Source organism: Miniopterus natalensis, chromosome 4 (assembly GCF_054644295.1).
Source record: "Miniopterus natalensis isolate mMinNat1 chromosome 4, mMinNat1.hap1, whole genome shotgun sequence".
NCBI lineage: Eukaryota > Metazoa > Chordata > Mammalia > Chiroptera > Miniopteridae > Miniopterus > Miniopterus natalensis.
Genome location: NC_142084.1, coordinates 70,045,868 through 70,108,446, shown reverse-complemented (window position 1 = coordinate 70,108,446; position 62,579 = coordinate 70,045,868). Strand labels below are relative to the sequence as shown.

The 62,579-nt window shown below is 45.7% G+C and overlaps 3 protein-coding genes and 1 pseudogene across 3 annotated transcripts; 2 read left to right on the top strand and 2 right to left on the bottom strand.

Annotated features, from left to right (window-relative positions):
- Positions 1–6,050: 6,050 nt before the first annotated feature.
- On the bottom strand, positions 6,051–8,917 carry CASP14 (caspase 14). The gene is made up of 6 exons (XM_016209342.2): positions 8,891–8,917; positions 7,538–7,687; positions 7,217–7,442; positions 6,944–7,060; positions 6,664–6,767; positions 6,051–6,155 (listed from the first exon to the last, which is right to left on the bottom strand). The coding sequence occupies exons 1-6, from the start codon at positions 8,915–8,917 to the stop codon at positions 6,051–6,053; spliced, it is 729 nt and encodes a 242-aa protein (XP_016064828.1).
- A 14,434-nt stretch (positions 8,918–23,351) lies between these two features.
- Positions 23,352–28,164, bottom strand: TEKTL1 (tektin like 1). The gene is made up of 7 exons (XM_087816035.1): positions 27,595–28,164; positions 26,663–26,767; positions 25,080–25,278; positions 24,557–24,723; positions 24,331–24,426; positions 24,129–24,242; positions 23,352–23,612 (listed from the first exon to the last, which is right to left on the bottom strand). Exons 1-7 carry the CDS (start codon positions 28,162–28,164, stop codon positions 23,352–23,354), a joined length of 1,512 nt encoding a protein of 503 aa, XP_087672161.1.
- Positions 28,165–35,078: 6,914 nt separating this feature from the next.
- LOC107534274 (transmembrane protein 70, mitochondrial pseudogene) lies at positions 35,079–36,830 on the top strand (annotated as a pseudogene).
- An 8,530-nt stretch (positions 36,831–45,360) lies between these two features.
- On the top strand, positions 45,361–62,337 carry SLC1A6 (solute carrier family 1 member 6). Its single transcript, XM_016209344.2, has 10 exons — positions 45,361–45,597; positions 50,139–50,375; positions 51,081–51,218; positions 52,745–52,949; positions 53,738–53,780; positions 54,271–54,614; positions 57,364–57,597; positions 58,992–59,186; positions 61,194–61,328; positions 62,002–62,337. Exons 2-10 carry the CDS (start codon positions 50,171–50,173, stop codon positions 62,195–62,197), a joined length of 1,695 nt encoding a protein of 564 aa, XP_016064830.1. The 5' UTR covers positions 45,361–45,597; positions 50,139–50,170; the 3' UTR covers positions 62,198–62,337.
- Positions 62,338–62,579: the final 242 nt, after the last annotated feature.

Genomic DNA, 62,579 nt, shown 5'->3' with positions numbered 1-62,579 from the left:
AATTTTCCTGTCTCAGTTTCCCTATTCTACTTGTCCTGGAGTTTTCCTAGCTTTTCATTGTTCTACAACAATTTCATATAAATTGGTTCATATAATATGTGGCTTTTTCCACTTAGCATAATGTTTTCAAAGTTCATCCATGCTACAGTTCATATTAGCTTTTAATTCTTCTTAATACCAAGTAATATTGCACTGTATGGATACTAGTTTCCTTTTAAATAAAGAATAGAATTGCTTTAAAGAAAAATATCAATGAAATAATAATATAGTGATATGTAGCTATGGATGAAGGAAGCATGCAAAAGACCAAAGTTTGAGAAACTGTAATATAGAAACCCCATTTGGATTCATGCACAGTCAACATGAACAACTAGGGGTGTGTCTTCTGGGTGTGCAAACATTCTTTAATCCTGTGGTTTAAATGGGTGGATCATTCATTCAGTGTTCCCACCAATGCTGATGCCACCCACTTCTACAGAATAGGAAAATGTTGGGTGTGGTCAGGAAATGCTCAATATCTGTTCCCTAGTCTCTTCCAACCCTCCCTTCTTCTCAACCTGTCCAAAGGAATAGGTATGTTGCCTTAAAGAGTTAAACCCACCCAGGATGGTGTAGAGTGGTTGAGTGATACTTTGTCTTGACACAGTAGTGTTCTAACTGCAAGCGCCAGGGGAAAAATCTAACTTCTCAAGTTAAGTATAATATCAAAATTTAACATGATCTCACTTATATGTGGGATCTAAAAAGAGCACAAAACAAAACAAAAGCAAAAACAAAAACAATCGCTCCCCCCCCCCCCCCCCCGCCCAAACTCAAAGAGATCAGATTTATGGTTACCAGAGGTGGAGTGTTCGGGATGAGGGAATTGGAGGTAGGTGGCTAAAGGTACATACTTTCAGTTATAAGATAAATAAGTACGAGGGATGTAAAGTACAGCATAGTGACTATAGTCAATGGTGCTGTATGGGATATTTGAAAGTTGGTCAGAGAGTAGATCCTAAGAATTCTCATCACAAGAAAACAGCCATTTATTCTTTTTTTTTTTTTGGTGTGTATATGAAATTACGGATGTTAACTAAACTTATTGTGGTAATCATTTCACAGTATATGTAAGTCAAATTATTATCCTGTATATCTTAAACTTATACAATGCTGTACGGAAAAGTGTTGAAATGCTAAAATGAATTAGCATTGACTTGCCAATCTTTTATCATGTCTGAGAAATTACATTGTATTCTAATGGCAACAGATTAAACCTGGCACTCATTTACATAGATTAGGTACTATAGGTCTACTTCCTCTATTTTAAAACCAATGATGATTACACTTGTAGCAATCAGGGTTAAGTCAGGGAGTCAAAGACTACCCAGTTATTATATTTGTTTGTTTTAAATAAACTTTATTTTGTAATACTTTTAGATTTACAGAAGAGTTGCAACAATAATACAGAGAGTTCCTGTTCCATTCCTTTAATGTGAACATCTTACTTAACCAGGGTACATTTGTTAAAACTCACGTTGACACAGTACTACTTAGCTAAACTCTTCAGAGTTCACCAGTTTACCCACAAATGTCCTTTTTTTCTTCCAGGATCCAATGCAGGATACCACGTTGCATTTAGTAATATTGTTTGTCTCCTCTTATCCATGACAGTTTCTCTGTCTTCTCTTTGTTTTTCATGACCTTGACAGTTTTAAAGAGTACTGTTCTCTATTAGAGTGTCCCTTAATTTGAGTTTGTTTGATGTTTCCTCATTGTTAGAACGGGGTTATGGAACCTTGGGAAGAAAACATCCCATGTATTTATTTTTTAAAAAAAAAATCTTAGCCTGGCTGGCGTGGCTCAGTGGTCAAGCATTGACTTATGATCCGGGAGACCACAGTTCGATTCCCAACCAGGGCACATGCCCAGGTGAGTAGGGAACATGCAGGAGGCAGCCGATCAATTACTCTCTCATCATTGATGTTTCTATCTTTCTCTTTCCCTCTCCCACAAATCAATAAAGACTTATTAAAAACAAACAAACAAAACCTAAGTTTTAGTCTTTAGATTTTACCAATTTTTCTGTCATTGCCCTCTTTCTGTTCCAAGCTCCAATCTTGGGTACTGCATTGCATTGAATTGTCACATTTCCCCTGTCTCCTTCATTTTCGGATAATTTCTCACAAGCTTTCCTTATTTTTCATGACCTTGACAGTTTTGTGGAGGGCTGGGCAGGTACTGTTAGATTATCTGATATTTTTCTCATGATTAGACTGGGATCATGGATTTTAAAAAAATTAATAATGTCACATACCAAAAAAAAAAAAAAAAAAGAATTGTATATACAATAAATGGGTAACTGGTATGGTATTTAAATTGTATCTCAACAAACTTTAAAAATACCTGTTTGGAATGAACACCCCAAAGGTAAATCACATTACATCATGTTATTTAATTACATCATATCAGGGGATACATGAAATCCACATGATATCTCTGGTGATATTAACCTCCTTCACCTGGTTAATGTATAATTCATTGTTTTTTCGGTATGATACATTATTAATTTTTAAAAATTGTGATAAAACATATAACGTAAAATTTGCCATGTTAACAATTTTTAAGTATACAATTTAGTGGAATGAATGACATTTGTGATGTGCAACTGACACCACTATCTGTTTTAAGATGTGTTCATTTATAAGGGTGAAGGGGTAGAGATGACAACGTAGGACCTAGAGGTCAAGTTAAGACTTTTTTCTCCCTTATTTAAAAAGCAATGCAAGATTTTAAGAAGATGTGTGGCAGGCCAGATTTTCATTTTAAAATGACTCCTGTGGTAGTTGGAGAATGACTTGGAGAACAGATGCAGTGAAGTGAACACAGCATAAGCTACAGGGACCCACACTGCTGGCCCTTCCAAGACCCAGTAGAGACCTGACAATGTGCTCATGGTGCTGTACTGACGCTGTGTTGGTATTTTGTCTTTTTCTTAAGGAGGTTCTCCTGCACCAATTGTACAGGTTCTGGATATGCCCCTCATACTTAAAAACAAACTTTCAAGATAAACTTATAAATCCTTACTAAATAATTGAGGGAAACCCTGACTCGGAAAAATTAAGGCATGGATTTTAGGTCTGGGTTGTCTGTTGAATCAGGTATGGTTCTCGGTGGTGAGCCACTCTGGCTGAGTTAAGCAAAATGAGAATTTGTTGGAAAGATATTAGGGCAGGGGTTGGCACATTTTTCTGTAAAGGGCCAGATTGTAACTATTTTCAGCTTTGCAGACCATATGTTGTCCGTTGTAGGGTGTAAGGAGCCATTGACAATATGTAAATGAACGAGCATGACTGTGGCAATAAAGCTTTATTTATAAAAACAGGCTTCAGGCTGGGTTGGGCGAGCTGGTCATAATTTGCTGACCCCTGTATTTGGAGACTCCAAAATCGTTGAGTGTTTTGAGCACAGGTTTGCACATGGGTGGGTCTATAGGACTCAGTACATGCATCACGCCAGATCTACTTGGTCCTGTGTAATCGCCCCTGCCTCAGCCCCTTGCTCAGGTATTCTTATGTTGCTGCCATGGCTATTACTGCACCATAGATGAGGACCTCTGGCTTTATTACTTAAAAACTTGGTGACCCTAGACAAGTTGCTCCTTCATGAGGGGGTTCAACTGGATCAGGAATGATGTGCCTTGCTTATGCTTCCTGGGGTATTGAGAGGAGAAAGACTTTGAGGCTACACCCCAGTTAAGTAGGAAAGATGGTGTGATTGATTAGTTATGTCTGCAGCGGGAACCGGATAGAAAACGGTGGCACACTTGCTAAATTTTGTGATCCTATAACTAGATGATCTCCAAGGTCCCTTCTGAAAAGCTACAGTTGTGTCTGGATACTTCCTTGGGCATATTCTCGAGATGGAACAATTGTGTAAAATATAGCCACTTGGCATGGAAGTGTGGCCTGTAACTTTACATATTCCTAATATATCTGCTTTTAGGAAAGTGACAGGATGAGCTCCTGATTCTCCGTTCATGATGGACACACCAGGGAGACAGCTGGCCACTGGGAAGAAGAAACCAAATCCATAATGCCTTTCACATCAGCCTCATGGTTTAAGTTCAGAGCAAAGATTCCAATACATACTTTTAGTTTGACAACTGTTTATTGAACATCCATTATAATAATCAAAGACTTTTTCCCTGCCCTCAAGAAATTGTAATTGTCAGGGTCTCATCCTAGGTAAGAGAGCAAAATAAACTAGGAAGACTATAAGGAATGGCTTTCTGGAATAAGTAGGGGTGGGAGATAGTGGAAAGTGGGTGAAGGGAGAGAGAGGGCATTTCAGGTTTGGGAAATGGTGATGTGATAGCGAAGGCTTAGAGGCAGGGGTGAGTAAGAGGATGTTAGTCTTGTTGGAAGGGTGAATTCGTGATGGGGGAAGTGGGGGATGAATTTAGCTGATTGCTGGTTGGAAGTAGATTATAAGGGTGTGAGATATGAGGATGTGGAGTTTGGCCTTGGTCTCTAAATGATGGGGTACCATTGTGTCTTCTTGAGTGTTCTAGGAAGATCAAGAATTGTGGATGGTATGGAGCACAGAGGAGGAGTGAGATGGTCAGGTGGAGTGGCAAGAAAGGAAGCTGGTGCAAAGATGCAAACATGTGAGAGTGGGACTTGAGTTTGGAGAATGACATGTTAGGATAGAGAAGACAGATATGATAAGTGTTTCAAAGTCAGGCTGGGCTAGGCGTTTGGCTGGTGGCATAGGAAAGTTGCAAGAAGAAGTGTTATAGATAATGGCAAATTTCCAAACTGGGAGTCTGAGGTTGAGGGTGACAGGGAACACGTGGAGGGTGGACCAGGAAGAAAAGACTCATCTTTAATCACGAGTTTTCAATGATGGTGGATATGACCACAGGTCCAGGCTGCAGATGTAGAGACATGCATTTCGGACTTAGAAGACAATGCATCTGATCCAGCTTCCAGCCCAGTGCTGGAATTCCATGGAGGTAACCTTAAATACTGCTTATCAAGAATTTCTAAAAGTCTTCCAGGGAGCTCCAATCTCCAAGGCAGGGAGAGCTTTTACTAGGTGGTTCCTCTAATTGGAAAAGTTTTTTGATGGATCAAGGCTTAGCAGGCAGTGGGAAGGGGGCTGGGATGGAAGCCAGTCCTTGACCCTGCCCCTGACTTACTGTGTGGCATTTGACAAGCCATGTAACCTCTCTGAGCCTCTATCATGTTGTCTACAAAATAACAGGGTGATGCCAGGGGATTTGCCATGGTTTCAACTTGCTCTGATTCAGTGGTGAAAGTTGAAACCATGAGGGTGAATGGATGGAGTTTCTGGAGAGAGGGTAGAGTCCAGGGCCTAATGGTGGTGGTAGGGGGAAGCAGTGTTAATTAAGAGGGAGAGAGAGATTCAGAAAAGGAGGAGACATCTCTATTAGACAGAGAGAGACCATGAACTAGGAGGACAGTGTTAAGATACCAGCATGCTCGCCAAGGAATTGGGGTCTTAGACAGAGAGAACGATTCTTGCCTTACTGAATTTTTAGGAATTGGGAGGGAATCTCTGGGATATAGGAATGGATGTGGGCTCAGGAAGAGGTTACAACTCTAGGTGAGACTTAGAAGCCAGTAAAGGTTTGATTGAGATGGGAGGTAGTGAGTGGGCATTGGTTTATTAGTGAAAAATCTTAAGCTTTATCCAGTTATATTTATATGGCTATGCTTCATAAAAGATAGAAAGGGGTTTCAGATAAGCATAGGAGCAGAAAGTGGAATAAGTGAGTACCCTCTTAGGTTGCATTAATAGAGGTAAAGAGTCCAGCCTGAGGGAGGTGATCTTATTGTTGTCACCATGCCTGTGCTCAGTTTTAGCTGGATTGCTTTAAGAAGGACAGGGACAGATCGAAGGAAGACGTGCATAGAGGTGTGAAGAAAGGACTGAGTGACATTTAGCTTTGGGGAAAGAAGATTTTGGGGGAGTAGTGAGAGCTGCCATTAAACATCTGAGGGGCAGGAGAGCACCTGAAAGGAGGCCTCTCCCTTCCCTTACTACTACTGCAGATAGAGCTGTTTCCGAAGGGTGCTTTGGATTTCAGGGTTCACTTTCCTTTCTTCCCCTTCCTGAACCAGCTCTGCTTCTGCCATCCTCCGGGTTACCTGCAGCAGGAGGTGTGGTCAGCTTGGGGCTGGGCCCCTGGGGGAGTTGGTATAAAGGGCTTATGGGGAGAAGGTTAGAGAAGAAAGCAGGTGGGTACCTCTGTCCTCAGATGGGTGATCTTTATTGTCTCATCCTATATCATCATCTCTATGGAATCATTGGTTGGACATCTTGTTATGTATTTTTTTCAAATCCACCATAACAGCATATAACCATTAGAAAAAAAAGTTGGCCCAAACTTTTAATAGGAATTTTTGTTTTGTTTACAGAAATTTATCTGTATTTTATCTAAATTATCTCACATATTGTGGGCTTTGGAATCTTCTGCATTAGGGAAAGTCACTGCTAGGAGATGGGCATCCTAGTTTATGTGTTGGGACCTGGGTTGGATTTGGGGCTGGGAACAGGGGAGGGAAAAATGCAGAAAGGTTTGGAAGAGGCTCAGCCCACTCTGCTTGCTCCCTGCTCAGGCTGGGTAGGGGTTCCAGGTACCTTGTCCCAACTTACCTCTGTCAGAAGCTCCAGGATTGGTCCTTTCCTGTTTATGAACACATCAACCAGAGTCTGGATGAAGTAGGAGCCGTCTTTGTCGTGTCTGTAGGAAATATACCCTGGGAATTGCAGAGAAGTGGGCTCAGGGAAGCTCCAGTGGGGGTGGGAGGGTGGGGGTAGGGGTGGTGCAAGAGGGCCTGGGAAAGGGTGGGTCCTGGAGGAGTGTCTCAGGGGTCAGGAGTGGTGGGTGAGGTGGGGGAGCAGAGACCACCTTGGGTCAGCTGGGAGCTCATACCCTCCACGGTGGAGTAGATGTGGAGGGTGTCCGTATATGTTGGGATGGTTTGAAGACTGTCTTTTGTGATCATCTCAATATTGTCTCCACCTACTGTTTGACCAGGGTCCTTTTTTTCTGAAACATCAAGAAGAGGAAAAGTCAAAGTCAGAGAGAAAGATGGGGAAAGGAGTAGTCATAAGATAGATTAACAATGCAAGACAGCTGGGGCTCTAGATCTGGGATAGGACTGGATCAGGAACACAAGCTCTGTGCTCTTGGCTCTGTCCCCACCTCCTCTACAGGCTTGCACAATGTACACCTTAGGCTTGGCTCTCAGGGCCTGGCAGTTCTTGTTATTTAGAACCTTGAAGAGGTTCTCCAGCTCGACCATCTGCTCATCTTCCCCTTCAAGGTAACCTTCTAGCCCATGTGCCATGAGCACCACGAAAGCACAGCTGATGAAGTCTTTCCGGGCATCAATGGCCTGCTGGAATTTTTCCACTTCTTCCTGGAATTGCTAGAGCAAGAGGAACGGCCAGACTCAAGTGCATCCCTGGAGCCCACCTTCCCATCCAGCCCTTCCTCCATTGGCCTGGGATGGCTGCACAGTACCTGGGCAGTAGGGTCTCTCTTTATGGTACTCTCAAATCCCAGCTGCTGGAACATGCGTTCCAGGGCGACTAGGTCTGCCTCTGAACCTTCGCGGGCTTTGGTGACACACAGTGTCAGGGCTACACGGGCACCTGACATATCATATGTCTCCTGGCCAAGAGATGACAAAAATCATTAAAGGGGACCAAGGAGAAGCAGGAGATGTTGTCTAAAGAGGACTGGGGTTAGGGTTTCTGGGTAAAATACTGGATGCCCAGTTACACTCAAATTTCAGATTATTAAAAAAATGAGATTTTTTAGTACAAGTAAGTGGAACCCCAGTTCTCAAACTTAATTCATTCTGGAAGGCTGTTTGAGAAGCGATTTGTTCAAAAGCTGAATCATTTTTTCCCATTAGAAAATATTCACAGCACAATTTCCTGAGATGTTAACAATGCGAGTTTTAGCTGTAAACTGACTCATACTTGTGCATTCTCTCCTTTGTTACCTGAGAGATACATGACTGATCATACAGGTATCAGCATGAAAGGGTTGTCAGTTGAGAACTGAAGTTTTGTTCAACAACCAAGACATTTTGTCCTGTGAACAACTTGGTTGAGAACTGAATTGTTTGAGATGGGAGATGTTCGAGAACTGAGTTTTGACTCTATGTCCCAAATATTGCATGGGATATATTTATATAATAAGATTATCTGTTGTTGATGTGAAATTCTAATTTTACTGGGCATCCTTTACTTTTTTATTAAATTTTTTGAAGTAACATTTGTTAATAACATTATATAAATTTCAGGTATACAGCATTAAAATTTCATATCTGTGTACTATATTGTGTGCTCACCACCAAAAATCTAATTTGCTTCCAGGGGTCCAGCTCTGTTTTAGTCCTGTATGAACTTGGGAAAGTCACTCCTATCTGAGCCTCAGTTTCCAAAAATAGACAGTGAATGTGTGTGAAGGATTTTGAAGGTCCTTCCAGTTGTCACATTTGGCGGCTTTGTCTCTCCATCCTTTTCATGAGTGTTCTAAGTATTACTTTCTCATTCACAGGGGTCTCAAAATTCCTGAAGCTAATGTTGAGATCCTATCTTATCCCATCTGAAGAAGAAAGATGTTTGGATCAAAATTTCTTTTCAGAAGAGAAGCATGATACTTTGAGAGAGATGTAGTAGGGAACCCCCAACTTGGGTTCCATCTCTGGGTCTTTTTCTCCATTTGAGTGATCACAAAGCACCTTTTACCTCTGAATTCACATTATGATTTCTCATCCTCTCTACTGGCTCTGAAACATTAAGCTCTTCACCTCCCATCTCCTCAAAGGCTCCCACCCCTCTCCCCCAACCTGCACCAACCCACCTCTTCCAAAGGCTGAGGACTGCTCATGTCTCCTCTGATTCGGAGTCCAGTTATTAGCACCCTTGGCTGATCCTAGGGGTTCAAGAGAAGAGAGATGGAAGGTCCCCAAAGGAATGCAGAGGGGCTCAGGGTATAGGCTGGTTTGTACATCTGGAATTTTGAGACCGAATAGGACCCCAGTGGTTGGGACTTGTTTCATGGTCAAACCTGAGCAAAAGATGACAGTCCATGAAGTATGTCTTCTTGAGTGGGACACTCCTGTGGTGTTTTCCACCCCTGGCTGTCTCCAGAACTCTTGCTAGGCCCACCCCACAATGCCACTCATCTGGAAATTTTCATTACTGGACTGATAAACAGGGCAAGCAGCCCTATGTATGCCCCTTTGCCACCCAGGAGCTGACTGGTTGAAGAGGCATCAACAAGGAGATGCTTTGGGGTTGGGTCTAAAATGAGAAGATTATCAAAGTGGAGAAAGCTACTTTAAAACACTCCTTCCCTCTCTGCCTTGAGCCTGAACCTCTAAGTTCTTCATTCTCATCTGAGTCTTGTTCTACTCTCTGGCTGACGAGAATGAGGTTTGCCATATTCTTGCTGTTTTCCCGACTCCTTGCCTTTTCTTATACTTCCTCAGCCTGAAATGCTTCTTTACTAGTCAAGGCTCTTCTCTGCCAACTTGGGTGGCATCATGTCTGTTATGTCTTTCCCCCACACCCACTTATGTCTCCGCTCATCTATCCACTCATTGATCTATCCATTGATCCATTGTTTGATTGATAAATTGATCGAACTATCCATCCATCTATCCATCCACTTATCCATTCAATCAAATATCTATCCATCAAATATTTTCTGGGTGTCTATTATGAGCTACACACCGAGAATACACTATATAAGACAGACATGCTCCCTGCCCTTGTGTAGCTCTAGTTTATGACAGAAATGAACATTAAGTCTCTCTCACTCTTTTTTCCTTACACACACACACACACACACACACACACACACACACACACACACAATGGAGCCAGTCAGTGCTGTAAGGAAAGAGAAGCCAAATACTGTGAAGGAGAGAAAGTAGAAGGATAGAAGGAGCATGGATTCTGGAGCCAGATAAACCAAAATCAAGTTCTGCCTTGGCTTCTTCCCAGATGTGTGACCTTGAGCATCTTGCTCTCCTCTCTGAGACAGTTTTCCCATCTGAAAGGACCTTGAAAGAGCACTAGATGCTCTACAGTTACAGCAAACAAGGTAGGTTCAATGATCCCTGTTAAGCCACTAAAAGTTGCTTCTCCCCTCCCCAGACTACCACAGCTCTGTCTGTTTAGACTTGCATTACAGCAGTGCTTTTGATTTTTATTCTTGTGGCTGAGCTGGCAGCTCAGTTTTTAGCATTGAAAGCCTGACTTCTCTGTCCCCATCTCCATCAGAGTCACCAGTGTGGGAATGGGCACAGAGAAGGTGTTGGGGAGAATTTGTTGAACAAACAAATAATAAACAAATAAACAAATGAAAGAAAGGATGGATGGATGGGTGAAAATATGCATTCATGTAATGAGAAGGGAAAAGAGAGAGAGGGGCCAATATCTGTCAAATCACTTACTGTCTCTAGAAGTAGCTGCTCCTTAAAGCCAGGCCATCTCACCACTCTCTTAGTTTCCAATAGGACTGGGCACGAAAGAGGGGTCAGGTCCACGTGCTGACTTTGGAGAAGGAGTTGACAGTACAGAATCTTCCCAGGTTTCTCCTGAGGAGCCTGTCTGTGAATTGGGCAGCACAGCTGTCTAGGCCTTTATTGCCCCTAAGTTTTCTAGCCCTCAAGAAACCTCATGACACAAGGGAAACACCCTTGATGAAGAAATGGACCTAAATACCCACATAATGAGTAATGGCAAAGCTCAGTCAACACCCCCTGGCTAAGGAGGCTGAGGCAGAGCATGCACACCAGCCAGGGCTTTTACACCAGCCCACCGCAAGCACTGCCCCACCCCCAGGTCCAGCTCCTCTGGCTGTCATCAATCCATCATTTCCATCATTATGCCCACTTACATCTTTTCCACATTCAACAGTGCAGGTAATACCAACTTCACTTGTTTATTACCTTGCCAAGTATTCTACAACCTGAAGCGATCAGCATTATTTACTCCCACTTTTCAGAGAGAAGAACACTGAGACTCATAGAGGTAAAATGACTGCTCAGAGTTACTCAATCAGTGATTGGCATAGTTGGCATTCAAACCCAGGAAGGTCCAGCCTCTGAGAGCCCAGTCCAGCTGCCCCAACTGATGCTCCACAGCCGTCTCAGCTTCTTTCTTCGCTTCCTCATGACCTCCCTCCTCTATTCATTTTCAGCCTTTATTTCACTTCACCTCATTTTATTTTAACAGCTTTAAAATAATATAATTCACATATCATACAACTCACCCATTTAAAGTGTACAATTCAATGGTTTTTTACTATATTCACAGTTGTGCAACCATTACCACAGTCCATTTTAGAACCTTTTCACCACTTCAAAAAGAAACTCAGTGCCCTTTAGTTATTGCTCCCAATCTCCATCCAAATCTCTCAGCCCCTGGCAGCCACTAATCTATATTCTCTCTCTCTAGATTTCCCTGTTATAGACATTTCACATGAATGCAATCATGTAATTGTGATCTTAAGTGTTTGGCTTCTTTCAGGATAATACTTTTAAGGTTCATCCATGTTGTAGCCCATATCAGTACATCATTCCTTTAGAGCTGAATAATATTCCATATAGAGATACCTCATTTTGTTTATTTATCCATCCATAAATGCAAGTTTGGATTGTTTCTAGCTTTTGGCTATTGTGAATGATGTTGCTATAAACATTAGCAAATAAGTCTTTGTGTGGATGTATGTTTTCATTTCTTTTGGGCTTATATGTAGGAGTGAAATATTCAAGCAATACTGGAATGTATTCAGCAAAACCGGAACATTCCCATAAAATGCTGCAGCCACTGTGGAAAATGGTAATGATGGTTCCTTTAAAAATTAAACACTGAACTATTTGATAAAGCAATTCCACTTCTGGGTTTATATCCCCCCAAATTGAAAGCAGATGTTGAAAATAGTTTTGCACATTCCTGCTCACAGCAGTTCATTATTCTCAATGGTTAAAAGGTGGAAGCAACCCAAGTGTCCACCAACAGGCGAATGGACAGAAAGAAATGTGGCCCATCCACTCAGCCTTAAAAAGGAAGGACATTCTGATACATCCTACAACATGGATGAACCTTGAGGACTTTATACTAAGAGAAAGAAGTCAGACACAAAAGGACACATATTGTTTGATTCCATGAATATGAGGTCTCTAGAGGAGTCAGATTCATATAGAGAGAAAGTAGGATGGTGGGTGCCAGGGGTTGGGGAATGGGGATGGCAGTTACTGTTTCATAGGGACAGAATTTGTTTGCAAAATAAAAAACTCTGTACGCAGACAGTGGTGATGGTTATACAATAATGCGAATGTGTTTAATGCCACTGAACTGTAAACTTAAAAATGGTTAAAATGGTAAATTTTATATTATGTCTATTTTACCACAATAACAAAATTTTAAAAAGCTGGGACATTATCATCCCCCCAGGTCTTTCTTTTGTTTCAAGGTAACTCAGGCACCAGGTGGGGCAGTTTCTCTCCAAACCCCCATCTCTGCATCGACTTATATACATTTATAGCTGTTTGTTATGTATGTTGGCTCGTTCTACTGAATTGTTCTGTTACTGGCTTTGTTCACTTAATTCTATGTCTGGGTCATCTTTCTATGTTGGTACCTATGGAATAAACTGATTTTTCTTTTCTTAAAAAGACTTTTTATCAAAGATATCTACATGCAGAAAAAAAGCACAGATCATAAGTATGCAGCTTGATGAATTTCCACAGACTAAACACACCCATGCAATCAGGACCTGATGAAGAAAAAGAATGTGACCAGATTCCTGCCCCTGAATTTCCTCTCCTGTTCCCTTTCTCATCACTACCCCACCCCTGTCTGTCCCAAATACTATGCTGATATACAACACTATAGATGAACTTGTCCTGATTTTGGTTCTTTATATAAATGAAATCACACAATAGTTCTCTTTTCTATCTCATTTTGTTTATTCAACATTATGTTTGTGAGATTTAATCTTTTTTGGCATGTGTCTGTAGGACTTCCATCTTATTGCTTAAGAGCAGTATTTCTCAATCATTTTTTCATTACCACTCCCCAAGCAGCCATTTCAATTACCCCTCTGTGAAATTTAATACCATAGATATATTATGTATCTCTACCATTGTCTTATCTGTCTATCTATCATCCATTCATCTGTATCTATTTTTATCTACATATTGTAGGTATATCTGTATATTTTTTACTCTCCAAAACCAATTTTTGCCCCATGTGGAGGTAAAATATTGCTCCCCTTGAGGACACATGCTTTGTAGTATTCCATTGTGTGAATATACTGCAACTTATTTATCCAGTCTATTATTCATGGGCATTTGGGTAGTTTCTAGTTTTTTTTCTAGCCATGAAACCATACACATTCTAGTACATACCTTTTAATGAATATGTACACATTTCTGTTGGGCATATACTTGAGTAGATTACTGGGTAATCAGGAATGTCTATGTATAGCTTCAGTAGCTATTGCCAAACAATTTTCCAAAGGGGTCTGCCACTTAAAAAAAAAAGTTTTTATTGATTTTTAGAGAGAGGGGAAGGGAGAGGGATGGAGAAATAGAAACATCGATGAGAGAGAAACATCATTGATAAGCTGCCTCCTGCACATCCCCTACTGGAAATCAAGCCTGCAACCTGGGCATGTGCCCTGACCGGGAATTGAACTGTACCCTTTTGTTCCTAGGTCACACTGGCTGGGCAACGGGTTTGCCACTTTTACCCTCCCACCAGCAGTGCATGAGGGCTCCATTCTATGCCAACACTTGGTATTTTCCATCATTTTCATTTTAACCATTCCAGTGCATGTGCCACATCATTGGTTTTATGAGCCACGCAATATTCCATCGAATGGACGTACAGTCACTTAATCATCACCCTGCTGATGGACATTTCAAGTGTTTTCAGTTTTTCCACCAAGACAAATATCGCTGCCAGGAGCAACCTTGTACATTTCTTTTCAGGCACAAGCTTGAGCCTTTTCTGGAGGAGAGGTTCTTAGAAGTAGAATTACTGGTTCAAAGGGCATAGGCATAAAAGTTTAATAAATTCCAGCTTGCCAGCTGACTGCCAAAGGCTTTAGCAATTTGCTTTCCATCTCAATATATAAGTGAGTGCCCATATCTCTGCATCATCAAAAATACAGGATATTCCCGTTAAGTGCCAGTTTCCTCACATGAGAAATGAAGATCCACTAGGGCTGCTGGGGAGATTCGGAGAGGTATCCTGTACATAAAGCACCCAGTAATGATACTTCTTGGCATATAGGAGAACACTATGTTTTCTTCTTTTCCATCTCTCCTTCTTCCTCTTCTAGTTCTCCTTCAATCACTTTATTAAATACTTATTGAGCACTGTGTCTGATGCTGGGTCAGCATTGCCGAATAAAACTGATGTAGCCTCCATCTTTGTGAGGATTACAACCTCATGTCATCTCATTCTCTTCCTCCCCCTTCTCCGCTGTCACCAACAGCACCCATAGATCTTGAAAAGTGCTTTATTAACCCTAGCACTGTAACGAGGTTTAATTACAGATCATGTCGCAACCATGAGTATTCTGGGCAGGGTAGGACTTGGGGGCTGTTGGACTGTGCATGTAGGAAATTATCCCCTCTTATGTTCCTTCTCAAAGACCCAGGTAAGGTCTGACCATTCCAGGAGAAGATAGAACAACACACCTGGGAGTGATGGGATGTTCTACAAAGATTGGGAGATGTGACATCACCTGGTTCTGTGATGGTGTAAAAAAGCAACATTGTTCATTGAAAGAGAAAGAAAAACCAGAGAAAGACCCACTCCAACTGGACCCAACATCCCATCCTCATCTGATGCCAAACATTTTAGCCAAACTCTGCTTCTGCCATCTTCTTCCTTCTTGAAATCTTATTGTTTCAGAGTCTGGTCAGTGAAGAAGACTGACTCTTGGAGGAAGGAATTGGAAATGTGGGCGTTTGCAATGGTGTGTTGGAAAATGTTCAACAATTGGCTTTCTCTAAATGAACAAACAAACAAAAAAAGCAAAAAAAGGCCTGATTTGTAATGTTTGCCAATTTCCATGGTGTAAATACTCTCTTGGCTGATTTCAAGTTAGCAACATGGTGTCACTGAACATGGAGTTGGGAAGAGCTGGCTGCAGCAACCATTGAGTGTCTCACAGGGAGTCCTTAAGAGGGCTCAGCCTCATGTGCCAGGATTCAAAAGGTTATTTCTTGAGACAGTTTTTCTTCAGAAAAGCTGGTGGGTCTGGACAGCCCTGTCCCTAGGGACAGAGGCCATGTTTGAATATTTCATTCAGAGTCAGACGCATAGTAGGTGCATAGGAAGGAAGAGCTGAGTGGATGAATGAGCTGGGATGTCTCATCTCCTGAAATGGAGTGTGGCAGAAATGATTACTTATCAATTTCTCCTCAGTCCATCAATGACAAGACTTCAGAAGGTCCTGGCCCTCTAATGAGATCTATATTTACTGTCAGTGTGTGAGAGAAGGAAGTGTCACTCTGGCTGAAATAACTGTTAATCAACTAGTTAAATTGATTAATTATATTAATGAGTTATCTGATAATGAGAGAAAGACAACTTGATGAGAAGGCTCCATGGATGAATGTATGCCTAGAGATCATAAGGTTGCAGATTGGCTTCCAAGAGAAGCTGGCACTTAATGAAGACCTGAGAAATGAGTAGGTGCTTTCCAGGTGGCCATATGCACAAAGCAGCTCAGGAGAGGGATCCCAGCATAGCCGAGGTGAAGAAAAGAGCTTGGTAGCTCAAGGTACCATGCTTGCTTCCTTGTGGCTGGTTAATAAAGTGTAAAGGATGGTGGTAGTGATAAGTCAAGGAATGGGTGGGATCAGGAAGGGGCTTGAAGCTACCCTAGGGAGTTAAATTTGTTTTGCCCAGGACTTAAGGGTTTTCTGTGATGTGGGGATTTCAGTACTAAAAACTCAGAGAAGTCCCAGGCAAAGTGAAATGAGTTGGTCTCCTATCTGAGAGGCAATGGGGAGCCATTGAGGAATTCTGAGCTGGGGAGTGATATGATAACTCTTGGTTGTTAAAAGATGAATTGTATCTCAGGTAAAATGAAGATTCTACAGGAAGCTGTCTCTGAACCCTCCCTAGACCAGGTCAGATCCCAACTTCCCGGGCTCCCTCCACTTCTTCTGGGCAGCAGTATTCTTATATGATGCTGATTTGATGTCTGCCTTCCCCAAGGACAGCTGGCTGGTGAGAACATGAGCCACACTCCTAGTTTACTGGGCACCTGGCATGACTCATGGGACACGTTCAATAAATGCCTGTAAGGAACAAATGCCTGGTGTTGTCAGAATTGGCACTTGTGCTCCCTAGCCCTATAAGTATAAACTGGGAATAATACTACCTCCGTCATCAAAACTGTAGAGTGGAAACATCTAACACAAGACTTGGGGGTAGGAGGGGGCTCAAGAATAGGTGCTCAAGAACTCTTAGTGGAGTATGAACCAGAATGGTAAGGAGAAAAGAATGATTCACTACGGGCTGGAACAACTGTTAGTTAATTAATCAACTAATTAAATTGAGGAATTATATTTATTATTACTAATTTAATAGCTGGCTAATTTTATTATTTGATGAAATGTGATTGTTTTATTTTCTGATAGTGCACTGTCTTCATGGAGCTCTCATGGGGGATCCAGAGAGCCCTTAGAGGTTTAGGTGACCAGTGCTGAGATTAGGGTAACAGGGGGCCCTTGGGGCCTTGAGGATACCCCTGCCCTCGCCCAGCACAGAAAGGAGGCTGGACTGTTCCCAGACTGTGTTCCCATTGTGGCTTGGCTGCAGGCTGATCACTTAACTGCTCTGAGCCAAAATTGCCTTACCTGTTAAAACCTATTTTGAGAACTTTTGTGAGGCTAAAACAAAATGATTACTGTAAAGTGACCTGGCCTCATTGGACCATTGGACAGGCTCTGGGTTAGACCCTGTTTTTGGAGCTGTGGATACGTCATTTTCATGGGCTCATGGATCAGGGCAGTGTTTCCCTTCCATGGCAGCATGAAGCAGCTACTTGGGGAGCTCTTAGAAACACAGATGCTTGGGTCCTTCTCCAGAAGATTCTGATTTAAGTTATCAAGGTGCGGTTCTGACAGTGGTATTTTAAAAAAAGTAACCCAGGTGAATTGGGTTGCAAGGTCAAATCCCACTGGTTTTGTGGGAAGGGACGAAGAAAAACTGAGTGAATGAATAAAATAATTCAGATGGTGACACATGTTTAAGATGGAAATCGACAAGATGAGGTGACGGAGAATGACCAGAATGGTTGAGGTGGGTCTTTGGGGAGATTGCACTCAAACCGAGCCCTGGGAAGTATAGGTGCTTAATTCACAGGGCTTCTTCTTTCCCTTACACCACTGAGTCTCCAACTTGGCTGCCCAATGGAATCACCATTGGAGTTTAAAAAATATATTAATGCCTGGCTCTCATCCTCAGAGATCTGGTTTAGTTGGATCCCAGGCCATACATAACAAATTTACCATTGTAGCCATGACTCTGGATTCATTCTGTCTCTGTAGATTGGTTATTCTTATTCACAATAACCAAAAGATGGAAGCAACACAAATGTCCATCAGTGGGATGAGTGCATAAACAAAATGTGGCCCATCCATACAATGGATATTATCCAAGACATAAAAGAGTATGAAGCTCGGATATATGCTACAATATGAATGGACCTTGAAAGTATTATGCTCAGCTAAAGGAGCCAGATAGGCCACATAGTGTGTGGTGTCATCGGCTTTTTAGAAGCCCCAGATGGCTGTGATGTGCAACAAAGCTTTCAGATCACCGCCTGATACTGTACAGAGTTTCAATCAGTGAAAGACTGATGCCCAAGTATGGGTGACACTGTTCACAATTACAGTCAGCAATGACACCCCAAACTTGAAACAAACTTATTTCTCAGGCAGATGTGGGTGAGGGTGTCCTGTCCCAAAGCCACCCAGTCTCTCTGACTGTTCTGCAGCAAAGTGAGGGGAGATGCTTCACTGAACATGCACATGCTTCCTGGGCACAACTTTTCTGTGAGTTTACAGGCATGGTTGGCAAGTCCTTCTTTCACACATTGCCAGAGAATGGCCAGGTACCCAAAGAGCTCTTGCTCACCCCCTGAACACATGCATGAACTCATCTTTGCAACAATAAGTCCCTTTCCTTGCCCAATGCCTCTATTTGCATCTGTGTCACCAGCCCATTGTCCCATCTGAACCTCAGGTCCTTTGTGGAGCTGCAGCAGTGAGATCTCATTGTGATGAAAGGAGGCGGTATTGCTTAAAGACTTGGCAACTTCTTGCCATTCCAGGCTCCCTTGGCCAGTAAACAACCCAGAGTGCCTGACTAGACAAGACGAGTTGGTATCTTGTCCAACAGGATTTTATCAGTCACAGTCAGGCAAGATGCCCATGTATTCCAGGAGCTCCTTCCCTTTCAGAATTTTGCAAGTCACTGAGCTTGCAATAGAATGCGGGGCAGAGGCAAGCAGCTCTCATTTCTCAGGTACCCACCCTGAGCATTTGAAGGATGGGAACTCTTGTCCTGATGACTGTGAGATTGTACAGAGAAAACAGGTTTAGAAAAGTTAAGGAAGTTGACTTAAAAGTGCCACTGCTGGGTTCAGAGGGCAGTTCCCTCAGACTCCTGAGTTCTCTTATATTCCTTCTGTCATAACCCAAGGGTCAGATCAAAGAAAAATAAATTTAAAAAGGGCTTAGTTACTCTCTCAACTCCAGTCTGAGAAGGTCACATGAGCTTAGGAGAATAAATGAGCCAGCCCAAGCTGCTCAGGGTGGCCTGAAGCAGGCCTAGAAACCAGAGTCCTCTCTCTGACCTTCTCTACATGGCCTGGGCATAAATCTTTTATTGTAGAGTATAAGGCAGTGGTTCGAAAGCTTTGCTTAGATAACATCACAGCTATCTGAGGCTTTAAAAAATCCTGTGACACCACATATTATGTGGCCCTTGTGTCTGACTCCTTTAGCTGAGCATAATGCTTTCAATGTCCATTCATATCAGTTATTATGAATAAGAATAGGCCAATCTATAGAGTCAGAATGAATCCAGAGTCATGGTTGCAAGGGAGGGTAGGAAAGAATGAACTGGTAAATGGGTATGGGGTTTCTATTTGGGCCCACTGTACTCAATGGCATTTTCTGGCCTGGTCCACCCCTTGGGCATCTATTTCTCAGTTGCTCCCATCGCTACCAATTTGCTGTGAATGTGGGTGTACTTGTATATGATTGTGTATATGTGTATGTGTATAGGGGGATACAGGTAGAAGGGATGCAAATAAGGGGGGAACCTAGAGCAAGCAGATAATTGAGCAGAAGGCATGATAGCACAATGTTCAAAGACATAGGCTTCAGAATCAGAATGTTTGGGTTGGATGCCTGACCTCAGTGACTTGAATTATAAAACCTCTTGGTGGCTCAGTGTCCTTGTCTGTAAAGAAGAGATAGTAATTCCCACCTTACTTGAGTGTTGTCACGAGTTAATGTATTCAAAGTACATACAAAAGTGCCTGCTATTTAGAAAGAACTCTATTTTACTTCCTAAATACTTCTTGGATTCATTCTTTTCTCTCCAACATCACTTCCTAGTTGACATGGCCAACATCCATGACCTGGACAGCAGCTGCAGACTCCTAATCAATCTTCATAAGCTGGTTGGTGACCTGCCACAGCCCTGCTATACCCAGGAACCTGCCTCTTTGCTCTACACAGGAAGATTGGCTCTGGTCAGCTGGCTGGTGTTTTGGAAGCTGCGTGGTGAGTGCACTGCATATCTTTTTCGTGATGAGTGTGAAGGAAAGAGAGAATGGAGGTGGCCATGAACCAATACTATCAATGGGCTGAGCCAAGTGTCCTGGGGAGGGACCTGGTTCACAAAGCTGTGGGATGCCAGGATTAAGTAGCAAATAATGATGGCTATTGTGCTATTTAATAAGGCATGAGATAAAGATAAAAGTGAGCTTAGCAGAATAAGTGAGCATGATATGAAGAGTAATTATCATGTATTAGTGATGTGAACTAGCAGAAGTGGCAATTATGGTTACTCTAGAAAGGAAGTCACAAGCATGTTTTTATGTTCAGAAATGGAAGAGGAAAGAATGAGGGTGGCAGGTTCAACCCAGAGGATAAGACATTGTACAGAAGAAGCATTTGCATTCTCATGTGAGGTTTCTGGGCAGAATGGAAGGACAAAGATGGAGGCAAAGGGACAATCCCCAACTCCAGAAAGCACCTGCAAGAGGCTCAAAAGTCAGCAAGGTGGAGGTGGCTCTGTGTCCTGGAAGGATATATGGACTGCACCAATGGGCTTCCTTTCTCTCTGGCTTTGATCAGTAGGGAACACTGACCAATGGGGGGGGGGGGCGGTAGGGGCATCCACTCAGCAGCATTGCAAGGCTGGCTGTCCCTGACCACCTTGTCCCTTCAGATTTACCAAAGGCGAAGGCCACTCCCCACAAATAATTAGCACCTTGAACTGTCCCTACATCCTGCCTACTCCTTTCCAAATATAGGCAATTCTCATCATTCACTGTCGTTATGTTCTATAAAGTTGCCCAAATAGGCAACCATTGCTCCCAGAGAAAATAAAAGGGATAGGTTCTTACCAGCCTCTAGTCACAACACTTTTCTCAACTGCTCAATACCTAACCTTGTTTTATGTGTGTTTCTGTTTAAAGATGCCTTAGTTAATACATATTGTCCAAAAAATATTGTATATTAATGTGTGCAAGTCACTAATATTGAACTCAAGGCCAAAAGCACTATAACTAATGCCCAAACGAAGTTTGTCTAACATGCATTTTCTCTGTGAGGCCCATCACAGCCTTCTTGCCTAAGGAACACTAGACAGTACTTCAGAAATATGCTTAGGGGTTATTTTAAACAGCAAAATCACCAACGAAAAGAACAAAAATAGGAAAAAACATGGCACTAAGTAGACCTCGGAAACATTACTTGGTTTTCAAAAAACTTTAGTTGACATATAATATTATATTTGTCTCAGGTGTACAACATAATGATTCAACATTTATATACCTTACAAAGTGATCACCACAAAAAGTCTAGTAACCATCTGTCACTGTACAATTATGATACTATTGATTCTATTCCTTATGCTGTACATTGCATCTCCATGACTTATTTTACAACTGGGAAGTTGTATTTTTCAATCCCTTCCACTTGTCTGCCTATCCCTCCTCCCCCGCCCCCTCTGGCTACCATCAATTTGTTCTCTGTATCTATGAGTTTGTTTCAGTTTTATTCATTTGTTTTGTTTTTTAGATTCCAAAAATAAATAAATTCATATGGTATTTGTCTTTCTCTGTCTAACTTATTTCACTGAGCATAATACCTTCTAGGTCCGTCCATGTTGTCACAAATGGCAAGATGCCATTCTTTTTTATGACTGAGTAATATTCCATTTGGATGCTTGTTTCAGTAGGAAAGCTGAAACAAGAAAGCGCCTCGTTTGACCCTGGCTTGTTTGACCATGTTGGGCCATTAAAGTCTTTCACTGTTCTGTGCACACCTGCAAATGACTCTGAAAACCTCACAGTATTGGTTTGGGGGGTTATGAATAAATTTTAGTGAGTTAGGCAAATTCATAATACAGAATCTTCGAATCATGAGGATTGAACTATCATGTGTTTGTTCAACTTCCTTCAAGTTGCATGTGCTATTTGTTTCCTGTTGGTATCCTGATTGGTACAGGTAGAACATTCTTAACCCCCTGGAGCCCCCAGTGACTCTCAGACTGTGAAGTCCCTCTTGAGATAAGCTGGTTGTGGTGCCTAATGGTTCTGAGTCAGAGATGGTTAATTTGAACCCCTCAGCCCTACTCCTTCTCATCTCTGTGATCCTGGGTTGGTAGCTCCTTATTTTTTGTGCATTTCCTGTCAAATGGGCATAATTGACACCATCTTCACTTGGTTGTTATGGAGACCAGTGAAGATCATGGTGAGCCCATGGTACATGGCTGCAGTGTGGAACAAGGGAGCAGACTCAGGTTTAGTCCCACTTGGTCCCTCTCTGGCTCTGTGACCCTGGGCAAATGGGTGCACCTTCCTGAACATTTCCTTCTCTGTGAAATGTTGGTGGGGCTACATTGTGTCCATGTGACTGGTTGGCTTTGTCAAAAATATTTGTGAGGGCCATTCTTGGCATATACATAGTGAGCTCCATGAGGGAGGGACTGTGTTTGTGTTGGTCCTCACGTATCCTCAGCACTGAGCCCGGCCTCTGGTAGAGGACAGTTGCTTAGGAGATATTTGTGGCTTGAGTGAACACCTCTGTCCTATGTATGCCACACTCCGGGCCCTCCCCATGGAGAGCAGATGATTGTCACAGCTTGGTGTTTTGGGTTCTGTAACGGGAGGGTGTCCAGGAGACTAGGAGAATAGAGAGGAGAAACTGGATGGGTGGGTGCAGCTGGTGGGTTTCCTATAAGAGGCTGTGCTACAGCTGCATCCAAAAGGATGACGTTGGCTGCACTTGATCTACTTGTGAACTCCCTGAGATCAGGGACCACGTCAGTCCTGCTCACTGTGGCACTCTCAGTACCTGACTCGGCCCCAGAACTTGGTAGGGGCTCAAAAAGGGCGGGGGGGGGGGGGAGAAAGAAGGATGCTATGAATTTTGAGGGTGCTGTCCCCTCACCCCCCAAAAACACACACCAGGTGAATGGAGCAAAGGGCAGTGGAACTCAATCCCAACTTGAGCTGCTTGGGGTCTGGGAGAATAAATCTCCCCTAAATAGGGCTTCAGGAGAAGCCGCTAACCTCATTGTGCCTCAGTTTCCTCACTGGCAAATGAGGATGACAATGACTCAGTGCATTGAGGATGCTGAATATACAGTCACCACTCTGCAGGCCTTACACAAGGGAACTCATCTGTCCTTACAAGCCTTTGAGGTGGGTGCTCTACTTCTTCCTACCTACTGGTAGACACACAGAGGCCAGAGAGCAAGTGACCTGCCCAAGGCCACATAGCTCAGAAAGCCAGGATTTGAACCCCCAGGAACCTGGCACCCAAATCCATCTAGTGGACTTCCAGGATACACCGCCCATAAGGTGCTGTAGGGTAAGTGATTATATACAGCAGATGTCTAACAAATGTAATTATTGTTATTTTGCTAGAGGGCGCTCCGCGGGAGGGTCAGGGGAGAGGGAGGGTCCCCGGGCTGTGCGTTTCTGAGGGCCCAGCCCGAGCTAGGGGGACCTGCCGTCGGGGCAGAGGGTGCGCCTGTTACTTGGCAGTGTTGCTGGACTCCATGCGTGGTGGCCGTGGCGGCGGCGTGCGTGGGTCCCAGTCGTTGACCAACGCCTGCGCCTGCTGGTAGCTCACGTGCGGGTGCCGCTGGCGGAGGCGCAGGCGCACCACTTTGTAGTCCGCGTCGCGCCCGATCTCCTTGCAGTTGAGGCTGTCGGTGAGGTTCTTGCTCGTGGCGAGCAGATCCTCCAGGTTCTTTTCCATGTGTAAGTTGTGGCGCTGCAGCTTGTCAGTGCCCTGGAGAGGGGCGGGGCCGTACTGGGGGACGGGCGAAGGGGAGCCAGAGCGGGGGATGGGGGGTGGGGGGGGTGGGGGGGCAGGCACATCTGGGCCAGATGTGCTTGTGAAAGGAGCACAGCTGAGGAAGTGGTGGGCCTCAGATGGGGGCGGGGCACACGTGGGCCAGAAGCCCTCGGAAAAGAACCAGCGACAGTGGGGAGGGGGGAGTGCTGAGGGGGAGGTCCGACCTGGGGGGAGGGCGAGCTTCTGGGCAAAGGGTGCAAGGAGCTTCCTCAGGGCGGGACTGAGAGGGGAATCGTGTAACGAGTGAATGGGGTGGGGTGAGGCAGGCAGAGGTTGACTAGACTTATTGGAGACAGGGGACTTATTTGCGGGACTCATTTGGGAGGTAGTTGAAGGACCGACCAGCTTGAGTGAGAGCATCTTACCTGGGCTAGGTGTGCTGGAGGAAGAAGTCTTACCAGGGCGGGGCCGCGCCGGAGAGGGGGGGGCTGCGGGGGGCGGGGGGCGTACCTGGGCCAGGCGCGCGGCCTCCGGGAGCTGGGTGCCCACGTGTCTCTGGTACACGCGAACTAAGGGTCTGTCCAGTTTCTCTCGAGTCTCCAGGTGAGTTTTCAACAGAGGACCCTGGCGAGGTGCAGTGTGCGGAGAAGTGAGGCCCTGTCTACGTGGGCATCCCCGCCTCCTCCCCGCAGACCCTTCCCCTGAACCGTACCTTGATGAGGCCGCGGGTGATGTACATCTCCTGGTTGAATTTCCTGCACCGGTGGATAGTGCCCCTCATTAGTCCTAAGGTCATGTTCATTTTTTCCTGGGTGGGTGGGAGGGCAGGGGGATCACGTTGGCTCCCCGTCCGCTCTCTTCCTGTGTCCCCTTTCCCCAGCCTTGTACTCTCCCAGCCTAGCCCCAGGCCACCACCTCGGAGTTGCCCCGGTGCGCACCTTCAGCTCCGAGGTCTCGCGCATCTTTTGGGTCAGCGAGGCGCACACGCGGTCGCTTATCTGCAGCTGTTGCTCCCGGATGTCCTCCTCGTTCTTTGCCAGCTCTTGCAAGATGTCCTTGGACTCCATCAGCAGTCGCTTGGCTTCGTACAGCACCGTGGCGCACTCTGCAGGAAGGTGGGGCGGGCGTGGGGTGCCAAGCCCTCCCTCCCTGACCCTGGCTCTCTGTGTCCCTCTCTCTACTGTCACCTGGTGGTGGGCCTTGGGCGAGGGGGCTCTACTGAGGGCCTAGGAGAAAGTCCAGGGGAGGGGCTGTTAGTGGAGTGACTGAGAGAGTGTGGGAGGCAGGAGTGTGCAGGGTGAAGAGCTATTCCAGAACGTGGGCTCAGCTGGAGTCTGCCGTCTGGCTCTCAGCCCTCTCATTTGGTTTAGGGGGACAATTCTCCAGGAAAAGGGGCAGCTGAGAAGTGGAGTGGAGCAGGTGGGCATCCCCTATAGTGGACTCCTTTCTGTGGGGCCCTACCTGGTGTATACGTGCCCACCGGGTCTGGAGGCGGAGTTTTCTGACCCTGAGTGCTGGGGGATTGGACGTGGGAGAGGTTCACCCAGGAGTGGCGGCCGGCGAGCTCCAGAACCTTGTCCAGTGGCTTGTTCATTAAGTCCACAGCTTGGAGCCTCTCCTTGCAACAGAAGTCCAGAGTGTCGCGGCAGGAGGCCAGGGTCTAGGGGCAAGGAATGAGAGCCGCGAGAAAAGGCAGGAAGTGTGCTGGGAGGGTGGGGGATGGTAGCTGGACTTGATTTTTCTGCTGGGGGCTGCAAAGCGTTTCTGCTTCTGAACTGACCCTCTCCAGTTCTAGTTGCGGCTGAAAAGAAGCAACTTCCAAGTCGAAGTCCAGACACCCCACCTTCTCACCCTCCGTCCAGAAGCCTTCAATGAACCCTGGAAGTGGGGAAGGGAGGAGCAGTAGGGGCTGTCCGCAGCTTCCCTGTCCTGAGTGTCATTTGCTTAGGTTCTGTGTCTGGCTTTGCCCTGGCACCCTGAAAAAGCCCTTCCCCCATCGATGTCCCCAACGTCGAGGCAGCCTTTTCCTCCTCAACTTGCACTCACCCCACCCCTAGCCTCAGTGTCTCCCTTCCTCTTCTCAAATCAGTATCAGGAGCCCTCTGTAGTCCTCAGAGCCCCTCTCCTGGGATCTACTGCATCTGGACCCTCACCCCCATCCAAATCCTACTTCCACCATTATAAAATAAAGGATGCATGTATACATATATAGTCAGTTTTAAAAAAGAAAATCCTGGCATTTGTGACAACATGGATGAAATAAGCCAGATGCAGAAAGACCAATGCTACATGATCTTACTTATACATGGAATCTAACATAGTCAAGCTTATAGAAGCCAGGAGTAGAATGGTGGTTGCCAGGGGCTGGAGGAGAGAGAAATGGGGAGATGTTGGTCAAGCAGCACAAAGTTTCAGTTATGCAAGATGAGTAAGTTCTGAAGATCTAATATATGACAGCGTGACCACAGTTAACAATACTGTATTTTATCACTGAAATTTGCTAAGAGGGTGGATGCTAAGTGTCCTCACCACACAGGATAGTAACTATGTGAGGCGGTGTACCTTGGTTGTGGTGATAATTTCAAAATGTATACATGTATGGAATCTCAGGTTGTACATCTTAAATATATGTACAATTTTAAATTGTTAATTAGACCTCGCTAAAGCTGGGGGGAAAAAAGATACTTGACCTGAAACCACAATCCTGTCACTGGCTAGTCCTGTGCCTGGGGTGAGGCCATCTCTCCCTGAGCCTCAATTTTCCCATCTTCAATAAGGAACCCCAGTTTCAATTTCACAGGAGTGCTTTAAGGAGCTAACTCAATGACTGCACAGGGCTTGTCACAGAGAGGGTGTCTGTTGTTGTTCTGAGGCCCAGCTCCATCCCTCAGAGCAAAGCAGAAATACAGTGACTGTCAAATCAGGGTGAGTAGGTGGGAGGGTTGAGAGGTTTGCTGTTAGTCCCCAAGGTCAGAGTGGTCAGCTCATTAGGCAGCCAGGGGCACCCCTCCAGCCCCCTTCACTGGGTCCCAGGTATTCCTAACCTTGAGCATGGCCTCTGATTTTTCCATGTCTTTCTCCATTTTCCTCTTTAAGTTCTTTAACTCCTCCTTCTCCCAGGTCAGCATACTGTCAGCTTTGTCAGGGACCTGGAAAATGAAGAGGGAGACTCACACTCTCAGGAGAGGGCCAGCAGGAGAGCTCTCCTTCCAGGGTGGTAGAGGGTTTGCCAACCTCATAAACTCTGGGTTTGGAGAATGGAGTTGGGGGCACTCCCACCCTGTGGGGATCTTTCTGAGAAATCTTTATCCTTTAAGGGGGCTAGAGAGTGGGGCTGGGGTGTCTCCCTTTTGCAGGGGCTGGAAGTCTGAGGGTCTCAACCTGTAGGCAGGATCTTTATCACCCCATGATAAAGGGAGGGTTTCTCATGAAGGGGAGGGTTTCTCACTGAGGCTGGGGAGAGGTTTTTTGTTTTGTTTTGTTTGCTTTTTAAACATTTTGAGGAGAGTTTCATGGTTTGGGACCAGGACATCGTCCACTCTTCTAAGCATTGTATTTCACTGGATTTGGGCATTGAGATCTCATGACCACAGGAAGGTCTCACCCTGCAAGCCCGGGGGCTGGGTGGGTGATTGTGTTCCTGGGTTGGGGGTTGGAGGTTTCATTCTTGGGAAGAATGTCATCTAGTTTGATTCTGGGGTCTCATCTTCTCTTCCTGGCTGGGGGACTGGGAAACATCCCACCTGGGGTAAGGAGGGTGAGGGTCTGATCCCCATTGCAGGAGTGTGTGGATCTTCCTCCCTGGGTCTGGGGACCAAGGCACCTCATCTTGGGGATGTCCTCATATTCTCGTACTCTTACTCGCTGGAACTGGCGCCTGGGATGGGTGCTCTCTTTCCCGGGCGGGTTTTTTCCCCAAGCTGAGCTAAGGCTTCAGTCTTGGCGACTGGGCTTGGGTGGAGGGGGGATGTCCCACCTTCTCAGACTTGGGCCGGTAGCCCCGCAGCCTGACGCTCTGCTGGTTGATTAGCAGGCCCTTGCGCACCTCGCTGAGCCTGTGGTCAGTAGCCTCTCGCTGGCGGAGCAGCAGCCGCAGTTGCCCATTGATCTGCTGCTGCGCGCGACCCAGGCGGGCGGCGGTGACGCGCGCTCCCCGCGCGTGCGCCTGCACCAGGTCCGCGGTCTGCAGGGCGTGCGCGTCGCGGTTCAGGGGCAGCGGCAGGCGTGCGCCCCAGGCGGGCGGCTTCATCTTGCTCTTCCACAGCGTGACGCCCTCGCCCGGCGGCGGTCTCTCCAAGGTGCCGCCGCCTTTCACCATCTCCACGCGGAAGCGCCAGGGCAGGATATAGGCGGCCCGGCAGAGGTGGTGCGCCACGTGCGGGTCCCAGACGCTGTCCTTGGGTTGCCACATGGTCACCGCCTCCCGCCCGCAGCGGTCGGTCAGCTGCTGTGCCTTCAGCATCTGGGCCTGGGCCTCCTCGAGCCATGCTGGGGCCCCTACGCGCGTGTCCTGGCTATTCTCAAGCAGGGGTATCAGCGCTGGCATGGTCCCGGCCTGGTGCCCTCGCCTGGACCGAGTCCTCCACGAGGAGAGGGACACCCAACCACACTCACTTCCTTCCTGGCGTGAAGAGTGGGTGAAACAGTGCTCATCACAATGACCACAGTGACGAGAGAGCAGGAGTTCCAGAGGTGGGGAGGGGAAAGGAGGCAGGGAGGTGTTAGACGGAGCCTTTGGAGCTCCGCCGAACTGGCTTGGAATCTTGGCTCCTTAAGAAAGATGACCTCATTTAACCCGCCTCTCTGTTACTTCATTTTTAAATTTAATTTAAAAAACATATATATATTGAGCCCGGCCGGGCGTGGCTCAGCGGTTGAGCGTCGACCTGGGATCCAGGCGATCGAGGTTCGATTCCCGGTCAGGGCACATGCCCGGGTTGCAGGCTCGATCAATGACTCTCATCATTGATGTTTCTGTCTCTCTCCCTCCCTCTCCTTTCCTCTCTCTGAAATCAATAAAGGTCTATTTAAAAAATAATAATAATAAAATAAAATAAAAATTAAAAAAAATATATATATATATTGATTTCAGAGAGAGGAAAGGAGAGGGAGGGAGAGAGACAGAAACATCAATGATGAGAGAGTCATTGATTGGCTGCCTAGCCCACAACCCAGGCATGTGCCCTGACCGGAAATCGAACCTCGATTGCCTGGATCCTAGGTCGATGCCCAACCGCTGAGCTATGCCCTGTCAGGCTAAATTTAATTTTTAAAATTACATTTGTTGTTGAAAGTGTTACAGACCCCCCCCCCCCCATTACCTCCTCCTACCCGCTCCTGCCCTCTCCCCAGGCCTTCACTGCATTATTGTCTGTGTCCATGGGTTATGCATATATGCATATAAGTTCTTTAGTAAATCTCTTCCAGCCTCTCACCCCTCACACCCCCCCCCCCCCGATTCATCAGTCTGTTGTATGCTTCCATGCCTCTGGATCTATTTTTGGGGGGGGTTCAGTTTATTTTGTTAATTAGATTCCACATAAAAGTGAGATCATGTGATATTTGTCTTTCTCTAGCTTATTTCACTTAACATAATACTCTCCAGGTCCCTCCATTCTGTCTCAAAGGGTAAGAATCCTTCCTTTATACAGCTGCATAGTATTCCATGGTGTAAATGTCTCACAGCTTTTTTATCCATTCGTCTGCTGATGGGCGCTTGGGCTGTTTGCACATCTTAGCTATTGTAAATAACGCTGCTATGAACATAGGTGTGCATATATACTTTCTGATTGGTGTTTCAGGCTTTTTAGGGTATACTCCTAGAATTGGGATCACTGGGTCAAATGGCAGTTCCATTTTTAATTTTTTGAGGAACCTCCATACTGTTTTCCATAGTGGCTGCACAGTCTGCATTCCCACCACAGTGTACTAGGGCTCCCCTTTCTCCACACCCCCGCCAGCACTTGTTTGTTGATTTATTGATGCTGTCCCTTCTGGCATGTGTGAAGTGATACCTCATTGTGGTTTTAATTTGCATCTCTCTGATGATTAGTAACATTGAGCATTTTTTCATATGTCTCTTGGCCATTTGTATGTCCTCTTTGGAGAAGCGTCTATTCCTGTCTTCTGCCCATTTTTATTTTTATTTTATTTTTTAAAACATATCTTTATTGATTTCAGAGAGAGGAAGGGAGAGAGAGAGATAGAAACATCAATGATGAGAGAGTCATTGATGGGCTGCCTCCTGCATCCCCCCAAGCCCGCAACCCAGGCATGTGCCCTGACCGGGAATCGAACTGCAATCTCCTGGATCCTAGGTTGATGCTCAACCGCTGAGCCACGCCCAGCTGGGTACCTTCTGCCCATTTTTAAATTGGTTTGTCTTCCTTTTGTTGAGTTGTATATTTTACATATTTTGGAAATTAACCGCTTATCAGATGTATCATTGGCAAATATGTTCTCCCACACAGTGGGTTCCCTTTTCATTTTGATGCTGGTTTCTTTTGCTGTGCAGAAGCCTTTTATTTTTATGTAGTCCCATTTGTTTATTTTTTCCTTTGTTTCTCTTGCCCTAGGTGGTGTATCAGTGAAAATTCTGCTTTGTGAGATGTCTGATATTTTGCTGCCTATGTTTTCTTGTAGGATTTTTATGGTTACTTCTTGCCTTCCCGCAACACGGGCCTTTGTCCAGCTCTTTGGACACTCTAAGCTCTTTCCCACTTCAAAGCTTTGGATTTGCTTTCCCTCTGTGTGGCATACTCCTTTCTATGTTCTTCCCATGCCGACTCATTTTCAATCTTCAGAATCCAACTTAAATATCACCATCTTCAAGGGATCTTTCCTTAGCACTATATCTAAGCCTCACTCTCTCCCATCACTCAGGATTTTTAGTGCAAGAAATAGAAAAGATGACCTCACCATCAGAATCACAGCCAAAAACGACAAAGAAATGTGGTAGCCCTTGAGGACCCCATGGCTACTACTGCAGAACTCTCAGCTGTGTATGCTGTCCCGGGGAATGTCACTGCTATTGCAGCAGCAACTGACCCAGTTCTCCATAGTACCTGCTTCTTTGTCTCCTTACTTTCCAGGCGCCAAGCTGTCTGCATCTAGTTGGCTGAACCCGTGCCACGTGGCTATGCTCTAGCTGCGAGGGAAGCTGGGAAAATGGGTCATGTCTGAACTTCCTGTTTCTGTGGGGGAAGAAAAATTTTGTTTCCCACTGAGACTCACATGGGTAATTCCTCCATCATCAGAAGCAAGTCAGTCTGGGGAAGATAAAACGGACAACTGCTCTCCATTACTCCCCCCTGACTCTCCACCTTGTCTCCTGACAGCAGTGGCATCTTAACTTGAGCATTTGGTAGGCACCTCAAACCACAGTCAAGATTCTAGAACCAGACAACTTGGATTCAAATGATGACTCTGACATTTGCCATCTGTGTGACCTTGGGAAAGTCACTTGACTTCTCTGTGTCCTTTGTTTCCTTACCCATCAACTAGGATAATAGGATTGTGACAGGGATTAAATGAGTTAATAAGAGTAAAGTGCTTAAATAGTGGCTGATGTAGGGTAAGCACTACGGAAGTGCTTAGTTTCCGTTTTTATTAATTGAATGAATAGATGAATGAACTTTCCTCATACAAGGAGATGCAGAGGGTTTTGCAAAAAACCAGGGAGACAGCTTACTCAGGACGACATTCTGCACTCAGCCATCCACCTTTACCTAGTTCCTTTAGCGCTTTCATTTCCCCAGCTGGAGGATTTCACTGTCTTGGTTAGCTGCCCAGTGTATGGAGCATCCCTATTGTGTGTTGTGCCAAACTACCTTGTGTTGTTGTGTTAGACCTACATAAGGATGATTTTGGCTTCAACATAGGTCTGTGATGAAATTCATGATGGCTGTGGGTGGAGGTGGGGTCTGTGCTGTTCTGGCTTTTAATTGGTTCAACGTATTCATGCCAACACGTATACCCCAGTGTACACCACCATTGTCTGAACAGTGAAATGGGTACATACTACAGCCCATTGCTCAGCCCACCAACTTCTCATTTTCATTTTCAAACCCCAGTTTGTATCGACTTCTAAAACTCACCTCCGGCTCCTGGTTTTGATGGCCCATTTTGGACATTTTTCTCTAGCTTGACACCATGCCTGTGTTTGAGGAATAGGTAAACCATCTTCTGCTTTCAAAGCCTGCTGGTCACAGCTTGGGTTGCAGGTTCTATAGACTGAATGTTTATGTGCGTCCCCCCCCCCCCCCAAATTCATATGTTAAATCCTAATGCCCAATGTGAAGGTATTAGAAGGTGGGGCTTTTGGGAGGTGATTAGGTCATGAGAGTGGAGACCTCATGAATGGGATTAGCACTTTTATAAAAGAGATCTCAGAGAGTGCCCCTGCCCCTTCTGCCATGTGAGGACACAGTGAGATGATGGCTATCTATGAGCCATGAAGTGGGCCCTCACCAGACACTAAGCCTGCTGGCACCTTGATCTTGGATTCCCAGCCTCCGGACCTTTGAGAATTAAATTTCTGTTGATTATAAGCCACCAGTCTGTGGTATTCTGTTACACCAAACAGACTAAAACAGCAGGTGCCTGGAAGGAACCATAGTAGGGCTGGGATTAACTCTCCTTCTCCAAGAAATTTAACTACATGTGGCTGAACAGAAATGATGCTCAAAAAAAATGCTACAGAAACATTTATATACATAAGCCAAGGCTGGGAAAATTTTTCACTATTTCTCAAACTCAAATACCTCTCTTAAGCTAACAAATAAGCCTGTTTTTATGCTATGAAAGTAATGTACGCACATGGTGTAAAACACAGAAAAATATAATGAAGAAAATAAAAATCACCTGTAATTTTATCACCTAGAGATATCTATTCTGAACATGTTTTGATTTTTTTTTTAACATATCTTTATTGATTTCAGAGAGAGGAAAGGAGAGCGAGAGAGAGAGATAGAAACATCAATGATGAGAGAGTCATTGGTCGGCTGCAGCCTGCAACCTGGGCATGTGCCCTGACCGGGTATCGAACCCCGATCTCCTGGATCCTAGGTCGATGCTCAACCGCTGAGCCATGCCCAGCCAGGCTGTTTTGATTTTATTTTAGCCATTTCCCTTAACTCCCCTGCCCCTATATACGTGAGTGGACAAAAGTAGGTTTACAGCTGTTTTGTATAGAAAATAATAATTAATAAATAATAATGCAAGAATAAACTCTGTTTCACACACTCACAATAATAAACCTCCTTTTGCCAACCCCTGTGTGTGTGTGTGTGTGTGTGTGTGTGTGTGTGTGTATTTATACACATCTCCCTCCTCCCAGTATACTAAAGCTCAAATATTTCTAACTCAGGCCAATGGGGAATAATATTTGTGAAATTAGCTCTGATTTTTATAATGAAGGTTGCTTTACAGAAATTCCTTTGTGCAGCCATCTTTGCTGGGACCACCTAATCTATGTAATGAGTATTATGAAATAAGGAGCAGGATTCTGTCCTTGGATTAAATAGGATGAAATTGCAGGGTGTATGAGGAGGAAAAACCTAAAACTTCTAGCTTTTCTTTCCTCTTTTCCTTTGTTATTGCAGCACGATGCCCTTCACTCTGAAATCTTGGCTGGTAATTATCAGAGACCCCTTTTCCGGTTCCCTGATGTCTTCCCTTCTGGGGCACCAGGTCCTACTTTTAGTAGGTGCCCCCCTTTCTCTTGGAGATAATCACATCAATTGGTCTCTCATTCCAGGGGGATATGACCTAGAATCAGTTTTGTCTTTGAGAAATGAGGTCGCTTTCACGGGGGAGGTGTCAGGAGAAAGTGGGAAGCCCCAGGCTGGGAGAGGAGGTTCTTCCTGGCTTTTCCCGGGCACCTCTTGCAAAGGTGACGACCCTGCTGTTTGGTGAGGAATGAGGACTGGTCTGTAAGGCTTTAGTCTTCATCGGTCCCCTAAAATGGTTCAGGCAAAAGTTATTCATGTCCTCCTGCAGTTGACAAATTCTATAGTTTCTTTTCCATCCATTCCATTCAACTGGACCTGTAGGTAGAATTTTAAATTGTTCACTACCTAAAACTTGAATCTCCTCCCCTGTGCTCTTTTCCACTTTTCTATTTTGCCCCTGTTCTTGATCCTTCACTGGCTGGTTGTCTGCCATCCATCCAGTCAAATATAGTGTTCTTCAGTCTTAAGGATGGCCCCCAGTGGCCCCCATCTTCCGGTCTTCATGCCTTGTGTAATCCCCTTCTTTTGCGTGTAGGCTGGATCTAGTTCTGACCAACAGAATATGGCAAAAATTACAGGGTGCTACTTCTAAGATTAGGTTATAAGAAATCATGGCTTCTATCTGTCTTGCTCTTTCAGAAGTGGAGAGACCCATGTGGAAAAGAATTGAGAGAGGCTCTGGCCACCAGCCAGCAAGGACCTGAGGTCCTCAGTCCAATATCCTATAAGAAACTGAATCCTGCCAATAACCACATGAGTGAGCTTTGAAGTACATCCTTCCCCAGTCCAGCCTTCAGATGAGATAGCAGCCCCAGCTGATGTCTTATGCGAGAACCTGAGCCAGAGGACCCAGGTAGGCATGACCAGATTCCTGACCCACAGGAACCCATAAAATAAATATTTGTTGCTTCACACTGTTAAGTTTTGTGATAATTTGTTATAAAGCAATAGCTAATTAATGCATTAGATTTCCATCTTCCTCACCCTCTCCCTGTAAAAGCTCACTCATATTAGTAGATTTAGGTATTACTTGCTAGATTAGGATAACTGTAGCTTTAAGACCAGCAGGTAGGTTTAGTGAGGCAGGTGCCAAGTTTAGAATAGCATCCGAGTTCCTTACCACAGTCTGCAGAATCTCAGTCCTTACCACCTGGCTCCTGTCCGCATTTCCTTCCCCATATCCGAACAATTTGTCCTGAGATCATTAAGGCTCACCAAGCTTGTTTAATCTCATGGGCTTTGTACTTTCTTTTCCCCTCTCAGATGTTCTGCATTTTCATATGATTTTCTCCCTCTCACCCTTTTGGTCTCTGCTCAGATTTTATCTCCTAAAAGGCCCTTCCTTGACCATCTCATCTGAAGTATCACACTGCCATGCCATACTATATCCCTCCTTCTCCTCATAGCATCCGTCACTTTGTGATTCTCTCACCTCCTTCTCTAGATATCAGCCCTTTAATGGGGCTCTTATCTCTCTTAGTCCTTACTGAATCTATGCTGCCTAACCTAGTTCCTGTCATAAAGCAGGTCCTTCATACTTATTTGTTGAATGACTGAATGTTGGCTGCCCTGCCATGCTTGGACATAGTCCAAGTGTGGACTAACCAAGACTTTCTGCTGCTTTTTCCATGGGCGTTTGTGTTCTGGCTGCTCAATTTCCAAGCATCCTTCTTATTTATGGGAGAACCCAAATTAGGTGGGAGGCAGGATTAATGGAGGGCCTCACGCAATGTCGTGAGTTGAATTGTGTCCACTCAAAAAGATATGTTGAAGTCCTGACTCCAGGTACCTGTGAATGTGTCCTTGTTTGGAAATAGGGCCTTCGCAGATGTAATTAGTTAACATGAGGTGATACTGGAGTAGAGTGGAACCTTAATCCAATGATTCTTGTCCTTATAAGGAGGCTACATGAAGACAGAGACACACAGGGAAGATGGCCACATGAAGAAAGAGGCAGAAGCCGGAGTGATGTAACTATAAGCTCAGGAACAGCAAGGACTGCTGGCAACCACTAGGAACTGGGAGAGGCAAAGAAGGCTCCTTCCCTAGAGCCTTTGGAGAGAGCACGGATCTGCCAAAGCTTTTATTTCAGCCTTCTGGCCTCCAGGACTGTGAGAGAATAAATTCCTATTGTTTGAAGTCACCCAGTTTGTGGTACTTTGTTATGGAAGTCCTAGGAAACTAATATAATGACATCTGTCTCTTTAATCTGAGGTCCCTTGCCTACTCCTGGCCTATCTCTCTCTGTGGCATTCCCTATCACCTGTGCACACTGGAAGCACCTCTTCAATGCTCAAAGAGCAGAACCAGCTGTTTTCGCTCCTGGCTTTCTGAGCTCATCTTCTATATGCTAGTTTCCCACCTTAATCTTAACCCTCCTCTCAGCCCCTGCTGGAGCCTCCTTTAAGTCAGACCCACCTGCCAGATTTCCAGAAACAGAAGCCCATTGATGTGGTCCACACAGATCTGTCCATCTTCTGGGGTGTAGAGCAGGTTGGAGATAGGTGGAGGGTGGACTTGGGTGTCCACAGAAAATCTCTTTCCTAATGGTTGATTGATTGACTCAACAAATTACCGAGTCCTTGCTCTGTGTCAGGCACTGGGCTGAAAACCAGGAGCCGATGGTGACGAGGGACAAAGTCCCTTCCCTTATGGAGCTTCTAGTCCAGTGGAAGGAAATAGAAAATGAGAAACTAAAATAAGCCACCAAGTGGTCGGGTGAGGAGCAGACCTATAGGGTTCCCAGCTGCCACGGCAGCCTGTCTGTGGCTACTTCTCACATGCAAAATGCTGCTTCAGCAGCCCAGCTGTGTCTGGGCGGGATGAGGGCGGCACTGTGACGGCCACTCTGCTCCTGCAGCAGCTCGGTGGGAACACTGGGCTGCAGGGAGCCCCATGCTTTTCTGGCATCCTGTGCCAACATGCCTGTTGGGAAAGATGTGCCCGATGCTTACATACAGAAGTTGAAAAATCAGAAGGCTGATTTATACTGGGCATCTGGCCCAAACAGTATCTGGCATGAAATGTTTCTCTTATTCTACAAGGGTGGTCAGCCTTGCATTTCTATCATACGCTTTGCACAAAATAATATCCTATTTGGAAGCCTGCCTTTGCAAATCTTATTTTATGGCATCATAGGGAGCTTTATAGTGACCAACCCAACGCTGCTCCCCTTTGTTACATACAAATGGTTAGGTCGTTGGTTGTGCCATAAGGCCACAGCAGACACTTATAAAGCCATTACTTATAATGCTGTACTTTCAGAAACGAGTACAGTGTTTCACCAGAATGACATGAGGATTCCAAACAGCACCCATGTGTTTACCACATTTTATGCTAAAACAAAACCACTGTTAGTTAACCCAGGTCTCTTTCCAAATCCTGAAGACACTACCATCCAATGGATTATGACCAACCATTCACTTCTGATATGGAAGAAACCAGTGAAAACAAGCAGATTAAAGATGATGTTTGTGCTTAAATGTGACTTATTTTCCAGTGTATAACAGTAATTTGCCTTTACTTTTGTTTCCTGTTAAAAAATTAAGTAAATCACTGAGATCATGATCATCATCAAATAAATATCATCATAAGCAGGACAACAAACTGCCAAAATTACATTATTCTATTTTTTTTAAAATCATGGTAAAATATACATAGCATCAAACTTACCATCTTAACCATTTCTAAGTGCACAGCTCAGTGGCATTAAGGACATTTACACTGTTGTGCAGCCGTCACCACCATCCATCCCCAGAACTTTCTCTCTTCGCAGACCGAAACTCTGTCCCCATTAAACACTCACTCCCCACAGCCCTCTCCCAGCCCCTGGCATTCATCATTCCACTTTGTCTCTCTCAATCTGACTATCCTAAGTGCTTCATATAAGTGGAATCACACAGTATTTGTCCTTTTGTGTCTGGTTTATTTCATCCACTCAGCACAATGTCCTCATGATTTATCCGTGTTGTAGCATGTAGGCATGATTCTAATTTTGATAGGAAACATATCCTCACCTGAAAGTAATCCAACATTTTAGCAAAGGTTATGAATAGGTGTGACTTTTTATTTTTCAATTTCAGTTTACATTCAATAACATTCTGTGTTAGTTTCAGATGCACAGTATAGTGATGACAATCATGCACTTTATAGAGTGGTTCCCCCCCCCCCCCGATATGTCAAGTACCCACCTGGCCCCATACATAGTTATGACAGTAGTATTGACTGTATTCCCTGTGCTGTAATTTACATCTCTGTACTATCTGTAACTATCAATTAGCACTTAATCCCTTCACCTTTTTCACCCAGTCCCCCAATACCTGTCCCCCTGGCAACTGTCAGTTCATTCTCTGTGTCTATGGGTATGGTCTATTGTTCATTTTTTCTTTTTTTTGGATTCCACATATAAATGAAATCATTGGTATTTGTCATTCTCTGTCTGACATTTCATTTAGCATAATACCCTCTAGGTCCATCCATGCTGTCACAAAAGGTAAGATTTCTTTTTCGTGGCCAAGTAATGTTCCATTGCATATATGTACCACAGCTTTTCTTCCCACTTGTCTATTGATGGGCACTTGAGTTGCTCCCGTATCTTGACTATTGTAAATATTGCTGCGATGAACATAGGGAGCATATTTTCTTTCAAATTAGTGTTTGGGGTTTCTTTAGATATATACTCAGTAGTGGAATTGCTGGGTCATAAGGCAGTTCCATTTTTAATTTTTGAGAAACCTCCACACTGTTTTCCATAGTGGCTGCACCAGTCTGCATTGTCACCAACAGTGCACAAGGGTTCCCTTTTCTCCACACCCTCGCCAGCACTTGTTGTTTGGTGATTTATTGATGGTGCCATTCTGACAGGTGTGAGGTGGTATCTCTTTGTGTTGTTTTTTTTAAAAAAATATATCTTTATTGATTTCAGAGAGAGGAAGGGAGAGGGAGAGAGAGAGAAACATCAATGATGAGAGAGTCATTGATAGGCTGCCTCCTGCACCCCCTCACCCACTGGGGATCAAACCCACAACCTGGGCGGGCGTGTGCCCTGACTGGGAATCGAACCTCGATCCCCTGGATCATAGGTTGATGTTCAACCGCTGAGCCACGCTGGCCGGGCTGCTGGCTAATTTTACTTACAGTAGTCCCCTTTTATCCATGGTTTTATTTTCTGCAGTTTCAGTTACCCATGGTTAACTGTGGTCTGAATATAGTAAATGGAAAGTCCCAGAAATAAACAATGCATACGTTTTAAATTATGCATGACAAAATGAGTAGCATGAAGAAATCTTGAGCCGTCCCTCTGTATGTCATCTGCCTGCTATGTGTAAGTCCTGCCCATTAGTCACTTGGTAGCCATCTGGGTTATCAGATGGACTATGGTGGTATCGCACTGCTTGTGTTCAAGTACACTTATTTTACTTAATAATGGCCCCAAAGCCATCCACATAAGTTTTATTACAGTCTATTGTTATATATAATTGTTCTGTTTTATTATTGTTGTTAATCTTTTATTGTGTATAATTTATAAATTAAACTTTATCACAGGTGTGTATAGAAAAAATAGTATATGAAGTGTTCAGGCATCACTATCGATCTTGGAATATACCCCCCACAGGTAAGGGGGGACTACTGTGTTTATTTTTCAATTTTATTTTTATTGAAATATAACTGACATACAACATTGTGCAAGCTTAAAGTGTACACTGTGTTGATTTGATATTTATACATGGCAATATGATTATCATGGTATCCTTAGCTAACACCTCTACCATGTCACATAATTATCATTTCTTTTTCTGCTATGGGATCAGTTAAGATCTAGTCTCTTAGGAACTTTGAAGGTTATAATACAGTGTGTTGTTGCCTGTAATCACTATGCTGTGGACTTTTTTATCTCCAGGACTTTTTTAGCCATGTCTGTTCATTTTTCTACTGCCTCTCCTGAATGCCTGCCTAGAGAGAAGTCTCAGCAAGAACCAGACTCAAACAGGGTAATTTGAGGAGAGTTTGAAGGTGTGGTGGTGGGGTAAGGAAACCACAGAGGACGGTGCAGTAACCTGGAGCTGGCAGCACCTGGGAGCTGCTACCATCCCCGAGCAGAAGCAGGAAGAGGAGGGAGCAGCATGGCCAGAATCTGAAGAGGGCCACCTGCTAGGACCTGTGGTCTACAGCCCAGGCGCCCAGCCATCTGCAGTGAGTGTGGCAGGAGGAACCCGAGGGAATCATACCCTGGCCTCACTCTCCTCCTTCCTTCTGACCTCCCGCAAGGGTCTCCCTTTGCCTGAACCCAACCAGAGCCAGAGAATGAGAGAGCCTGTTGGTACAATCCATGAGGGTCGATGTCCCAGGACACAGAAGCAGGGGAGGAAGGAGGAGAGTGACCCTTAGGGAAGGTCTCCAGTGCCATTTCTCATGGAGACAGTCTGAGGGAGGGCCATGCTTCCCTGCTCAGAACAATGCTGGGCACAAAACAGATGCTAATAAATGTTGAATAAATAATCATGAACTAGGAGACTGATTTTTAATTGTAAAATACACATAAAAAATTTACCATTGTGACTATTTCCCAGCTTTATTGCGATATAACTGACATATAACATTGTGTAAGTTTAAGAGTATGATGATTTGATGCATTTATGCATTGCAAATGATTATCACCATAGCCATTGTAACCACTTAAAAGTCACAGTTCAGTGATATTAAGTACATTCATGACGTGCAATCAACACTTAGTTCCAGAACTTTTTCATCTCCCCAAAAGGAACCCTTGCACCCGTGAGCAGTCACTCTCTATCCCTCCCTGCTCCAGCCCCTGACAGTCACTAATCTGCTTTCTGTCTCTGTGGACTTACGAATTCTGAATATCTCACATCAATATAAACGCAGGGTGAATTTGGGGGGGAATAAACTTATCCCCTCACCTTTGACTCTCCTTTTCTCCCCTGAAATTCTGCTTGTGGCCTCAGACACTTCACTTGCACATCAGGCCTCTCTGGTAATAAGGAGGGGGCGCGGCTCAGAGAAGGGGGACCTGGCCTTTCTCTCCCTTCTCCTCTGCTCCCTTTGGGTCCCTAGGAACGATGGGGAACCTGACAGCTGATAATGAGACTCCCTCCCCCTAATGACTCTGGGGGTTCTGGGGATGCCTCAGGCCAGCTCTGCCCTAATTAATTAATAGGGAGCGCTTCCCACAGAGAATTAGCCTCGATTCCTCCTGTCTCAGGCTCCTCTTGGCTCAGCCTCTCCTCAGGCCCCACCCCACAGGCAGGGCAGTCATTTGGGACAGCCTGGGGATGCTCCATCTGGGTTGGCCTGCCGTCTTAATGCTAGGGCCAGAGCTGGAGCCACTGGCCAGAGTGGACCTGAGGTGGGCTCAAACTCTGGCTTAACAGTGTGGGCTGTGAGCCCCTTTTATATCTGTAAAAGGGAGCCGGTAGCCTTTCCCTTACTGAGAGAATGAGAGACTCCCGGAGCCAGGGTGAGGGTGAGAGTGGGGCATTCTCTTTGGGTTTATCTGTAATTTTTAAAACAGTGAAATATGTCAGATTCTTCTTCTCTTTTAAAAAATAATTATTTTCAATTACAGTTCAGATTATTTTTTCTTTCTGAGTCATTCTTTGGAGATACAGTTACATTATCTTTTCCCCATTCAGAGGTAATATTCTCCTAAAAAAGATAAATCATATTTCAATGTCAGTAAAAAAATAAGCCCCACAAAATTACTACAAAAATCAATGGTGAGCTAAATATAAAAATTTAAAGACAGAATCAGTGAGTGTTGAGCCAAGCCATATGGTAGCCTGAAGCAAAAGGAAAATCAGGAATTCTGATCCTGTCTTTTTTTGGAAATGTTGACATTTTGTTAATTGTGTATATTTTGCATTCATTTTGGATATTGAATAATGAAATGTTAATATCTGTAAGAACTGTGTAACTCAGTGAGCTAATATTCTTCAAATGACATGTTTCAAAATCATGCATGGGTAAAAGGTGCACTCAGTAGGCTTTAATGTTAATTTTAAAAGTACAAAAACTTCACTGACAATTCAGACCCCACTTTGCAAGTATCCTTTAAGAAACTAAAATGTGTCGAGTTTTGGTATAGTCTCAAAGAATAGTCACGATTACCTGAAAAGCTGATCAAAATACTTTCTTTTTTAAATTATCTGTTCGTGTGAGGTTGAATTTTCTTCATATACTTCAGTCAAAACAACATATCGCAACAGAGTCAATGCATAAGATGCATTTAATTCTCATTATTCATGGTAGTTTTGTTCTATAAAGTTGTGCAAACACTGAAATAGCAAATAAACCATTACTCCTAGGGAGATACACTGGGTTAGGTTGTTGTGAGTCTCTGCTCACATTTTTGTCAGTCATCAACCAATCAGTACCTACCTGTTTTATGGGTGTTTCTATTTAAAGACACCAATTTAATGTATATATATGTATATGTATATATATATATAATACACAAATATCTATATGTAACTCATCGACATCGAATTCACAGCCAACAGCATTATAACTGAGGCCTAACACATATGTTCTCCATGAGGCACATCACAGCCTTCTTATGCTAACAAACATTAGACAGCACATCAACACCATGCCTGGGAGCCATTTAAAAATCTACAGCCCGGCCAAGCATGGCTCAGAGGTTGAGCATGACCTAGGATCCAGGTGATCGGGGTTCAATTCCCGGTCAGGGCACATGCCTGGGTTGCGGGCTAGGCAGCCGATCAAAGACTCATTATTGATGTTTCTATCTCTCTCTCTCCCCCTCCTTTCCTCTCTCTGAAATCAATAAAGATATATTTTTTAAAAATCTACAAAAAGCACAAAAATGAGAAAAACATGGCACCAAATAGGCCATGAAAAGGACATCTTTTATAGTATGACAGCTGATCCAAGAAGGCAGAGCACAGCCTTGTTCAACCTCAGCTGGGAACATACCTGTTGGCCAGTTCAAATTTGGCATCGCTCTGAGCATGTCCACTAATGACCACAAAAGTGCCAGGAGCATTGACTTTGGTTTGCAAATAAGTTTAAGTGAGTGGGTGAATTTGCTACTGTGGAGTCTGAACATAAGGATCAACTGTCTGAGGATCTCACATTTTTTTATTAAGCTGGACATCAAAGCAATTTGCAAAAGGTGAAGAAACATTGCCTCTCTTCTCACTAGTTTTTTCTTGTTTTGGAAAATGTTATTTTTCATAAAATATGCTTTTTATGTTATGTTAAAATGAATAAATAAATATTTTAAATATATCTTTATTGATTTCAGAGAGAGAAAAGAAGAGGGAGAGAGAGAGAGAAACATCAATGATGAGAGAGTCATTGATCGAGCCCACAACCTGGGCATGTGCCCTGACTGGGAATCGAACCCTGATTGCCTGGATCCCAGGTCGACACTCAATCACTGAGCCACGCCCAGCTGGGTGAATAAATAAATATTTTAAAACTCTTAATTTCTAATACAGTAAAGATTAATAGGTATAACCCATATAGATGCAAATTCTTTGGAGTCTCCAGGATCTTATTATTTTATTTCAATTTTAAACATTAAAGTATAGTTGTCACACAATATTATATTAGTTTCAGGCATACAACACAGTGATTCAACATTTATATATCGTATGATGTGATCAATCACCACAATAAGCCTCGTAACCATCTGTCACCATGCAAAGCTATTGACTCTACTCCCTGTACTGTGCATGACTATTTTAATTGACAGACACAATTTCTTAGAACAATTTTAGATTTACAAGAAAATTAAAAGGGTAGGCACAGGGAGTTCCCATATCCTCCCCACCCCAACAATTCCCATTATTATTATTATTTTAATCCTCATCCAAGTATATGTTTATTGATTTTAGAAAGAGGAAAAGGGGAAGAGAGGGAGAGAGACAGAAACATCGATGTGAGAGAGAAACATCGATCAGAATCCCATATATGCCCAGGAATTGAACCCTCAACCTAGGTATGTGCCCTGACTCGGAATCAAATCTGCAACCTTTTGGTGCACGTGACGACGCTCCAACCAACTGAGCCACTCGACCAGGGCTCCTTTATTATTAATATTGTCCATTACTATGATACATTTGTTATAATTAATGAGTCAATATTGATACATTATTATTAAAGCCCACACTATTGAGATTTCCTCCGTTTTCTCTTAATATCCTTTTTCTGTTCCAGGAGCCCCTGCGGACCCCACATTATATTAGTCATCAAATCTCCTTAGTCTCCCATGAGAGTTTCTCTGATTTTCTTTGTTTTTGATGACTTGAGTTTTGAGGAGCGTTGGTCAGATTTATTGTAGGATGCTGGAATTTGTCAGATTTTAAAAAATTATGATTAGACTGGGGTTGTGATTTTGGGGAGGTCCTCAATAACTTTTAAGAATGTAAAGAGGTTCCGAGATCCAATAGTTTGAGAACTGTTGCTATTTTAGTTACTTATGATTTTGTGTAATAGAGCAATGGTGCTCTGTCTTCTTCCCTGCTCAGTCTCCAGCCTCTAGTGCAGCCTGGCGCACAACAGAGGCACAAGAATTATTTGTGGAGGGAGTGACTGCAAGAGCCAGGAGCTCAGAGGCAGCTCTAGGCTCAGAGAAGGGTGCACAGCCCCTGACTGAAAAGGAGGGAGTGAGAGGCTTCAGAGAGGAGCTGCCAGAGAACCTACATCGAGTGCAGGGGTTCAACCTTAGCCACATATTGAAATCACTTAGGGAGCATTAAAATATGCCGTGCTTGTGCCCTGAGACCTGTGCCCAGGGACACTGATGTGATTGGTCTGGGTGCCACCTAGAGAATCAGAATTTTAAAAAGCTCCCCTGGTGATTCTAAGGTACTGCTAAGTTTGAGAACCACCTAGATAGGAGGTTTTGTCAAGGAGGAGAGTGTGAGCTGTAGGTACAAAGAGTTGGAATTGACGTGGCTGCTCTCTGGCTCTCTTTTGGGCAAGTTACTGAACCTCTCTGAGGCTTGTCCCCTTATCTGCTATTGGGGGTAGTGATAGCTACTTCATAGGGGTGTGCAGTTTAAATGGAAGTAAAAGAGCAGGCCTAGTCTAGGAAGCTGCCGTCGACAACTGGTCAATAACATGAACAATAATAATAGCAAACATATATTGATTTTTTATATGTTTTCATCTATTTTTAGAGAGAGAGGAAGGGAGAGGGGGACATCTAGAGAGAAACATCGACCAGTTGCCTCTCGCATGCACCCTGCCTGGATATGGAACCTACAACCCCGGCATGTGCCCTGGCCGGGGCATCAAGCCTGCAACCTTTTGGTGCAAGGTAGGAGGCTCAGTCAACTGAGCCACAGGGACCAGGGCAAACATGTGTTGATTTTTAAATCACGTGCGTGGCTCTGTGCTCACCTTTTAAAAATGGCAATTAGCTTTCAGGAGAGGTGGGAGATGCTGGCAGGGGTAACTCGGTGCCATTTGAGAGGAACAGCAGGATCAACGTGCTCGATGAATTTACTGCTAAAGAAAGCAAAGAATATTAATTACTATAGTAACAGGTACGAGCTTTAATTTTCTGTGGGGTCAGCAGAGCCTGTCCGTCGTTTAGGTAAGGAAGCCAGGCTCAGAGAGGAGAGCGGCTGGCCCGCAACCGCCAAGGCGCACAGCGCCCGAAGGGAGAAGCGGCGCCCAGGAGCCCACGGGGCAGTTGTGGTCACTGGGACCCTCGCACCCGCGCTCTCCCCAGGCCTCCGCCCAAGATGCGGGGCGGCCCGCGCCAGTGGTGCCAGGAGCAAGCCCGCGCTCTCCAGGGAGGCTCAGTCCTCGGGAGGGCCCGGGAGGCGGCGGGAGGCGCGGGCTCGGGGGCGCGGCTCTGCGCTGAGGGCGGGGGCCGGACGGCGAGAGGCCACCCACCCGCGCGCCCTAGGATCCCCCTCCTTCCACACACGCGGCGCCCCTTCTCCGGCGCTGCTGCCGAGCGGGGGCGCAGGGGAGGAGGGGGGCATCCCAGAGGGGATCCCTCCCCCTCCCCCAGCCTCCTGGCGCCCCCGCACCCACGTGAGCGCAGGGCCGGCGCGGATCCCACCCGCTGCACTGCGCGTCCCTGCTCCGCGCCCTCGCCTCCGCCGTGCGGTCTCCACGCCAGCACTGCGCCGTCCCCGGCGGGTCCCCGCTGCCCGAGCCGGGCGCTGTGCGGGGCTCCGGCTCCTGCATCGGACTCAGCGTTCAGGCCGAGGCGCAGGCAGCCGCCCCCACCGCTCCGGACGCTGGTGAGTGGGGGGCACGGCGCCCCGCGAGCGCAGGAGCCCTGAGGTTCAGGGCAGGCGGATCCCGGGCGGGTTTGGCCACCCTGGGGTCAGGCGGGTGGGGCGCCATCTCTGGCCGCTCTGGGTTTCAGCTCCTCCCTGCCCCTTAGAGTCCTGCAGCCGCTCACCTACCGCTCGTTTCCTCTCCCAGGGCCCCCCTGCCAGTCTCCCTCATGCCCATCCCGGTCCGGCATCCGCGGCCTCCGCTCCTGGCAGGCTCCATCTCTGTGTCTGATGCCGTGACCCTTGCCAGGGTTCCGTCCCCTGTCCGTCAGAGGGTTGGTTCCTCCAACTCCGACAGACCTGGCTGTGACTGAGACTTTGGTCACCGCGGCAGGGAGGCTGGTCCAAAGATGTGTGGGAGGTGGCGGTGATGTGTGTGTGTTTGGGACAGTTTATGACGGGGCTTGCCTTCCCAAAGACAGAGGTGTGTGGGGCTAAATAAATGTGGGAATGAATTTGAATGTTCGAAGTTTCTCCGTCTTGTGCCCCAAGTTGTGTGTGTGTGTGTGTGTAGGAATTGTTTGACTCTCACTACATGTCTGAAGTTTCATTTATACAGGGGAGCTGTGTAGGGCCACGAAGGTGTGTGTGGGGTTGTGTGTTGGAAGGTGTGCATGAATGTGGCAAGTGTATGTTGTGTGTTTATTACGGTTAGGGTTATACAATACCTATTGTATGACTGACGCTGCACGAGCACAGTGCATTTCTGAAGGTGTGTCTGGGCTGTATGTCCAAACGGTTCCCTGTGTGTGATTGTGTGTCTGTGTGTCTGTGTGTGTGGCTGTGTATGTGGCAACTGCACATAAGAGGTGTGTGAGGTTGTGTGTCAAGTGTGTGTGTGGTGTGATGTGTGTGATTTCCTTCCTCTTTCCCCTCACCCTTCCAGCTAGGCTAGCGGAGTGTTGAGATAAAATGTATGGGAAGCAGCCTTGCTTTGTCCACCATAATTTGTTTCCGCTTTAGAATGTGGCAGGCTTCCTTTTTCCCCTTGGCTCCGAGGGCTGCCAGCACATCTCAGCGGAGTCTGAAGGTTGGGGCAACCAGTTGGGAGACGGATCCCTGAATCTCTGAAGAGACTTGGGGGCACTGGAAGGGCCACTTACCAAGCAGGAAGCCTAAGAAACAGGGTCAAGAGAATGCCTAAGACCAGGAGAGACTAGTAAAGAGAGAACTCAGAGTGAGGGGAGATGCCCCCGGGGTCAAAGAGAGGCTGAGAAAGGCCCAAGTGAAAGCCAAGATCCTGGGAGAACCATTTGAAGTCAAGTATTGTCTGACAAGTGATGCATACAGGACAGAAAAATTGATAGGTGTCTTCAAGGGACCCATGGGCAGCTTTGAGCTACCACTCAGTGACTGGAAACGTACATCCTGGAGGAGAGGGAGGAAATATGAGTTTCCTGTTTGTGTGTAGTCCCATGTCTGGGATTTTTCACAGCAATGTGAGAAGCAGCATTGATGGATCCATTTGGAGCAGGATCCCAACTGGGGTTTGGCATTGGGGACCTAGAGCTTAGTTAGACCTGGAGAATTGAGGTAGATGGCCCATCCCTCAGATATGGGGGGAGCAAAGGAGGGCAAGGAAAACAGTGACCTCAGAAAAGTAGCTGCTCAGCCAGTGGCAGGAAAATAACAAAAAGTCCAGGGACCTACTTGCTGGTGGAACTGAGACTTCCTACAGACTCCCAGTTCTGACCTGGATGAATTCAGGCAGTAGGGGTGGGTGAGGAGAGGTATCCGAAGCTGTGATCCCTCGAGACTAGCTGGGCCAGGCCAAGTTCTTACCAGTGCAGCAATCCCAGGCAAACCAAATATGCACAGAGTTCTGTACAGGATGCAAAATTTACTGCCTTGCTTTGGCTTGGAGAGTTTTACTAACAGTGAAGTGAATCTGGTATATCAATTAGGAGACAGCACACTCAAAAGGGGGGACTGAAAAGAGTTTAAGATAAAGACTATTTACAAAGGTATGAGCAGGGTTAAAGGAAACCAGCATGGCTGGTGTAGCACTCAGGGATCAGCATGAGTGGGGATTCACAGAAGGAGCAGGAGAGGGACACAAGGAGAGTGGAGGCTGTAACAGAGGATGGTCATTTTTTAAAATTGAAATATATTTCACGCATAACATTGAGAAAATTTAAGGTATACGCAGCATATTGTTTTGATATATTTATATGTTGTAATAAATTGCCATTATAGTGAGAGTTAGAACCCATATGACATCAAGAGATCCAAGAACACCCAATGAGGAATGGACAGTCTCTTCAACAAATGGTGTTGGGAAAACAGGATACACACATGCAGAATAATGAAACTGGACCCCTATCTCACACCACTCACAAAAACAAACTCAAAATGGATCAAAGACTTAAACATAAGGCCTGATACCATAAAATTCTTAGGAGGAAACATTAGAAAGAAGATATTGGGCAATGATTTTTGGATATGACACCAAAAGCACAGGCAACAAAAACAAAAATCAACAAGTGGGACTACATCAAACTTAAAAGCTTCTGCACAGCAAAAGAGAGAATTAACAAGACAAAAAGGCAACTTACAGAATGGGAGAAAATTTTTGCAAATCATATATTGGAAAAGGGGTTCATATTCAAAATATATAAAGAACTCATACAACTCAATAACAAAAAAACCACCACCACCAAAACCCAAATCTGATTAAAAAATGGGCAGAGGAACTGTTTAGATATTTTTCCAAGGGAGACATCCAAATGGCCAACAGGCACAAAGGATTGTCTGATGGGATCTGTGGCCTTAGGCAGGGGAACACAGCTCCTGCCAAACAGAGGGGTGACAGGGGAGCTGGGAGAATCAGTGTTCCATCTCCTCCCATTTTCCACTCTCCTGTTGCCTTCCACTGGCCTGACCCAGAGAGGAGCCAGTGGGCAAGGAAGCCTCGGCAATGCCACCTCTAGTGGTCAGTGAGTGAATCTAGAGGAATAGCAGAATTCCCGGTACCCCTGGAATAGGGGAACTGCCACTTTTTTTTTGCTGTGAGATCGGGATAGGCAAGGCTGCTTATCTTTCAGGAATCGGAGGCCCATGCCCAGGATCCATGATTCTTTTAGGAACCCACAGAAATGTTTTCACTTCTTTTAAAGTCAGAAGAAAGAGTCCAGCCAGTGTGGCTTAGTGGTTGAGCATCGACCTATATGATCCAGGAGATCGAGGTTTGATTCCTGGTCAGGGCACATGCCCAGGTTGCAGGCTCAATCCCCAACAGGGGACATGTAGGCGGCAGTTGATCAATGACTCTCTCTTCATTGATGTTTCTCTCTCCCTTTCCCTTCCTTTCTCTGAAATCAATAAAGATATATTAAAAACCAAATCAAATCAGAAGAAAGAATTAAACTTCAAGTCAAAGAAAATGTTTTAATATAAAATATGAGGTGAAATTCACATAACAGAAAACCAACCTTTTCAAAGTGGCAGTGAGTGGCATTTAGTACAATGTTGTACAACCGTCACCTCTACCTAGTTCCAAGGTTAGATATTCACCGTTATACCAATGCGGTCATAAAATATAATTTTAATATTTTCTTAATGGAGGAAGGAGTCCACAGAGGTAAAAGTTCCTCAGGCCCGTGAAAGTCACAATTTCTAAGCTGCCCTATACATGTAAGGTGTGTAGTTGGTAACTGGAGAGGCAGGTGTTTATTTTTATAGGCATTTTATTTAATGTGTATTAAAACATAATTAGCTTTTCAAGTAAAGACCTACAGTAAAGACCGAATGTATCTAAAGTTTCCAGTTGAGATACATTTCTTGCTAATGTAAATAAGATTATATGGATATGGCCAAATTTAAAGAGGAGACACAAAGGTCTGAAGTTGGGGAAACAGTATGTGGTACCCCAGAGAGACTCTGAACATCACATTTCCCTTCAAAGAGGGATCCCAGTGAGCCACTGGGGTCTAGGATTAGCACCATTTCCTTCCCAAGGACTCCCCCCTCTTCCTGTTGCTCACCCAGGCACTTAGGCAGAGCTGCTGCATTTATTGGGCACTCACTGTTTGCCAGGCTCTTGCTGTCATTGACTTTGCTGTTGAAAGCCCATTTGTGAGCATCTCCAGGCACCGAACCATATTAATTTGGGGGGGCTACCCGTTAGGTACCATGTCTAGGGCTCTGCATACGGCGCTTAGCAAAGCCTTGTTAGACTGGTTTGTGAGGTGGGGCAGCGGCCAGTTGCTTGTGATGATCTGGAATAAGGAGAGGGCTGGAGTCGGGCAATGGCAAAGAGCCTGTTACATTGTCTCCTTCCCTGCCGCTCCCCAGCCACGCAGGGACGCAATTATGAGACCTTGACCCTTTTCTGCCAGGACGTGACCCTTGAACCCCAGGCAGTGTCCTCCGGCGTCGCAGTCCCCGCACACCCCAGCAGACTGCCTTCGCCCCTCCCCTGCGTCCGGATTCTCACCAGCGTCCTCCACCCTGCAGCCCTTTCCCCTCTGCCCACATCTGTCCTCTGTCCTCTTCCTCCCCAGGCCCAGGGCCCTCGGTCCCCCGCAGATAGACGATGAGCAGCCACGGCAACAGCCTGTTTCTGCGGGAGAGCGGCCCGCGCCTGGTGCGGGTGGGCTGGCTGCAGCGGCTGCTGGAGGGCGCGCAGCAGAGGGCGCTGCGCACGCGCCTGCGCCTGCAGACGCTCACCCGCGAGCACGTGCTGCGCTTCCTGCGCCGCAACGCGTTCATCCTGCTCACCGTCAGCGCCGTGGTCATAGGTGAGCGGCGGGGGGCGGGACTTCGGGGAAGTCCTGGCGCGCATGTCTCTTCATTCCACCCACTCATTCTCACCAGCGCACATCCATGGCTTGTCCTACCAGCACCCCCCCCCCATGTAGAACACTCACACAGTGCACACGTGCAAAAACAGCTGTGTGTGCACGCAATGTCATATGTATATGTATGTGTACATACACACATGCTCACACTGTACAAATACCTTTTCTGCTTATGAACACACAAGCACGAACACATTATTTTTATGCATGCACAGAACTTACAGTTGCAAAGACGTAAATTCACACAGTTGTATACATACTGGAACTTACAAGCACATGCATTCCTCTGCACACACATTGGCACACTTATGAGCTTAAATGTTTGGAAACTATATACATATAAGTCACACCTATATACACACATGGGAAAAACATATGCATGGGTCCACATATACAAGCACAGACACATGCACAAATGAATGTACGCTGTCACATGTGTGCATATGCGCAGACCTTTACACACAAATTTACATAGTATCAACATGGTAACACATAAATCCATACATTTCTACAAGGTGCACACACACAAACAGAATGCTTCTCTTTTTCTCTCATCTCCATCCACACACACCCTTCTTGGGATGGATGGCTCCTGCTTGGGGCTGAGTGACCCAAACGCCACTCCATGGACCTTTTTGGCCCTAGGGGTCAGCCTGGCCTTTGCCCTACGCCCATACCAGCTCACCTACCGCCAGATCAAGTACTTTTCTTTCCCTGGAGAGCTTCTCATGAGGATGTTGCAAATGCTGGTTCTGCCGCTCATCGTCTCCAGCCTGGTCACAGGTGAGAAAGCCCAGGCCAGTGTTGGCCTTCAAGATCCACCCTACAGCCCAACCTCAAACCTGGAGCTAAAGTGGTCCAAGCATGGGACCACTTCCCCACTTCAGGACCTCAAACATGGAGTGTGCACCTAGCCCAGAGTCCTTGGCCAAAGCCCAGATCCAGATCAAACCCAGGTTCCAGACCCCATATGGCCTACACCACTTATCTCAGTAACTTTTCTATACTTTTCACTGGGGATAAGATGCCAGCCTGCCAGGAACTTAGGGTTAAGGTTAGGGCATCAGGCAGAGGTGAAAGGAAGGCTGTGGTGGGGCAGCCAGGCAAGGTAGCTGGGTTATGGTGTGGATGGTCAGGGAGTGTGATGTGAATCCAGGTGTTTGAGATAGAGGTGACAGGATGGTGGGTGAGGGTGGGATGGAAATACGGATGGATTATGCAGGGGTCAGCACACTTTTTCTGTAAAGGGCCAGATGGTAAATATTTCTACTTTAGAGACTGTATGGTCTCCTTTATGACTACTCAGTTTTGCCATTGTAGCACTAAAGCAGATGCAGATTAATATGTAAAACTTGACTTACAAAAACAGGCAGTGGGCCAGATTTGGTGCCTGGGTGGTTGATTGACAATCTCCAGATTTTGGGATAGGCATGAAGGTAAAGGCATGAAAGGAAATGCCTTCTTGGGTTGGGTTTCCTGGAAGCAGGGCCTGAGATGGGGATATTTACACAAGCAATTTATTCAGGACAGCTCTCAAAGAAACCCACAAGGAAGTGAGGGGAGAGCTTGGGGTGGGAAAGAAACTAAGCAGAGATGTAGGTTCAGAAGAAGACTGGCCTCTTGGCTTGATCCCACAGGGAGCTCTGGAGCATGAGCCACACCACAGAATTGTTCCTCCCAACTCTGATCCCATTGGAGTAAAAGGAACTGGATTTTTGAATCCTTGTACCTGCCACTGACTATAGGTCTGCCATGGGGCTTTTCTGGGCCAGGAAGCTCCTGTTTTCCTCTGAGTGCAATTCTCAGAGTAAGGGGGCAGCATGAACTGTTAGCAGCCAACACACTCGGCAGCTGAAGGATAGGTGTATCAGCCTGGTAAAGGGTGTCTAGATAGGGCAACAAAAGCATCTGCTACGGATAGTGTACAGTGAGCTGGGTTGCAGAGAGGTGTTGCTATGGGTGGATAGTGGGGTGAAGAGTGGAACAAAAGTGAGGTTATAATGCACAACAGGGGTAAGTGGAGGACAGGATGGGGTTGAAAAGGTTAGCTTGGAGCAGAGGAAAGCATGGTGAAGTGGTGGCTGGGATAAAGGATGGGGAGGAAGATGTATATGGAAAACAGAATGGCGGTTGAAGAATGATGTTATGGGCCATGGGTGGTGGTGTGGTGCTGGGTGGGTATAGGAGGAAGGGATGCTTGGTGGAATGGTTGTTGAGCTGGTGGTGTGGGGAAAGAGGACTGGATGGATGGGAGGGTGGGTGGTGAGGTGTGGATGGAGATGCTTGGGTCTGTACCACTTGTCTTCCAGGTATGGCATCCCTGGATAACAAGGCGACAGGGCGCATGGGGATGCGGGCAGCTGTGTACTACATGGTGACTACGGTCATTGCGGTCTTCATCGGTATCCTCATGGTCACCATCATCCATCCTGGAAAGGGCTCCAAGGAGGGGCTGCATCGTGAGGGTCGGATTGAGACCATCCCCACAGCTGATGCCTTCATGGACCTGGTCAGGTGACGTCCTTTCTAATTTTGATGGGAATTCTGGCCCTATGTGCAACAACTTATACTCAAGGAGAGACAAGGGGGACAAGCTGACCCCGTCTGAAATGCAACACCCAAGTTGAGCCTAGTTTTATTGATGCCCATCTTCTGACTTGGAGCCTTGCACAAATCCTCTAAGAGCAGCTGACTCCTAGGGACAGGATATTTTGACCCTTAGCCTAGGGAAGCTGTATCCTGGGATAGGCTCAGGACAGATGGTGTTTGGTATTCCCAAGATCTGTTGGAGAGTGAAGGATTCTCTTAGAACAGCAAGATTTTGCCAGCCCAAATAAGGCTAGCCGTAGTTCTACCCACACCGCTGAGTTGGGGGGAGTTGGAGGAATGCAGGAGCTGTCTGGTTTATTATTTTTTTGAGGTGTCACTGGTGCATGTATATGAATTGAAGTCCCTGTGGTGGCAAAAGTTCCTACTATAGGGCTCAGACAGACCTGAGATGGATTTGAGGTCCATCTGCACCCCTTAATAGCTAGGTGGCTTTGGGTAACTTACATAAATATTTTGTTCTTTGTGTGTGTGTGTGTATAAAATGGGGATATCAAGAGCCCTTACTTTTAGGGTTATTATAGTGTTTAAATCAGAACATATAGGTAAGGTACTTAGCTTACTTACCCTGGACTAGAGTAAGTGTTCAAATGTTGGCTGCCATTATTACTGTTGCCCTTGCTATTATTATTACTATTATCCTAGACACCTTTCCAACATCTAATCTCTTCCCTTTATCTGATGTTTTCCTGCAGAAATATGTTTCCACCCAACCTTGTGGAGGCCTGCTTCAAACAGGTCAGGGGGAAGTGCAGTTTGATCAAGGAGGCTTGGAGGGTGGTGGGAGCTTGCTGCTGAGTGAATGGGCCAGGGGTGAGGGGTGGGAAGATGTGCCTGAGAAAGCAATGGCCATTGGCATGATGTTCAAGGAAGAGTTAGAGAGATGGACATAGGCCAAGGGCTTCCTGGGGATGGTACTAGAAGAAGAACCAAGGCTTCTGACTAGATAGTTGAGGAGACAGGCCCCCAGATCTGAGCATTTCCCAGGGAGCTTGAGAAAAATGCAGACTCTATACCCATTCTTCCATGATCTGGTCATTCACTCATTCATTCGTCTCCTCAGTCACTCCTTCTATGCATTGGTCAAATTATTCATTCACTCATCAGATCTGCTGAATAAGACTCTCCAAGGTATGGGAACCAGGAATCGGTGTTTGAAAGACATTTTTCCAGGTGATTCTGATGCATCCACTGAATTGAGTTTGGCTCCAATCTCTCCATATTTCAGTTCAAGACACAGTACAGCACGAGGTTGGTAACCAGGACCGTTGTGAGGACAGAGAATGGATCTGAGCAGAGCGCCTCCATGCCTCCTCCATCTTCAATGGAGAATGGAACCAGCCTCCTGGAAAATGTCACACGAGCCTTGGGCACCCTGCAGGAGGTGCTGACCTTCGAGGAGATTGTGCCTGTGCCTGGCTCAGCCAATGGCATCAATGCCCTGGGCCTTGTGGTCTTCTCTGTGGCCTTTGGGTTGGTCATTGGCGGCATGAAACACAAGGGCCGAGTCCTGCGGGACTTCTTCGACAGCCTCAATGAGGCTATTATGAGGCTGGTGGGCATCATTATCTGGTGAGTGCTGGACTGTGATAGGGTGAGTGGTGATGGTACAGGGAAGGATGGAGCCAGGGCTGGGAAGTCAGGCTATGGGGCAGCTGCTGATGGAGTCATGGGGACCATTTGACCAAAGTCATTTATATATGCATTGATTCATTCAGTCATTCATTTACTCATTCACTCACTTATTTACTCACTTGATCATTCATTTATTCACTCATTCACTTCCTTGTTCATCTATTCATTCACTCGTTTAGTAATTATACTCATTTTTCCATGCACAGTTCATTCACTCCCTTGTTTGTCTGCACTCATTCAGTATTCTATGGATTGGCCAAATCATCCATTCACTCATTAATTCATTTATACTCATCCTTTCATGCATTGTTTCATTCACTTATTCATTCTTCTATGCATTAGTTAATTCACTCGTTCATATATTTGTCCACACATAATTCATTCATGAATTCATTCATGAGTTAAACCATAGATTAATTAATTTACTTATTCAATCATTTATTCATTTGGACTCATCCTTTGACCCACTTGCTCATTTCTGCAATTATTCACTCTCTCAGGTATTTCCTGCATTCATTCATTCATTTGCTTAACACACTCATTTGTTCATTCACCCTCGTTCATGTCTCGTTTATTCATTTTTTTACTCATTTATCCACTCACTAATTATTCCTTAATTGATGCATGCACTCATTTATTCTTCAAGCTCCTTCATGCCTTCACCAATTTCTTCACTTATTTAACAGACATTTTCCCAGGTTGTCTTTGTTTTGAATTCTGGAATACAAAGATGCATTAGTTCCTACCCTCAAGGAGCTTACAAAGTCTTGGGAGAGACAAACACATACTAGATCAATATAATACAAGGTGGAAGGGTCTATAGTAAAGGTACATTAAAAAGTGTGAACATGGAGAAGGGAGCTAGTGGAGGGATATGCAGTGAACTCCGCCTGGGAAGGTGAGGATGGAGTAATGAATAAGGTCACCTCTTAGCTGGGCCTTGAGAGGTGAGTAGGACACCAACAGGACAGAAAGAAGGGAGAGGCACTTCAAGCAGAGGGAAGAGCCCATGCAAAGCTGAAAGAACCTGAGTTGTTTAGAGCACAGTGAGGAGTTCAGGAAGGCAGGAGCGCATGGAAACTTGGGAGTGGTGGTGGAAGATGTTAACAAGACTCTGGTTCCAAACTGAGAAAGATTTTATATATTATCCCAAATAACTTGAAAGTTGTGTAGGGGGCTAGAGGCCAATATATGAACTTGGAAAAGCAGCTGAGGGGAAAGGGAGGGGGAGCTTATCAAGGATAAGCAAGAAGATTGACAAGGCTATGGAAGGCTCAACTGAATTGAGGACCATGAGTTTATAGTGGTGTCATTGGCAAGGTTGGAAATATCCATATGTGCCAGGTGGCCGAGTATAAGAGGAGAGAAGTGACGTGCAATTGATTCAGAGCTGAGGAATTTTGCAGAGGATGAGCTGGAAGGATGGAGGTGAGAGAGTTGGGAAAGGGGGTTACAGGGTAATCATAGAGGTAGGTGTAAACTTGGAGATAAATCAACAACCACTGACCAGGGCTAACCCTGAGCCCAGCTTGAGTTTGTCTGGAGAAGACCCTGAATCCTCAATCCCACAGACTTAGCTTGAGTTTCATCATTTCTGACCCAAGTTATTGAACCAACTTCCTCAGAGGTCATCACCTCCTCCAATACATCCATCATGACAATGATCAAGCATAGATGGGTGAATGATGACATCACTGGCAGAAACTCACAAGACTAAGCAATGGGCTAGTTTGTGGGGAAAACAGGTGAGCCATTGAAGAGCTCACTTCCATCTCCTCTACTCTCCTTGTCACTCAGTGTTCCAGCCACACTGGTCTTTCTGCTCCTCCATTACTCCCAGCTCATGATCATTTCAGTGTCTTTGCACTGTGCCCGCAATGCCTACCCCTCAGAGATACATGGTTCCTTCTCATCATTCAGGCCTCAGCTTAAATGTCACCTCTTCAGAGAAGCCCTTTCTGACCACTCACATTTAAGCAGCCTCAATCAATGACTATCTTTTGCAGTTATCACCACCTGAAGCTTTTAATTACATGTTTCTATGTGTGCCACATAATTTCCTCATTTGAATGCAAGCACCATGAGGGCAGGGATATGTGACTGCGATATAGTAGGTGCTCAATAGATATTTGTGGAGTGAATGAATAAATAGGTGATTTGATAAGATAGGTTGTTTGTTGTGGGAAATCCAGGTGAAATAGCTCAGGGCTGGTGAATGAGTGAGAATATGAGCTTATAGGAAAGAGAACAGAGGCATGAAAGTGACAGATGTAGAACAGTTGGTGGCAGTGAATAAAGGAAGTTAGAGGGCCAGAGCTAGTGATTATCTGGGCAATGTCCAGGGAAAGAATCCTGAAGACAGTAATTTGGGGCGGGGGGGGCGGGGGAAGGGCTTGAGTGGGGGTGTGCATGAAGGAGAGACCTTATAAGATTGCATGCTCTGGAGGTGTAGGAACTTTTCTGCTGTCTGGGGTTGACCTGTGGGAGAGCAGGAGGAGGAGGTGGGATGTGTTTGTGGGTCCTAGCCCCCTTTATTAACATGTGGGGAAGGCAGGGTGGAGTTGAGTGCTGAATGATGGGCACTGCCTGGCCCTAGGGTCTCACATGGGCAAAGCCTTGGGGGTGCCAGCTCTGGGCTTTAGAGGAAGTCATGAGGGAGCCCTGACAGGTGTCTGATTTGGCCCAGGTACGCACCTGTGGGCATCCTGTTCCTGATTGCTGGGAAGATCCTAGAGATGGAAGACATGGCCGTTCTGGGGGGTCAGCTGGGCATGTACACCCTGACTGTAATTGTGGGCTTGTTTCTCCATGCTGGTGGCGTCCTGCCTCTCATCTACTTCCTCATCACCCACCGGAATCCCTTCCCCTTCATCGGGGGCATGCTGCAGGCCCTTATCACTGCCATGGGCACGTCTTCCAGGTATGACCGTGTCTCCCACCAGTGGCACCCTTCCTAGGTTGTCTTTCACGGGCTCTTGTAGGATACTGCCCTCCCCCTGCTACAGAACCTCTTCTGGGTTGTTCAGTAATGTCAGGGGTTACTGAAGGTGGCCTACCTGGGCACTGACCTTTGCCCTGGGCTGACTCTCCTGACCCCCGTTTCTCCTTTCCTGTGTCTGTTTCATGTGGGGGAGAACCAGCTGCCATTTTTGAGGTTAGGATGAGGGTTCCTACATGCCCCATGTTCTCAGTCATTTTCTGGCTCAGAGGGTCTCATTGTCTTTGAGATGGTGTCCGGAAGCTCTCTTGGCCTTCTCCTTTGAGGGGTTTTCAGGCAGTTAATAAAGAGCTCCCCTTCCCCCCATCCTAATTTAAAACAATTTGAGAATATCACAAACACCAGCCAGATGGAAGAAAAATACCGTGGTTTTTTATTGCCCATAACACTGATTGAATACTGTGCCTTCTGATCTGTGGCCAAGTAGGATTGATGCCATTGTATCCCAGAATTAAACTCACCTGGTCACCACAGGGTTGGACACCCAAAGGCCCTCTCTGTGTTCAGGTTTCTGACCACATAACATAAAGCTGACCAGACAGAGCACATGTTTTGTGGGCAGGCTGACCCCAAATGAGATGCTCACTTTTAAAAATATATATATATCTTTATTGATTTCAGAGAGAGGAAGGGAGAAAGAGAGAGTTGAAACATCAACGATGAGAGAGTCATTGATCGGCTGCTTCCCGCACGCCCCCTACTGGGGATCGAGCTCACAGCCTGGGCATGTGCCCTGACCGGGAATCAAACCCTGATCTCCTGGATCCTAGGTTGATGCTCAACTGCTGAGCCACGCCCCGCCGGGCGAGATGCCCACTTTTTTGACAAAACTCACCCTACAGTTAAGTCACTATTCTTCTCTAGGGAGTGGAAGGGAGAGAGGCTGAGAGGATTAGTGTAGCCAAGGTCACTCCCTGACCAAACATGGGGAGTGGGCATAGTGCTCCTCTGAAATACCCCTCTCAGCCCGAGAGGAAGGAAGTCAGAAGATCTTTAGTCTTCCCTTTCTGGGGGTGGATAGACTGAACTAGCGGCATGAACTAGTATAGTAATTAGCCTTAAGCTATTGGCTTTAAGTGGGACAAGGGACTTTCAGCCTGGAGGACACCATTGCTGTGTGCTCCCTGTGTCTTGAGGAGTCCCTCTTCCCCATGCAGCTATCAGCCTCTGAAATGTTAGACACCTGCCACCCGCCCCTGTCTCTGGCTTCCACCTGGCCTTCCAATGTTCTCAAGGGGAACCTTCCTTTGGCCTATTGCTGCTCCAGCCCCGCACCACCGTCCCCTGCTCTCAGCCCCTGGGGCTCTCTCCCCCAGCTCTGCGACACTGCCCATTACCTTCCGCTGCCTGGAGGAGGGCCTGGGTGTGGACCGCCGCATCACCAGGTTCGTGCTGCCTGTGGGGGCCACTGTCAACATGGATGGCACTGCCCTCTACGAGGCCCTGGCAGCCATCTTCATTGCCCAAGTCAACAACTACGAGCTCAACCTGGGCCAGATCACAACTATCAGGTGAGATGGTCTTGGTGGGACCTGCCAGCAGGTGAGACCTAAGAAGTCATTAGCTTGGCTTAATGGAGGAGGCAGCCTCAGCTCAAGGTCAAGGGAGGCCTTGGATGTTAGAGGGCAGATGTGGGCAGAGGCCAGTCACCCATTCCAGATGAGGTTCAAGGTAAGACTTTGCAACCTGAGGTTGTCAGGAGCTGGCAGGGTGTTCCAGTCAGATCTCCTCTCAGATGCTATTGTGAGAGATTCCTTTGTCTAGTATTTTCCAAAGTATGGCTGGTGCATTCTAATAACCTGAGGTTCTTGTTATAAATGCGGATTCCTGGGCCCCATCACCTAGGGGTTCTAACTTAGTCATTATGAAAATAACGTGGGCAGTGGTTTAAGAGTCTCTTGCCCAAGGGAAGGGTCTGAGTGAACAGACCCTGACTTCTTCTGTCCCACACTCAGCAGCCCTGTGCTGCCTTTATGTGCGCAGGAAGTACCTGAAGCCCAGGGGGCAGGGGTTGTCTATTTCCTGTGGCCCCTGGAACAGGTCTCATAAGCATTCAATATTAGGGAATAGCCTCTTGTTCAATCAGCCAGCAAATATTTATTGTAGTAGTACTGCCTGGGTTCCAGGAGCTGGGAATATGGCTGTGAGTGACACATTCATGATTCTGCACTGGGTCTTCTGAAACCAGATGGCATAGATGACTCAGGGTCCTGGGCAGGATTTTCATCATAGTTTGGGCTCTGGGAGTAAGGACTCTGCATGGACTTCCAGCAAAAGCTGGCTGGAATGTACTGGACACAACCCTGCAAGGCTCTCCTCTTATTCAGGGATTTTTTTTTGGAAGATGAAGACACTCAGTGTGACTCCTGTGCTAACAGAGCCCAAGGGCCAGTTTCTTGGCTGGTTGGGAATTCCTTCTTTGGACCTGATCTGAGTTTAACCCAGAGAAGTTTGAGTTGGCTTCTTGGATACAACTGGAATTAGCTCATCCCCTTGAAGTGTGTTATGTGCCTCCTAAGGGTACCCACATGCCAGAGCTGGTGTTTAGGGGAGATAGTCTCTCTTACTTAGAATAATGGTAATAATGGCCCTTCTTGAAGCCCCATCATAAAGCACTGTGCTCTTTTACTACTCACAATAACCCATAAGGTAGGTATATGTCTCCCATTCTACAGATGAGGAAACAGAGGCTCTGAGTTTATGTAAAATGTCGTATGGCTAATGAATGGTTCATAGTCCATTCTCTGTCCACCAACCCAAGTGCTCAGTCACTGTTCTGATAGAGGCATCATCTTGGCTAAGTGTCCTAAGTGGCTCCATGTTCACCAGGAAGAGGGGTGTTAACCTCAGGGCACTAATGCCTCCTGGCAAGCTCAGTGGCTTTAGAATTCTTAGCGCACCGTAGCAGGCAATCAGAGTTGATGCAGGAGCTAAAAATCCAGCTTTCTCTTGGTCCAGTCGGACCTGCTCCTGAGGCTGGACCACTATCTCTTTTATTTTCCATGGGTTTTGCCTTTTAGTTTTTCAAAACCATACATCATTTTTTTATTTGCTCAGCATTGTAGACAATTTATTCTTTTGGTTCTAAACTTGGTCTTCTGGAGTTCCATTCCTGGCAGCTGGACCTGGCTATGCCAACCTTCCTATTTCCAGTATATGTGCCTACAAGGAACTCAGTCTCCTGGGTCACAGCTGCTGCCTGGGGTGATTCTTCTGACCTCTTCCAGCCCACAGGCCAGTTTAGTTAAATACCTACTCTTGCATCTACAATGTGAGTTGTCTAAATGTTCAAAAGTCCACCATAGATGGACTTCCAACCGGATCCTGGCAAAGGATGAGAAGACATCTCTGTACTGGCTCTCAATGAAAGTCACATTGGATTTGCCTTTTATTTGGGGGATTTTAATTTAAGATGCCCTGGGGAACTTGCTCCTTCCCTTCTGTGTACCCTTTCTCACTCTCTTTCTCATCTCTCCCTTTCCTTCTCCTGCCTCCCTGTGTTCTTTCTCCCCTTGCAGTATCACAGCAACAGCAGCCAGCGTTGGGGCTGCTGGCATTCCCCAGGCAGGTCTGGTCACCATGGTCATTGTGCTCACATCGGTCGGCCTGCCCACTGAAGACATCACGCTAATCATAGCTGTGGACTGGTTCCTGTGAGTGTCCTTCAGACCCTGCTGCTATCTCTCCTCAAGCCCCTGCTTTCCCTCAAGACCCCCCAACCTATGGGCCCTCATTCCAGCAAGGACACAGAGTTTTAGAATTTTAGAGTGAAAGGGGGCCTTGGAGAATACACCAAACCATGGCCTTTGGACCCCAAATTCCATAGAATTAACCTCGGGAAGTAGGGCAGAAAAGAGACAAGTGGTAGAAGATTTACCCATCAACCAGAAAGGCCCCTTTTTACCTCTTTTATGTAGAAGTCACAAAAGGTGATCCATGGGACAGAGCCAGATTGCAAATATATTTTTTAAAAATATCAACTTTAAAAAAGAAGATTTACATAAAATAAGCCTAGACTTCCTCATTCTGTATGTTGTTCATCTCACAATCCTAATTTTCTATAATGGATGTGTACATCCTTAAAAAATTTGTGTTGCTAAGATCAAATGTGAGCATATCAGAGCTGGTCTGTTCTATATCTGTTAGGAGGGGAAACTGAGGACAGCGAGGGGAGGGGACCTGCTTGGTCAGGGATTGGACTGGAATGTGAACCCCCAGTTCTCAGGCACAGGGAACCCCCTCTGCTGCATCTTCTCCCCTGTGGTGCTCTTCAAGTCTTGCTTAGTAGAGGTTAACGGTTAGTTTTCTGTCCTCTCCCTTCTGCAGTGATCGACTTCGCACAATGACCAATGTGCTGGGGGACTCCATTGGAGCAGCTGTCATTGAGCATTTGTCTCAGCGGGAGCTGGAGCTGCAGGAAGCCGAGCTCACCCTCCCCAGCCTGGGGAAGCCCTACAAGTCACTCATGCCACAAGAGAAGGGGGCATCCAGGGGGCGGGGTGGCAATGAGAGTGCCATGTGAGGGGTGTCTTGGGAAAGACCCACTGCCTGAATGACTGTGTACTGAACTCATATTCTGTCCAATGTGTTTGGGGGAAACTGAGATAAAGGAGCAGGGATGAAAGGATGTCCACTGTCTTCATTTCTCTCTGAGCCTATACTGAGAACTTGAGGGAGGGTGGTGGGTAAGGCGGGGTGGAAATGTTTTCCCTGGGGTTGTGGGTATGGGAAGCATCAAGTTCAACAAAGTGAGGGTCACCTCATGTTCCTTATTTTCTTAAGGAGCAGCATAATTGAAGGAGGTAAAGGAAAACCACTATTTCTCATACTAAAACAACACCTATGGCCTCTGTGTTGGGAGGTCCTGAAGCCCACCTTCAGGTTCCATGATTGGTTAAAAGGAC

Coding starts and splice junctions, on each gene's coding strand:
- CASP14 (XM_016209342.2), bottom strand. CDS start 8,917: ATGAGCAGTCCTCAGCCTTTGGAAGAG. Junction 6,768..6,943: donor CATCTACTCCACCGTGGAGG/GTATGAGCTCCC, acceptor TGCAATTCCCAG/GGTATATTTCCTACAGACAC. Junction 6,156..6,663: donor TCCTGGAGCTTCTGACAGAG/GTAAGTTGGGAC, acceptor CTCCTGCTGCAG/GTAACCCGGAGGATGGCAGA.
- TEKTL1 (XM_087816035.1), bottom strand. CDS start 28,164: ATGCCAGCGCTGATACCCCTGCTTGAGAATAGCCAGGACACGCGCGTA. Junction 24,427..24,556: donor GCGAGACCTCGGAGCTGAAG/GTGCGCACCGGG, acceptor CCACCCACCCAG/GAAAAAATGAACATGACCTT. Junction 24,243..24,330: donor TCACCCGCGGCCTCATCAAG/GTACGGTTCAGG, acceptor GCACCTCGCCAG/GGTCCTCTGTTGAAAACTCA.
- SLC1A6 (XM_016209344.2), top strand. CDS start 50,171: ATGAGCAGCCACGGCAACAGCCTGTTTCTGCGGGAGAGCGGCCCGCGC. Junction 53,781..54,270: donor TGGAGGCCTGCTTCAAACAG/GTCAGGGGGAAG, acceptor TCCATATTTCAG/TTCAAGACACAGTACAGCAC. Junction 59,187..61,193: donor GGCCAGATCACAACTATCAG/GTGAGATGGTCT, acceptor CTCCCCTTGCAG/TATCACAGCAACAGCAGCCA.